General features: G+C 54.2%; 4 protein-coding genes and 2 non-coding genes across 22 annotated transcripts in view; 2 read left to right on the top strand and 4 right to left on the bottom strand.

The window, feature by feature from the left end:
- The window catches only part of FAM171A2 (family with sequence similarity 171 member A2), a 10797-nt gene extending 7477 nt beyond the window's left edge, over positions 1 to 3320 (top strand). The window contains exons 4-8 of the mRNA XM_054459034.2: positions 1 to 105; positions 183 to 362; positions 461 to 577; positions 694 to 820; positions 1344 to 3320. The exon at positions 1 to 105 is cut by the window's left edge and continues 54 nt beyond it. Of these exons, the coding sequence (XP_054315009.2) occupies positions 1 to 105; positions 183 to 362; positions 461 to 577; positions 694 to 820; positions 1344 to 2802 (1988 nt within the window). The 3' untranslated portion in view covers positions 2803 to 3320. The remainder of the gene's footprint in view (positions 106 to 182; positions 363 to 460; positions 578 to 693; positions 821 to 1343) is intronic.
- Positions 3321 to 3432: 112 nt separating this feature from the next.
- Positions 3433 to 11419, bottom strand: GRN (granulin precursor). Of its 2 annotated transcripts, none has more exons than XM_054457491.2 (13): positions 11193 to 11419; positions 7232 to 7376; positions 6983 to 7108; positions 6783 to 6867; positions 6195 to 6307; positions 5958 to 6093; positions 5735 to 5844; positions 5372 to 5498; positions 5076 to 5173; positions 4741 to 4986; positions 4287 to 4520; positions 3964 to 4194; positions 3433 to 3874 (listed from the first exon to the last, which is right to left on the bottom strand). In XM_054457491.2, the coding sequence occupies exons 2-13, from the start codon at positions 7367 to 7369 to the stop codon at positions 3737 to 3739; spliced, it is 1782 nt and encodes a 593-aa protein (XP_054313466.2). In that variant the 5' UTR covers positions 7370 to 7376; positions 11193 to 11419; the 3' UTR covers positions 3433 to 3736. The 2 variants fall into 2 exon arrangements, with proteins under 2 accessions (XP_054313466.2, XP_054313465.2); XM_054457490.2 differs by having other exon boundaries at positions 10922 to 11257.
- Positions 11420 to 33874: 22455 nt separating this feature from the next.
- Positions 33875 to 39226, top strand: SLC25A39 (solute carrier family 25 member 39). 10 transcript variants are annotated; one of them, XM_054456276.2, is made up of 13 exons: positions 34002 to 34152; positions 34565 to 34695; positions 35287 to 35386; positions 35520 to 35579; positions 36011 to 36055; positions 36334 to 36443; positions 37091 to 37158; positions 37300 to 37424; positions 37627 to 37800; positions 38127 to 38236; positions 38421 to 38502; positions 38579 to 38659; positions 38739 to 39226. In XM_054456276.2, exons 3-13 carry the CDS (start codon positions 35302 to 35304, stop codon positions 38852 to 38854), a joined length of 1056 nt encoding a protein of 351 aa, XP_054312251.1. In that variant the 5' UTR covers positions 34002 to 34152; positions 34565 to 34695; positions 35287 to 35301; the 3' UTR covers positions 38855 to 39226. The 10 variants fall into 10 exon arrangements, with proteins under 10 accessions (XP_054312249.1, XP_054312247.1, XP_063511996.1 ...); XM_054456273.2 differs by having other exon boundaries at positions 36310 to 36443; XM_054456274.2 differs by lacking the exon at positions 34565 to 34695 and having other exon boundaries at positions 33875 to 34152.
- A 951-nt stretch (positions 39227 to 40177) lies between these two features.
- RUNDC3A (RUN domain containing 3A) lies at positions 40178 to 50268 on the bottom strand. 7 transcript variants are annotated; one of them, XM_054458590.2, is made up of 12 exons: positions 49892 to 50268; positions 46140 to 46255; positions 45641 to 45789; positions 45390 to 45475; positions 44073 to 44162; positions 43888 to 43968; positions 43567 to 43732; positions 43277 to 43434; positions 42361 to 42498; positions 42158 to 42264; positions 40670 to 40767; positions 40178 to 40540 (listed from the first exon to the last, which is right to left on the bottom strand). In XM_054458590.2, exons 1-12 carry the CDS (start codon positions 49996 to 49998, stop codon positions 40361 to 40363), a joined length of 1476 nt encoding a protein of 491 aa, XP_054314565.1. In that variant the 5' UTR covers positions 49999 to 50268; the 3' UTR covers positions 40178 to 40360. The 7 variants fall into 7 exon arrangements, with proteins under 7 accessions (XP_054314565.1, XP_054314567.1, XP_054314566.1 ...); XM_054458592.2 differs by having other exon boundaries at positions 45641 to 45777; XM_054458591.2 differs by having other exon boundaries at positions 45641 to 45774; positions 49892 to 50267.
- A 1366-nt stretch (positions 50269 to 51634) lies between these two features.
- LOC129018458 (U6 spliceosomal RNA) lies at positions 51635 to 51736 on the bottom strand. Its single transcript, XR_008495286.1, has one exon. It is a non-coding gene; the product is annotated as a U6 spliceosomal RNA (small nuclear RNA).
- Positions 51737 to 54604: 2868 nt separating this feature from the next.
- LOC129018583 (small nucleolar RNA U3) lies at positions 54605 to 54810 on the bottom strand. Its single transcript, XR_008495389.1, has one exon. It is a non-coding gene; the product is annotated as a small nucleolar RNA U3 (small nucleolar RNA).
- Positions 54811 to 62212: the final 7402 nt, after the last annotated feature.

Here is a 62212-nt window from a genome sequence, read left to right as displayed (position 1 = left end):
TCAGCTCCACCTACAGCCAGCTCTGGGCGTCACTCACGCCTGCCAGCACCCAGCAGGAAATGCGGGCTTTCCCTGCCTTCCTGGGCACTGAGGCCTCCAGCTCAGGTAGGCTGGGTGCCCAGCACGGATGGGGTCTCCCCAGGCTCAGGATTAGCCCTCAGCCCTGTACCCTCTTCCCTCAGGCAATGGCTCCTGGCTGGAGCTGATGCCCCTGACTGCTGTGAGCGTGCACCTGCTGACAGGTAATGGGACAGAGGTGCCGCTCTCAGGCCCCATTCACCTGTCCCTGCCCGTGCCCTCCGAGACTCGTGCCCTCACCGTAGGCACCAGCATTCCAGCCTGGAGATTTGACCCCAAGAGTGGTAAGTGCCTCAAGGGGCTGCAGGTGCTTGAGTTCAGGGAGGAAAGTGGGACTTGAGTGGGAGCGACTCAAGTGTGACAAAAACCCTGCCTCTCCCAGGGCTGTGGGTGCGCAATGGCACTGGTGTAATCCGGAAGGAAGGCCGGCAGCTCTACTGGACCTTCGTCTCCCCCCAGCTGGGGTACTGGGTGGCCGCCATGGCCTCCCCCACGGCTGGTAAGAGTAGTGGGGCAGTGGGCGTAGAGGCCGTGGAGGAGGGGACCTGGGAGAGCAGACTTCTGAAAGGCAGGAAGGGTGTCTACACCTGAACGCTAAGCCCTCGCCTGGCACAGGGCTGGTCACCATCACGTCGGGCATCCAGGATATCGGCACCTACCACACCATCTTCTTGCTCACCATCCTGGCAGCCCTGGCCCTGCTGGTGCTCATCCTGCTGTGTCTGCTCATCTACTACTGTCGGTGAGCACCGGGCTTCCCTCACCCTCCCCTGCACTTGTACCGGGCCCTGGGGCCCCAAAGATGCGTAAGATCCACTTCTGGTCCTCAAGGGGCAGACAGGAAAAGACTTCCTGTAAACGTGCTAACACCTGAAGGGCTGGTGCTGGTGGCTGAAGACAGCGGCGAGGTGGGAGGGGAGGCAGGGCTTAAGGACTTGCAGCCCGGCCCCTCCAGAGAGATCTGCCACCGCCCCTACCAGCCCAGCTCTCTCTCCCAGAGGACTCCAGGCCGGACACACCCATAGACAGCTTGGATGCTCATTCCTGGTTCTCGCAGCACATCCTACACGCAGAGGAGTGCAGAGTTTACCCTGAGGGGACCGCCAAACGGACACGGCGGCTCCCCGCCATCTCTCCTGAGCGCCCCAGGCATTCTCCCCACCTCTTCCACTATATTCGCCTCTTGTCTTGCATCTAAGGGGGTTCGGGGCCTACTCTGGCCCTCACCCTTTCCTGAGAGGCCCCTTCTGCTCCCTCCCTTCCAGGAGGCGCTGCCTGAAGCCGAGGCAACAGCACCGCAAGCTGCAGCTCTCGGGGCCCTCTGACGGTAACAAACGAGACCAGGCCACCTCGATGTCCCAGCTCCACCTCATCTGTGCGGGACCCCTGGAACCCGCCCCGTCGGGGGACCCCGAGGCTCCGCCTCCAGGCCCCCTCCACTCGGCCTTCTCCAGCTCCCGGGACTTGGCCTCCTCCCGGGATGACTTCTTCCGCACCAAGCCGCGCTCTGCCAGCCGCCCGGCCGCCGAGCCTTCGGGTGCCCGCGGGGGCGAGAGCGCCGGGCTCAAGGGCGCTCGCTCGGCCGAGGGCCCCGGCGGGCTGGAGCCCGGCTTGGAGGAGTACCGGCGCGGGCCCTCGGGGGCTGCGGCCTTCCTGCACGAGCCGCCCTCGCCGCCGCCGCCCTTCGACCACTACCTGGGCCACAAGGGGGCGGCCGAGAGCAAGACCCCCGACTTCCTGCTGTCGCAGTCTGTGGACCAGCTGGCGCGGCCGCCGTCGCTGGGCCAGGCGGGGCAGCTCATCTTCTGCGGCTCCATCGACCACCTCAAGGACAACGTCTACCGCAATGTCATGCCCACCCTGGTGATCCCCGCGCACTACGTGCGCCTCGGCGGCGAGGCGAGCGCCGCCGGCGTGGGCGACGAGCCGGCCCCGCCGGAGGGCACGGCGCCCGGCCCGGCGCGCGCTTTTCCCCAGCCCGACGCCCAGCGCCCGCAGATGCAGGGCCACTCGGGCCCGGGGGGCGAGGGCGGCGGGGGCGGCGGCGAGGGCTGGGGGGCCGGGCGCGCGGCGCCCGTCAGTGGCTCAGTCACCATCCCTGTGCTGTTCAACGAGTCCACCATGGCGCAGCTCAACGGGGAGCTGCAGGCCCTGACCGAGAAAAAGCTGCTGGAACTGGGCGTGAAGCCGCACCCGCGCGCCTGGTTCGTGTCCCTCGACGGGCGCTCCAACTCGCAAGTGCGCCACTCTTACATCGACCTGCAGGCGGGCGGCGGGGCACGCAGCACCGACGCCAGCCTGGACTCGGGCGTAGATGTGCACGAGGCGCGGCCCGCGCGCCGCCGGCCCGCGAGGGAGGAGCGGGAGCGCGCCCCGCCTGCCGCGCCGCCGCCGCCGCCCGCGCCCCCGCGCCTGGCGCTCAGCGAGGACACGGAGCCCAGCAGCAGCGAGAGTCGCACGGGCCTCTGCTCTCCGGAGGACAACTCGCTGACGCCGCTGCTGGACGAGGTGGCGGCGCCGGAGGGCCGGGCGGCCACGGTACCCCGGGGGCGGGGCCGCAGCCGCGGGGACAGCTCCCGCAGCAGCGCCAGCGAGCTGCGGCGCGATTCGCTCACCAGCCCGGAGGACGAGCTGGGGGCGGAGGTGGGCGACGAGGCGGGAGACAAGAAGAGCCCGTGGCAGCGGCGGGAGGAGCGGCCGCTGATGGTGTTCAACGTCAAGTAGCGCCCGCGCAGGGCCTGGCACCGCCCCTCCCGCGCGGGCCCGCACCCAGGGTGCGCGCCCCGGGGGCCTGCGGGGGCCCTCGCACGTAGCCCCCAGCCCCGGGCCGGAGAGGGGCCCAGGGGCCTTGGAGCTGTTCCGTGGTAGGTGCTGGGTCGTGTCTTGCAAGGGACCCTGTGTCTGCCTCCAAGCCGGGGAGGAGGGGGGGTCCAGACCCCCATGGGGAGGTGCCGGGGAGGAGGGCTGGGGGGAAGCAGTGCCTGTGTAGACGTGGCTGTACATAGAAAGCTCTATTGTGGGAAAGCAGGAGGGGTGACCCAGCCTCAGCTGCTAGTGTGAGGGCTGGGAAGGGAGGGGGCGTTCTCTGTGGACCCCTGGGAGGGGAGGGGGTGCTGCTTGCTGACTAGCCCGTCTCTGGGCTACGATGTCACAGGGCTGGTGGCTGGGACAGCTCTGGGGACTAGGGGGTAATGTGATACAGCCGATGTGGGCAGCAGCAAATATAAAACTGGTGAGGTTAAGGCTGTGTATGTCTTTCTGTGGGGTAGGGGAGGGCAGTGTTGGCAGTGGACGTGAACCCTTGTTCTGGGGCCCTGGGGAGGGCAGGCAGGGCGGCAAATCAGACACTGTTAAGAAAGTGTACAAACTTTATTGAAACGCACACGCGCACACACACAAACACCCCTGTGGATAGGGAAAAGCACCTGGCCACAGGGTCCACAGAAACGGGGAGGGGATGGCAGCTTGTAATGTGGCTTTTGCCACAACCCCCTTCTGACAGGGAAGGCCTTAGATTGAGGCCCCACCTCCCATGGTGATGGGGAGCTCAGAATCGGGGCCAGGGAGAATTTGGTTGGGGAGAGGTGCTAGGGAGGCCTGAGCAGAGGGCACCCTCCGAGTGGGGTCCCGAGGGCTGCAGAGTCTTCAATACTGTCCCTCACAGCAGCTGTCTCAAGGCTGGGTCCCTCAAAGGGGCGTCCCAGCGCGGGGCCTCCCTGTGCAAACACTTGGTACCTCTGGCTGCGCAGCGCAAGCCAGCAGGACAGCAGTGGCGCCGATCAGCACAACAGATGCCCTGGATGGTCAGAGGGGGGCGAGAGGGTTGGACGAGGTGGGACCTGGTCCCTGGCCATACCCAGCCCCAGGATGGGGGTTGGCACTGACCTGGCGGTAGGGACAGCAGGCCCAGCCCCCTCGGTTGTCTCGGCAGCAGGTCTGGTTATCATGGCAGAAGTGTCCTTCCCCACACTCCACGTCCTTCACACCCACGTGAGGGCTACGGGCCAGGAAGGTGGCAGGCTGGGCAGAGACCACTTCCTTCTCGCAGGATCGGGCCTTCACGTTGCAGGTGTAGCCAGCCGGGCAGCAGTGCTGGCGATCCTCGCAGCACACAGCCTGGCGAGGAAGGGAGCACAGAATGGCATTATGTTCCTGTTCCCTCACCGGGCTTAGCTCCCCTATCCAGGGGCAGGCAGGGAGGCACTCACATGGGGCAACTGGCAGCAGGCCCAGCCCCCACCCAGGCTCGGGCAGCAAGTCTGCCCCACTGGGCAGCTGGTGTGCTGGTCACAGCCGATGTCTCCGGGGTGGGATAAGGAAGCCCGGTGGGCAGGCATCTTCTCCCGTCCAGCCACAATCTCGCTTCCCCGCTGACACTGCCCCTCGGCTACACAAGTGTAGCCCTGGGGGCAGCAGTGCTGGTGGTCCGAGCAGCAGACAGCCTGCGGGGGTGGGCAGGAAAGGGCGTTCTAGGTAGCCACTATGTGGGGCGCAGTGCCGAGCCCCTACCTACTCCAGCCCACCTCTCCTGCTTACAGCACCTCCAGCTGGTGACGAATCTGACAGAGCTGGGTATCACCTATGGGCTATGCGGAGGGCAGAAAGCAATAGGAGCTTGGCCGCCCACCTGCCCAGGCCAAGATGCTGTCCCCTCCCATGTACCTCTGAGACTGGACAGCAGCCCCACTCCCCAGACATGAGTTGGCAGCAGGTATTGGAGGGGGGACAGCTGCTGACATTATCACAGGGGACATCTCTCTTCAAGGCTTGTGGGTCTGGCAGGCTGAGGTGAGCTGGGGCCTTCTCCATCCAGGGCACCTGGTGGGTCCCCTGTTCACAGGTACCCTTTTGCGTGTCACACGTAAACCCCGCGGGACAGCAGTGTATGTGGTCCTCACAGCACACAGCCTAGGGCGGATGGAGAAGGGCCGGTGGGCACTGGGGCCCAGCTGGCTGCCACACTGTGCTCAGCCCACCCACCTGCCACCCCTGGGTACCTGGGTAAAAGGGCAGCAGCCCCAGGCCCCCGACTGTAGACGGCAGCAGGTATAGCCATCTGGGCAGCTCACCTCCATGTCACATTTCACATCCCCCACTGTGAGGGAGGCAGAGAGGACAGGTCAGAAGTGGCACTGGGACCCTCAGGGGTATCCACCCTTTGCCAGCTCCACAGCTGCAACCAGGTGTTGAAGATGGAGGGTACCGCTTACGCCACCTTGCAGTGATCCTAAGGCCAGGCCTAAAAGGGAGGAAAGGGGGCCCTACCCCTGTATCTGCGCCCTGCCTCTGGTACCTGTGTGCGCAGGCAGCTTAGTGAGGAGGTCCGTGGTAGCATTCTCCTTGGAGAGGCACTTACTCTGGATCAGGTCACACACAGTGTCTTGGGGGCAGCAGTGCAGGTGATCGGAGCAGCAGGTGGCCTGAGTGGGGACAGGGGTGGGTCTTTGTCACTTCCAGGCTCAGTAGCACACAGGGAGCAGCCAGGCTGATGGTTGGCACTGCCCCAATCCCCCACTAGGGGGTGGCATGAACCCTGCATCAGCCAGGCTCCCAGCAAGCAGCCAGCCAGCCCCATGCCCCAGAGCCCCTGTAAGGTGCGTGTCAGGGCCAGGTGGCTGGGGGCACACAGCCAAGCTGGCTCCAGCCCCTCACTCACATTGGGCATTGGGCAGCAGCCATACTTCCCACTGGGCAGCTCACAGCAGGTAGAACCATCAGGGCACTGGGACCGTGCATCCGGACACATGACTGAGCTGGACAAGGCCACTGGAAGAGGAGCAAGCATGAGGGACAGCCAGGGTGAAGGGAACTTTTTCCTACACTTGGAGCCAATGAGGCCCCGCCCCAGCCCCCGGCCTGATGCTCTCCCACCTCCTCACCTGCCCTGTTAGTCCTCTGGGCAGGGAGCTTCTTTGCCAGGGGGTGGGTGCCCGTGGGTGTGATGCAGCGGGTGTGAACTAGGTCGCAGAAGGCACCATGTGGACAGCAGTGCACCCTGTCTTCACAGCAGGAAGCCTGAGAAAAAATGGTCCTGACTCCATCTTCACCCCCTGCCTCTGGCCCCCACACTCTGCCCCCACTTCCCTCCACATACCCCCATCTCCCCAGATTTGTACCTGGGGCATGGGGCAGCACCCCCAGGAGCCATCGACCATAACACAGCACGTGGAGAAGTCCGGGCATTCGAACTGACTATCAGGGCACTGGACAGCACCCACGGAGTTGTTACCTGTGGACAAGATGACCCAGGATTCTACCAGCCCACTCAGAGAAGGTGACTCCCCCATCATGCAAGGAGCTGGTGGCACCATGGCCTGCAAGCCCAGCTGCTGGGGTTTGAGGGTGACACTAAGGCTCAGTGATCTCCTAGGCAGGCCTAACTCACCCTCCTCACAATCCAGTCCGTCCCTCAGCAAGATGGCCTGGGGAAGGGGCACCCACTGACCATGGGTTGGCATTAGACAGGCCCAGCTCGACCTCTCCCCACCCCCACAATGCCTGGACCTGGAGTCTTGCACTTTCTCCTGCACCCTCCTATCCCCAGTGCTGCCCCTCTGTCCACACCAGGGCTGTTGCTTAGTACAGATGCCACATGAATGAGGGCACAAGGGCAGGAATCGGGGCTGCCCTGCCAGCTGGGCTCCTGGGTTCCAGGCTCTACATGCTGCCCGTCTGCCTGCCCTGCACCCACACCCCCGCTGCACCTGATCTTTGGAAGCAGGATCGCCCGTCTGCACTGCAGTGGAAGCCCCGTGGGCAGCAGTGATGGCCATCCCCGCATGCCACGGCCTGTGGAACACAGAGAAACCTGCATTGGCAGGGCTCTTTTATCTGCAGGTGGGAGAGTGCAGGAAAAGCATAAATGCAGACCTAAGCCCCTCCATTGGGCTTATGGCACGCTCACCTCTGGGAAGGGGCAGCAACTGGAAGTCCCTGAGACAGTAAAGATGCAGGAGTGGCCGGCAGAGCAGTGGGCATCAACCTGGCAGGGGCCACCCAGATGCCTGCTCAGTGTTGTGGGCCATTTGTCCTGGAAAGACAGGGGAAATGATAAACCACAGACTTGTGCCTGGCGTCCTTCTCTGGCCAATCCAAGATGACCGTTTGGGAAAACCCAGGCTGCCAGCTCTTGCCTAGGCTGAGGGGCACTCACCAGAAGGGGACTGCAGCAGCTGTAGCTGGCTCCTCCGGGGTCCAGGCAGCAGGCCACAGGGCAGAACTGACCATCTGGGCACCACGTTCCAGCCACCAGCCCTGCTGTTAAGGCCACCCAGCTCACCAGGGTCCACATGGTCTGCCTGCAAAGTACCAAGGAACGTCTGGCAACTGCTTAAGCCCACGCCACCCTTGATTCTAGGGCCACTCAGTCCCCTAGCCCCAGGCCAAGGTCCTGGCCCAGGACTGCCTGAGCCTTTTCAACACCTTCCTGTCCAGGCAGGCGGAAATCTGCAGGGGCTGAGAGTCAGCTTCCTACAGCGCCCTGTGTGTGACACATGCCCCAGCACGTGCAGACCTGTAAGCATGAATGCTGACATGCATATATGTGTGGGTCTTGAGTCCCTAGCACATGGCCTAACGCCTGGGCCTCACTGGGCAGGCTTATGAGAGTCAGGAAGACGTGATTTTTGTGGGTCTGATCTGTGCAGATGTGGGCCACCTCTGGGGTGAGGGGAAGGCATCAGTAGCCATGGGAGAGGACAGGGCTAGGGTGCAGGGAGGGAGTCCCCCCAGGAAAAGCCAGGGTTCCTCTCCAGATGCCTCCTTGCCTGACACTATGTTCATACCTGCACCCCGTTAAGGCCTTGCGGGAAGCGGCCACATGATGACATGGGAAACCACAGGGGTGAGAAAGTTGTGAAAAAGGAAATATGGTGGCCAGTGGAGTCTGGGCCGCTTTCCCCAGAGGTCACCATCTGCCCATGAATGTCCCCTCCTCACCCAGGGAAGGGGACACAGAAGCTGGGTCAGCCTTTGAGACACCTGTGCTCTGAGGGTCCCCCACACCACCAGCGCCCTCTGAGATTCCCCAAGCATGCTAACCCCCGCCCCTGCCTCTCCATCTATTCTGGAAGTGAAACTCAGCCACATGTGGAGAGAGACCACGTGTGCCCACTGGGCTGCCCATCTGAGTCACCAGGAGGAACTGAGCCTTGAGTCTCTGTGGGGAGCAGCCTCTCACTTCCTAAACAACTCTTCTCCCAGGCTCAGCTAGCCCAGCTAGTTCAGTGGGGTGGCCAGAGAGGTAACTCATCCTGAAGAAGCAAAAACAGTAATGTCTGTTGAGCCTCTTGGGAGCTAGTTACAAGACTCTCCATTATTTTATTTCTTTACAACAACCATCCAAAGTAGTAATTAATACCTTTATTTTATTTTTAGAGATGAGGTATTGCTATGTTGCCCAGGATGGACTCAGACTCCTGGGATCAAGCAATCCTCCAACCTTGGCCTCCTAAGTAGCTGGGACTTTGGGAGCGTGCCACCACGTCTGCTCACCATTTTTTTTGTTTGTTTGTTTGAGACGGAGTCTTGCTCTGTTGCCCATGCTAGAGTTCAGTGGCATGATCTCGGCTCACTGCAACCTCTGCCTCCCAAGTTCAAGCAAGTAGCTGGGACTACAGTCACTCACCACCACGCCTGGCTAATTTTTGTATTTTTAGTAGAGAGGGGGTTTCACCATATTGGTCAGGCTGGTCTTGAACTCCTAACCTCAGCTGATCCACCCGCCTCAGCCTCCCTAAGTGCTGGGATTACAGGCTTGAACCACCACACCCGGCCACACCTTTACTTTTAAAGGAGGAAACTGAAGCTCAGAGATGTTAAATACAGTCAGCCCTCCATATCCAACCAGGGATCAAAATATACTGGGCGCGGTGGCTAACACCTGTAATCCCAGCACTTTGGGAGGCCCAGGTAGGCGGATCCCAAGGTCAGGAGTTCGAGACCAGCCTGACCAACGTGGTGAAACCCCATCTCTATTAAAAATACAAAAATTAGCCATGCGTGGTAGCGCACACCTGTAATCCCAGCTACTCAAGAGGCTGAGGCAGGAGAATCGCTTGAGCCTGGGTGGTGGAGGTTGCAGTGAGCAGAGATCGCGCCACCATACTCCAGCCTGGGTGACAGAGCGAGACTGAGATTCTGTCTCAAAAAACAAAACAAAACAAAACCCAGAAAATGTTACATTGTTGCTGAGGTATACAATGTAGTTAGGTTTAGGATGGGTGCATCTATACTGAACATGTACAGATTGTTCTTTCTTATTATTCCCTAAACAATTCAGGATCACAACTATTTACATGGCATTTCTTTTTCTTTTTTTTTTTTTTTTTTTTGAGATGGAGTCTTGCTCTGTCACCCAGGCGGTAGTACAGTGGCGCGATCTCAGCTTACTGCAAACTCCGCCTCCCGGGTTCAAGCAATTCTCCTGCCTCAGCCTCCGGAGTAGGTGGGATTACAGGTGTGCGCTACCACACCTGGCTAATTTTTGTATTTTTAGTAGAGATGGGGGTTTCACCATGTTGGTCAGGCTGGTCTCAAACTCCTGACCTCAGGTGATCCACCTGCCACGGCCTCCCAAAGTGCTGGGATTACAGGCATTAGCCACCGCGCCCAGCCGACATGTCATTTCCATTGTATTAGGTATAAGTAATCTAGAAATGATTTAAAGTATGTATAGGTTATATGCAAATATTATACCATTTTATATCAGGCACTTGAGCACCCACAGATTTTGGGGTCCTGGAACCAGTTCCGTGAAGATACCAAGGGACACCTATAACATGTCACACATCAGGTCATGGTGACGACAGGCTTTGATGGCCCCAGAGCGTATTGGACCTGGGTTCATATCACTAGTGGCACCATGGGCAGTGCCTGGGAATGGTGCAACAGGTACAACAGAAACAGGTACAGGGACTGCCTCGAAATCGCACTTGGGTCCTAATCCTAGAATTGCCAACTGTGAGGGCCTGAGAAGTTGCTCCCTGTCTGTGCCTCAGTTACCCCACGAGTCTATGTGTGGATACCACTGCGGGGGGAGGGGCAGGAAATCTCACCCACCCAGTCACTCACATCCTCTCTGCTCCACCTGGCTTTCCTCAAGTGCCCCTCCCCTAACTCAGCATCCCCAAGTGGCCACCTCCTGGACAGATAAGGATGAAGTTGACTGGTCCTGGACAGTGGACCCTCTACTCAGCCCCACAGCTCCCAGGCAAAGCGCCTGCAGAGCTGGCACCGCCTGCTTCCTGGATGTTCTCAGCAGGCTGTCCGCTGCCATGGCTTGCTGGGAAGGGAAGTCTGTCTGCACAGGAGTGTTCGGCTCCCTGGTGAGTTACCGGTGCATGTGGTCCCTCCTATTTACCCTAAGTTGAGGGAGTATAGTGTATGCTTCTACTGAATACACGCACACGCATACAGAAACAGGGATGAGGAGGCGAGTCGCAGTCTCTCATGCCACCCTACACCGCCAAAACAGCCAGAGGGGACAGCAGCCTCTTCAAGACCCTAGCTCCGTTATCTTCCACTAGGTGGCACCCCCAACTCCGAGTGCCAAGGGGAGAGGAAATTCCCAAAAGGGGAGCCAACCTAGCTGCAAATGAGCAGGAAAAAGTGGCTGGGAGAGGCGGAAGTTAGCTCGTCCCACCCCCAACAAGAGGAAGTAAGGAGGAGCCAGACCAGGTTCAGTCACCACTCCCAAGTCCCTACTACCTTCGAGAAGCCAAGGTCTCAGGTCCCGTTCCCAGGCCCTCGGAGCTCCCAGCCCAGGGTCGCGCGCCCCTCCGGCTCCAGGCCGCCGCGGGAACCACCCACCACCACCAGGAGAGGGGAAGAAGCCGGCACCTACCGACAGGGGTGGAGCTGGGTCAAGAATGGTGTGGTCCCTGCTTTGGGGGAATGCTGGGGAGGTAGAAAGCCCCTTCTAACGGGGGTCACTGCAATTACTGCTTCCTCTTTCCCATAAAACTCCCCCTAGTGTATCAGAACCCCCAAGGAGTTTCAATAAGCGGTTCTTCTGTTGTCTCCGGCTGAGACTCCAGGGGAACCTCAAGCTCACATGGCCCTGGCCGAGCCCCTGGGCAGGAGCAGGCGAGAGGTCTGCGCGGCCGCCCTCCTACCTGCGTCCGGGTCCGCGGTCCCTGGGCAGCAGCAACCGGGCAGCGCTCAGACTACAGACCCCAGCGCGATGACCCGCCTACCTCAGTTTCCATTGGCCAGGGATCAGGGTTGCCCGCTCCCATTGGCTACTTATCAATGTAGAGGTGGGGCCAGCCTGGAATGCTGTGTTTCTTTTCTACTCAAATCACTCTCCTCCCCGCTTCCTCTCGCCCCACACCCCATTTCTAGGGATCATGTGATTGGAGAATCATGTGACGTTGGGCTAGCCTCAGCAGGGCAGCTGGTGCTCGTCGCCTTCCTTCACCCATTCTGCAGGCTCCTGGGGGAGTTTGCTAGAGCTGATAGCGCGTGTCTGGGGCATTGACGGTGCGAGGGACTGTTATGAATTGGGAATATTTGTGCTCCCCTTTCTGTCCTTTTGTTTGTTTTGAGACGGAGTCTTACTCTGTCGCCAGGCTGGAGTGCAGTGGCACGATCTCGGCTCACTGCAACCTCTGCCTCCCGGGTTCAAGCGATTCTCCTGCCTCAGCCTCCCGAGTAGCTAGGACTACAGGCGCGCACCACCACGCCCAGCTAATTTTTGTATTTTTAGTAGAGACGGGGTTTCACCATGTTGGCCAGGATGGTCTCGATTTCTTGACCTCGTGATCCGCCCGCCTCGGCCTCCCAAAGTGCTGGGATTACAGGCATGAGCCACCGCGCCCGGACTTGTGTGTTTGTTTTAGAGACAGGGTCTGGCTCAGTCGCCCAAGCTGATCATAGCTCACTGCGCCCTGCAACTCCTGCTCCCAAAGCGATTCTCCTACCGCAGACCCCCAAGGCGCTGGGATGACAGGTGTGAGCTACCGGGCTGGCTCGCTCCTATCCTATCCTGCCCTGTCTTGTCCTGTCCTGTCCTGCCCTATTCTGCAAACTCGGGTGACATGCTAGGCAGGCCCCAGAGTGAGCTGAAGGATGGTTTCCAGGACAAAGATAAACAGCCCCAAAGCCCTTTCCTCAAGGTGCTCAGCAGGACAGGGAGCAGGGATTGGTGGGAGACAGTCTCAGGCTGAATCTAATTTAAGATACAAGGTTGTGCGCCAGTTGCCAGGTGTAGAGAGAGGAAGTAGATTGTCTCCAGGTGGGAAAGAAGAGATTTCATTCCACCTTAGGAGCATCTCCTTGAGCTGAGTCTGGGAAGATTTTAACTGGCAGGTGGAGGAAGAGGTGTTGGGAAGAGCCCTGGGAAACCAGATGGGAAGGGCAGGCTTGGCAGGGATTGAATGCCATGTTCAATGCCAGTGGGCTTCAGGAGCTGCTGGGTGCCTGGCACGGGCTGGGCTGTGGTGGGAGCTGTCGAAAGGGAAGTGGCTTCCTAGTTTCCAGATCGGCCGTGACTTCGAGGAATTGATATGGGAGGGTGAGGAGAGAAAATGTACCACAGAACAGATAAGCCAGTGACAAGAGTCAGCCTGCTTGGTGCCAAAGGGCCTGGGCCAGGCAGAGATGGTGATGGGAGATGGGCCAGGAGAGAGGAAAGGCCCAGGGAAAGCCTGATACTGGGCCGTGGAGGAAGGGCAGTGTCTGCACAGGGGATGGAGACTGCTGCAGCCTGAGCAAGGAACTGGAGCTGAGGATGAGGCAGGGGCAGGGGGATAGCTAGCCAAGCTCGAGGCAGCAGAAGTCGGAGCAGGGAAAGGGTGCCAACCGAGCTGTGGAGTCATGTGGCAGGGGTTCTAAGCCTGGAGTTAGAGCGGACCCAGACAGCGGATAAGACACCTGGCCTGCTGAGGACCTAGGACTAGTCTGTGCCCTGGTGACACATTTGTGCTTATTTTCCTTCCTGTGTATCTTGAGACTAGGGAGTATAGTTTATGCTTCTATTGAAACACACACACACATGAAACTTTCATGAAATGTTAGGTGAACCAATCAATAACCTACTAATTACAACCACCCAGAACCAGAAAAAAATACAGGTAGAAAAAAAAAAAACCTAAACAGACTGAAACAAATATCACAAAGTCTAATCGTCAAAGCCGTGATTCTTGAGCAGCGGCAATTTGCCGGCCAGGGACATTTAGGAGTGTCTGAAGACAATCTGGGTTGTCACAACTCAGGGTGGAGGGACACTGGCATCTGGTAGGTAAGGGCCAGCAATCTCACTAAACATCACACGACACATAGAACAATCCCCCACAACAAAGAAGTATCCTGCCCAAAAGGTCAATAGTGCTGAGACTCAACAACCTACTTCACAAATATTTCTCTCTCTCTCTTGCTCTCTTTTTTTTTAACATCAGAATGGTAAGGTGCCATGATAACGAGGTCTGTAATTCCCTACTCGGGAGGCCGAGGCAGGAGAATCGCTTGAACCCGGGATGTGGAGGTTGCAGTAAGCCGAGATCGTGCCACTGCATTCCAGCCTGGGCAACAGAGCGAGACTCCATCCCCCGCCCCCCAAAAAATTAAAGTGTACAACTCAATGGTTTTTAGTGTCTTAAGAGAGTTATGCAGCATCACTACAATCAGTTTAAGACCATTTTTATCACCACAGAAGGCAGCCTTGTGTCCTTTAGCAGTCACCCTCCCTAACCCTAGGCAACCACTGATCTACTTTCTACCTCTATAGATTTGAAATTTTGTAATATGTGATCTGCAACTGGCTTCTTTCACTTAGCATAATGTTTTCAAAGCTTATCACATAGCATGTATTGGTATCTCATTTCTTTTTTGTTTGTTTCTTTTCATTTGTTTGAGACAGAGTCTCACTCCAACACTCAAGCTAGAGTGCAATGGCATGATCTTGGCTCACTGCAACCTCTGCCTCCTGGGTTCAAGCAATTCTCCTGTCTCAGCCTCCTGGATAGCTGGGATTACAGGAATGTGCCATGATGCCCAGCTAATTTTTGTATTTTAGTAGAGACAGGGTTCTGCCATGTTGACCAGGCTGGTCTCGAACTCCTGACCTCAAGTGATCCACCCACCTCAATCTCCCAGACTGCTGGGATTACAGGCGTAAGCCACCGTGCCTGGCCCATTTTTGTTTGTTTCTTTGTTTTTGAGACAGAGCCTTCCTCTGCCGCCCAAGCTGGATTACAGTGGTGCCACCTTGTACTGCAGCCTCAGACCCTCCCACCTCAGCCTCCTGAGTAGGTGGGACTACAGACACATGCCACCACTCCCAGCTATATTTTGTATTTTTTGGTCTTAATATGTTGCCTAGTCTGGTCTCAAGCTCTTGGCCTCAAGTGATCCTGCTGCCTCAGCCTCCCAAAATGCTGAGATTACGGATTACAGGCTTGAGCCACTGTACCTATCTTCATCATCCCCCCCGCTTTTTTTTTTTTTTTTTTTGAGACAGGGTGTTGCTCTGTTACCCAGGTTGGAGTGCAGTGGTGTCATCTCTGCTCACTGCAACCTCTGCCTCCTGGGCTCAAGCAATCCTCCCACCTCCACCTCCCAAGTAGCTGGGACTACAGGTGCTTATCACCATGTCCAGCTAATTTTTGTATGGTTTTTGTAGAGACAGGATCTTGCCATGTTGGTCAGCTAGTCTCAAACTCCTGAACTCAAGGGATCCTCCCACCTCAGCCTCCTAAAGAGCTGGGATTACAGGAGTGAGCCACCACGCCCGGCCTATACAAGTTTTTGTGTGGACATGTTTTCATTTCTCTTGGGTATATACCTAGGAGTGGAATTAGTGGATTATATAATAATTCTGTTTAGGCTTTTGTGTAACTACCAGCCTGTTTTCCAAAGCAGCTGCACTATTTTACATTCCCACCAGCGATATATGAGGGTTTCAATTTCTCTTTAGCCTCATCCATGGTTAACTTCTGTTATCATCTATCTTTCTTATCATAACCATCCTAAGCCTTTGGTGTGAGCTGGTGGGCTGGCGACCCAGGAGAGCTGATGGTTAAGTCTGAGGGTAGCCTTCTGGAGAATTCCCTCTAGTTTGGGGAGGCCGTCTTTCTGTTTTATTCAGGTCCATCCACATTATGGAGTATTGCGGGATCTGGCCAGCAGCCCACAAGGCAATGGGGCTCTCTCTTAGTTCCCAGGCAGATCGGCAGGTCGAGAAATAATAGACACACACAAGATAGTGAAAGCTGGGTCCAGGGGGGTCACTGCCTTCTGGTCCTGCAATGCCGCCAATGCACTGGATATACCAGCATTTATTATTAAGTTGAGTGAGGGCGGGGGTAGGTTAGTGAGGGATTTAGGGTCGTTTGATTATGAGGTGAGATGGTCACATGGGGATGAAGTAATTCTTTAACATAACATCTGTATGCAGAAGTACAGTATACAGAGATAAGAATTTATAATATAGTGTGTGCATCAGTAATTTCTAACAGAGCCTTAAAACAGAAACACAGTCTTTCCATAACCTATGATTAGCAAGATATTAATCAGCAGTAACAGTTGCAGCAAAAGCTGGTTACAAACAATCCATAGAAACAGGACGTGAAGCTAGACAACCAGTTAGACCAGAAATTATCAGAAGGGAGTATGCCTCAACGTTAAAGAGGCCTAGAAGAGCCATGGCAAGATGAGGGCGTTTATAGCCCTGTCTTATCCATATGAACAGGTGCCCCTCATGCATCCGTTTATAGGCCCTCCACAAGGGTCACATTCCATTCCCAGAGCTATGAACATCTGCTTTTCTGGGATAGGAATCTTGGTAATGTGAAACCTCCCTGACTGCACGTCCATTCATAGGCTCTCTGCAGGGGGAAGCACATCACGAGCTGTTGGCTCATACTGGCAGTCCAACCTGGCATTGTCTTTACACAATCCTGCATGCAATTTCGTATTTACAATAATCAGGAGCATTTCATCTTTTATTCCGTAGCAATAGTTTCAGGGGGTCTCCCTACAATGGAGAGCAATTTGCTTTAACGAAAGTTCACTGATTTAAATGTTAATCTAATCCAGGAGCACCATCCAAGTAGATACATTGTTCTACCATCACAGTATTATTTGCTGATTGTTTTTGCAGTATTTTCTTTCTTGTTGAACTGTAGGAGCTGTTTATATATTCTGGGTATTGTGTATGTTTCAGATGCTTCATCCCAATCTGTCATTTGTCTTTTGTGTTGTTGTTATGTCATCCAAAATATATTGGTCAATCTTTTCTTTTGTGGCTTCTGCTTTTTTTTTTCTTTTCCTTTGCTTAAGAAGTTACAGGGGCCGGGCGTGGTGGCTCACGCCTGTAATCCCAGCGCTTTGGGAGGCTGAGGCGAGCAGATCACGAGGTCAGGAAATGGAGACCATCTTGGCTAACATGGTGAAACTCCATCTCTACTAAAAATCCAAAAAATTAGCCAGGCGTGGTGGCGGGTGCCTGTAGTCCCAGCTACTCGGGAGGCCGAGGCAGGAGAATGGCATGAACCTGGGAGGCGGAGCTTGCAGTGAGCCGAGATGGCACCACTGCACTCCAGCCTGGGCGACAGAGCAAGACTCCATCTCAAAAATTATTAAAAAAAAAAAAAAAAAAAAAAGAAGTTACAGGGGGCCAGGCCTACTGGCCTGTAATCCAGCACTTTGGGAGGCAGAGGTGGGTAGATCACTCAAGGTTAGGAGTTCAAGAACAGCCTGGCCAGCATGGTGAAACCCTGTCTCTACTAAAAATACAAAAATTTGCTGGGCATGGTGGCGCATGCCTGTAATCCCAGCTACTCAGGAGGCTGAGGGAGGAGAATCACTTGAATCTGGGAGGTGGAGACTGCAGTGAGCCAAGATGGCATCACTGCACTCGAACCAGGGCAAGTGAGACTTTGTCTAAAAAAAAAAAAAAAAGTTACATAGCAGCAGGCAGGCACAGTGGCTCACGCCTGTGATCCCAGCACTTTAGGAGGCCAAGGCCAAGGTGAAAGGATCACTTGAGCCTAAGAGTTTGAGACCAGCCCAGGCAGCATATGGAGACCCCATCACTTAAAAAAAAAAAAAAAAAAAAAAAATTAAAAAATTTACAGGCTGCCAGTCACGGTGGCTTACGCCTATAATCCCAGCACTTTGGGAGGCTGAGGTGGGTGGATCACCTGAGGTTGGGAGTTCGAAACCAGGCTGGCCAACATGGTGAAACCCCATCTCTACTAAAAATACAAAAATTAGCCAGGGGTGGTGGTGCACTTCTGTAATCCCAGCTACTTGGGAGGCTGAGGCACGAGAATTGCTTGAACCTGGGAGGCGGAGGTTGCAGTGAGCCAAGATTGCGCCACTGCACTCCAGCCTGGGAGACAGAGTGAGACTCTCAAAAATAAAAATAAAAATAAATCTGGCAACCCTGAAGGCTGAGGCTCAAGTGAGGGCACAGAAACAGCCACCTCCCCACCCCCACCTCTTTTTCCCCCTGCTGCCTGAGTCACCTCCGTGTGAGCGATTGTTGACCCAGTTCCAGGCGCCTGCCCTAATCATCAGGCACCTGACTAGTGTGCCTGCTGGGCTCCGCCTGGGCTGTCTGCCCCAAGAGGCCCCAAGGAAGTGTGAGGGATAGGCTAAGCCATACCCTGAAGCCCTAGCCTGTCACAGGAGACCACCCCACTGTATGAGCCCAGAGACAGTCACTTGGTCACCTGTCCCTTCTGGGCTTTGAAAGGGTGGGAGAGGGGAGAGGGATGGGGACCAGGGAGCCAGGCTGGGAGCAGAGACTTGGTAAGAGGATTCTCGGACAGATCTTGGGATGGGAGCTTTAAGCTGTTGCAGAAAGCTAGCCCAGAAGGGAGATTAGTGCTCAGTACTTTCACAGATTACAGGAGAGGAAACTGAGGCTCAGAGAGGCTCAGGCTGAGGCCTCCTGACTGGAGGGCTTATAAGCTATAAAGTGCCCACACCAGGGTTCTGGGTCCAGGCAGGCCTGGCTTCATAGCCATGTGACGAGGGCTCTGTGCTCAGAAGCAGCCTGTGCTTTGTTTAAAGCTCTACAGGCCGGGTGCAGTGGCTCATGCCTGTAATCCGAGGACTTTGGGAGACCAAGGCAGGATGACCACTTGAGCCCAGGAGCTCAAGGCTGCAGTGATCTATGATTGCAACAGTGCACTCCAGCCTGGGCAAGAGAGCAAGACTCTGCCTCTAGGAAACAAAAAAATTTAAAGCTCTGCTGTCACTGTCTTGAAATTCTTTATTTTTTTTTTGAGACAGAGTTTTGCTCTTGTCACTGTGGGAGGAGGATTACCCAGGTGCCAAGGCAAGAGGTTGAAGGCACAGACTGTTTCAGTATAATAAAGAAAATAGTTAGAATAAGAATAGTTATAATACAAATTAGATAGAGAGATGATCATGGGCATTATCAATCATTAGTATAGACATTATTAATCATTAGCTTTTAATATTACTCTTTGTTGTATTACTAATATAACCAAGGAATAACCAGAGGGTATAGGGTCAGGTGCTGAAGGGACATTGTGAGAAGTGAGCAAGAAGGCAAGAGGTGAGCCCTCTGTCACGCCCACATAAGGGCCACTTGAGGGCTCCTTGGTCAAGCGGTAACGCCAGTGCCTGGGAAGGCACCCGTTACTTAGCAGACCGTGAAAGGGAGTCTCCCTTTCCTTCAAGGGGTCAGGAAACACTCTGCTCCACCAGCTTCTTGTGGGAGGCTGGATATTATCCAGGCCTGCCCGCAGTCATCCGGAGGCCTAAACCCCTCCCTGTGGTGCTGTGCTTCAGGGTGCTGTGCTTCAGTGGTCACGCTCCTTGTCTTTCATGTTCCTCCCGTACTCCTGGATTCCCCTTTGAAGTTCGTAGTAGATAGTGGTAGAAGAAATAGTGAAAGTCTTAAAGTCTTTGATCTTTTTGATAAATGCATAGAAGAAAACACTGACATATGCTGCCTTCCCTCTCTGCTTTGGCTACCTAAAAGGGAAGGGCCCCCTGTCCCATGATCACGTGACTTGCTTGACCTTATCAATCACTTGGACGACTCACCCTCCTTACCCTGCCCCCCTTGTCTTGTATGCAATAAATATCAGCTCCCCCAGCCATTCGGGGCCACTACCGGTCTCCGCGTCTTGGTGGTAGTGGTCCCCAGGGTCCAGCTGTTTTCTCTTTATCTCTTTGTCTTGTGTCTTTATTTCTTATGATCTCTCGTCTCTGCACACGGGGAGAACACCCGCTAAGCCCCGTAGGGCTGGACCTTATATGTCACCCAGGCTGGAGTGCAATGGCGTGATCTCAGTTCACTGCAAACTCCGCCTCCTGGGTTCAAGTGCTTCTCCTGCCTCAGCCTCCTGAGTAGCTGGGATTACAGGCGCCTGCCACCATGCCCAGTTAATTTTTGTATTTTTAGTAGAGACGGGGTTTCACCACATTGGCCAGGCTGGTCTCAAACTCCTGACCTCAGGTGATCCATCCGCCTCAGCCTCCCAAAGTGCTGGGATTACAGGCGTGAGCCATCGCACCTGGCCAGAGTCTTAATACTTTTGAACAAGGAGCCCCACATTTTCATTTGCACTGGACCTCCAAACTGTGTAGCCTGTCCTGGTGCTAGACACAGGCCACTCTCAGCCTCTGTCTCTCAGATTTAAAATGCAATGCAGGGAGGCTGAGGCAGCCAGATCACTTGAGGTCAGGAGTTCAATAGCAGCCTGGCCAACATGGTGAAACCTCATCTCTACTGAAAATACAAAAATTAGTCCCTCTCCCTCTCCCTCTCCCTCTCCCTTCTTCATGGTGAAACCTCATCTCTACTAAAAACACAAAAATTAGATCCTCTCCCTCTCCCTCTCCCCTCTCCCCTCTCCCCTCTCCCCTTTCCCCTCTCCCCTCTCTGGTCTCCCTCTCCCTTCTTTTTTCGGTCTCCCTCTGTTGCCGAAGCTGGACTGTACTGCGGTGATCTCGGCTCGCTGCAACCTCCCTGCCTCGGGCTCCTGTGATTCTCCTGCCTCGGCCTGCCCAGTGCCTGGGATTGCAGGCGCGCCCCGCCACGCCTGACTGGTTTTTGTGTTTTTGGTGGAGACGGGGTTTCGCCCTGTTAACCCGGCTGGTCTCCAGCTCCTAGCCTCGAGTGATCTGCCCGCCTCGGCCTCCCGAGGTGCTGGGATTGCAGACGGAGCCTCGCTCACTCGGTGCTCAATGTTGCTCAGGCTGGAGTGCAGTGGCGTGATCTCGGCTCGCTACAACCTCCACCTCCCAACCGCCTGCCTTGGCCTCCTAAAGTGCTAAGATTACAGCCTCTGCCCCGCCGCCACCCCGTATAGGAAGTGAGGAGCGCCTCTGCCTGGCCGCCCATCGTCTGGGAGGTGAGGAGCGCCTCTGCCCGGCCACCCCGTCTGGGAGGTGAGGAGGACCTCTGCCCGGCCGCCCCGTCTGGGAAGTGAGGAGCGCCTCTGCCCGGCCGCCCCGTCTGGGAGGCGAGGAGCGCCTCTGCCCGGCCGCCCTGTCTGAGAGGTGAGGAGCGCCTCTGCCCGGCCGCCACCCCGTCTGGGAGGAAATGAGGAGCACTTCTGCCTGGCCACCCCGTCTGGGAGGTGAGGAGCGCCTCTACCCGGCCGCCCATCGTCTAGGAGGTGAGGAGCGCCTCTGCCCGGCCGCCCCGTCTGGGAAGTGAGGAGCGCCTCTGCCTGGCCGCCACCCCGTCTGGGAGGTGAGGAGCGGCTCTGCTCGGCTGCCACCCCGTCTGGGAGGAAGTGAGGAGCGCCTCTGCCCAGCCGCCCCGTCTGGGAGGTGAGGAGCGCCTCTGCCCGGCCGCCCCGTCTGGGAAGTGAGGAGCGCCTCTGCCCGGCCGCCCCGTCTGGGAAGTGAGGAGCGCCTCTGCCTGGCCGCCCCGTCTGGGAGGTGAGGAGCGCCTCTACCTGGCCGCCCATCGTCTGGGATGTGAGGAGCGCCTCTGCCCGGCCGCCCCATCTGGGAAGTGAGGAGCGCCTCTGCCTGGCCGCCCTGTCTGGGAGGTGTACCCAACAGCTCCAAAGAGACAGCGACCATCAGGAGTGGGCCATGAGGACCATGGCGGTTTTGTTGAAAAGAAGGGGGGGAAGTATGGGGAAAGGAAGGAGAGATCAGATTGTTGCTGTGTCTGTGTAGCAAGAGGTGGGCATAGGAGACTCCATTTTGTTCTGACTAGGAGAAATTCTTCTGCCTTGGGATGCTGTTGATCTATGGCCTTTCCCCCAACTCCATGCTCTCTGAAATATGTGCTGTGTCAACTCAGGGTTAAATGGATTAAGGGCGGTGCAAGATGTGCTTTGTTAAACAGATGCTTGAAGGCAGCATGCTCTTTAAGAGTCATCACCACGCCCTAATCTCAAGTACCCAGGGACACAAACACTGCAGAAGGCCGCAGGGACCTCTGCCTAGGAAAACCAGAGACCTTTGTTCATGTGTTTATCTCCTGACCTTCTCTCCACTATCATCCTATGACCCTGCCATATCCCCCTCTCCGAGAAACACCCAAGAATGATCAATACTTAATTAAAAAAAAAAAAATTAGCCGGGCATGGTGGCGGGCGCCTGTAATCCCAGCTACTCGGGAGGCTGAGGTGAGAGAATCAGTTGAATCCAGGAGACGGAGGTTACAGTGAGCTAAGATCACGCCACTGCACTCTAGTCTGGGCGACAGAGCAAGATTCCATCTCAAAATAAATAAGTAAATTTTTTTTTAAAATTAGCCAGGTGTGATGGCACACCCCTATAATCCCAGCTACTTGAGAGGCTGAGGCACGAGAATTGCTTGAACCAGGAGGTGGAGGTTGCAGTGAGGCGAGATCATGCCACTGCACTCCAGCCTGGGCAACAGAGCGAGACTCTGTCTCAAAACAAATAAATAAATTAATTAAATAAAATACAACGCAGATTGACAGGGAATTCCTTCTTCATTATAAAGATCCAATGGGATTAGAGATAAGAAAATGCTTTGTCAACTGAGAATGCACTAAAAACGGCAGGCATTTTTCTAGTTCAAGAAGGATCTGGGACTCGGGCCAGGTCTCCAGAAGCCCTCCCAAGCCAGACACGACCCCTTGCTCCCCAGGGGCTCCATCATTCTGGACCAGCTCTCCACACGGCAGGCAGAGATAGCAGGAGCAGACAGGCTATGTCCTTTCTGAACTATTCCAACTCATGGGTGGTAGGGCTGGGGGTCCTGGGGGGAATGCTCCATATCAGGACAGAGCGTCTCCCTTTAGGTAGAAAGGGAAATCAGAGCTAGGGGTGGGAGGTTGCTGGGCTGTGGGTGGATAATGAGGGAGGAGAAGCAGGAACAGGCCAGTGCCCAGGCTAGAGGCTGCGGCAGGGTATTTGGGAACAGAAGTACTGACCACAGTCAGGAGACCCATGTTCCTGTCCCAGCATAAGCCATGAACTTACCCAGTGACGGTGGATAAGCCACTTCCCTGTTTTGTTTTTCACTCAATAACTGTTTATTTTTTGTTTGTTTGCTTTTTAGAGACAGGGTCTTACTCTGTCACCTAAGCTGGAGTACAGTGGTATGATCATGGCTCACTGCAGCCTTGAACTCCTGAGCTCAATTGATCCTGCCACTTAAGTCCCTGGAGTAGCTGGGACTACAGGTGCACATCACCATGTCCGACTAATTTTATTTTATTTTTTGGTAGAGACGGGGTCTGGCTGTATTGCCCAAGCTGGTCTCGAACTCCTGGGCTCAAGTGATCCTCCTAAAATGCTGGGATTACAAGCATGAGCCATAGCACTGTTTTAACAAAGTGTCATATGGAAATATTTTTTTTTTTGAGACACGGTCTCACTCACCCAGGCTGGAGTGCAGTGGTGTGATCTCAGCTCACTGCAACCTCCACCTTCCAGGTTCAAGCGATCCCCCTACCTCAGCTTCCTGAGTAGCTGGGACCACAGGTGCACACCACCACGCCTGGCTAATTTTTTGTATTTTTGGTAGAGACAGGGTTTCACTGTGTTGCCCAGGCAGGTCTCAAACTCTTGAGCTCAAGCGATCCGCCTACCTCAGCCTCCCAAAGTGCTGGGATCACAGGCATGAGCTACTGCGCCCGGCCACAAATGCATTTTAATCAAATTATAACAAAAAGCAGCACCCTTGTCCTCTCGCCTTTCCCACCCCAGACAGGCAGGTGGCAGGTGCCAGAGGACAAGAGTCAGTGCTTTTCTGAAAGCCTAGCAGACAGGCTGGGAGCAGAGCAGACAGGCCTCTTCACTGCCCGCTGAGCTTGGATTCCAGCGTGGCCTCCTGCCAGCTGGGTGACTTTGGCTTGTTGTTTTGACCCTAAATGCCTTCATCTGTGAAATGGGCTCACTGGAATGCCTATCTCCTAGGGTGCTCAGGAGGCCTGAATGAGCAAAACATCTTGTGGAGTGCCTGGCACATCACAGTTCCTCAATAAACAGTCATTTCCTCCTCTCTCGCTCCTATGTTTGAATGAATTTTGACCAGCAAATTGCACTTATTCAACACAAAGAAATTCATTTTCCAATTAAACTTTACAAAATCAATGATATAAAATTTGATCTTACTAGGTGGAAAGAAAAAAAAAAAACCAACCAAACCAAAGACAGAAACCCAGGTCCTCTAAACCCTTCCCAGCTCCTCCATGACACAGCCCCTGGGCCCACATCTGAGGACACTGTGTCCTTCCCCTGGGATGGGTGGCTACCAGGTCAGGAAGGCCCACGGGGGGCCAGGCCCCACTTGGTGGTCTGGCCAGTGTCCTGTGTCCCTATGGGTGTGGGGAGTACCCTTCACCACCCTGTTCCTTTTGTTGAGGTTGAGGATGGTTGGGGTTGTTTCACCTCTGAGTGGTCCCTGAATTGCTTGGGGACTCTAGGAGTTGGATCTCAGCTGTTGTCAAGGGCAGCAGGTAGACAGTTTGGGTGGTGGCAGTGGAAGGACAGGCGGGCACTGTTGACTCTGGCTGTGAGAGCTGGGAGCAGGAGTAGAGATGGCAAGAATCAGGCCTGTGTTTCAAATGCAGAGTTCCTGTAACACTCCAGAGAATGATCTCCATTCACAGGCATATGAGATGCTAAAGTCTTATCCAGTCATTAGCTAGGATGCAGTGGTGTTGGTGTCTGAGTGCAAATCAATCAGAGCCCAGAGTTTTGCCCACCTCACCAGCTCCACTGGATGCCGATGCCAGCTCAGCTCGAGGCCCTGATCCTCCCTCCCAGCCCTCCCAGCCCATCTGAGTGCCCCTGGCCTTTCTCCAGGTGAGCCCCCGGTGAGTCAGGAGATATCTGCTCCAACTGACTTGAATGGATTACTCAACTCCTCCAAGACTCGGTCTCCTCATCTGTGAAATGTGTACACAATAACCCCCGCTCGCCCTGCACACAGTCATGTGAGGTTCAAACGGGATGATGGATGTGAAGAGATCTTGTAAACTGGCACATGAAAAACAGGAGGAATTCTTTTTAGGACATCAAAGGGGTTCCTCTTGTTAACCCGGTGGGGACCTGTCTCTGAAGCAATAGGCCAGGGCCTGGGTGAGGAAGCTGCCCCACCCAGAGAACTCAGAGAGGTTGGGTCAGAGTCATGTCCAGAACCCAGAGAAGGGCAGAGAGAAGTCAGCTGCACGGAGGACAGGAAGGGGGAAGGAGCGGCCCGCTCCAGGCCCACTTTCCCGGTCATGCACTGTTGCCACACCCCTCATCTCTCAGCTTAAACCTCAGCAGCCCAAGGAAGGAAGTGGGGCCAGGAGTACTATCCTTTTAATTTAATTTAATTTTTTATTTTTATTTGGTTATTTATTTATTTCTGAGACAGAGTCTCACTCTGTCACCCAGGTTGGAGTGCAGTGGTGTGATCTCAGCTCACTGCAACCTCTGCCTCTCAGGTTCAAGTGATTCTTGTGCCTCAGCCTCCCAACAGCTGGGATTACAGGTGTGCGCCACCATGCCCAGCCAATTTTTGCATTTTTAGTAGAGATGGGGTTTCACCATGTTGATCCGGCTTGTCTCGAACTCCTGGCCTCGGGTGATCTGCCCACGTTGGGCTCCCAAAGTGCTGGGATTATAGGCATGAGCCACCACACCCAGTTTTCCATTTTAAAGATGAAGAAACTGAGACCCAGGATGGAGACAAGTTCCCCTAATTCTCTGAATTAGCAGAGAAACCTGTATTCAAATACATATAAGGGGACTTTAATTCAATCTCTTCTGCTAGGATGATAGCTGGAATACTTGCTTTCAGTGTTTTTAAAAGGTAGGTCCTGTTACTGTTTATTGAGATTTATATTGTTCCAGGTTCTGTGTTATGCTCTTTAATCTTTAACACAGTCCTTTGAGGTAGTACAATTATTATTCACATCTTACAGTGAAATAACTAAGGCTGGGCACTGTGGTGTAATCCTGGCACTTTGGGAGGTGGATGCAGGAGGATCACATGAGCCCAGGAGTTTGAGACCAGCGTGGGCAACATACTGACACCCCTTCTCTATAAAAAATAAACAAAATTAGCTGGGGGTGGTGGTGCGTGACTGTGGTCCCAGCTACTGGTGGGGGGAGCAGGGGAGGGAGCTGAGGTGGGAGGATCGCTTTAGTCCAGCACATCAAGGCTGCAGTGAGCTGTGATTGTGCCACGGCACTCCAGCCTGGGCAAGAGAGAGACCCTGACTCAAAAAAAAAAAAAAAAAAAAAAAAAAAAAAAATATATATATATATATATATATATATATATATATATATATATATATATATATATATAAGCCAGGTGAGGTGGCACAGTCCTGTAGTCCCAGCTACTTGAGAAGGTGAAGCACTAGGATCACTTGAGCTCAGGGATTCAATGCGGCAGTGAGCTATGATCACACCACTGCACTTCAGCCTGAGCAACAGTGAAGCCCCGTTTAAAAAAAAAAAAAAAAAGAGGCCAGGCGCTGTGGCTCACGCCTGTAATCCCAGCACTTTGGGAGGCCGAGGCAGGCAGATCACCTGAGGTCGGGAGTTCGAGACCAGCCTGACCAACATGAAGAAACCCTATCTCTACTAAAAATACAAAATTAGCTGGGCGTGTACTCGGGAGGCTGAGGCAGGAGAATTGCTTAAACCTGGGAGGCGGAGGTTGTGGTGAGCCGAGATTGTGCCACTGCACTTCAGCCTGGCACCAAAAAAAAAAAAAAAAGCCCCTAAGGGAAATTAGGCAACCTATGTGACCTGAGGTCACACAGCTGAAATGAATCCAGGTCTGGCCCTGATCCTGTATTTGTAATCACCACATACCACATACCACAATACTTTGCCTTTTATTTTATTTCCTTCATTCTCTCTTGCTTCCATTTTTTCTTTCCATCTCTTTTATTTCTTTTATTTTCTTTCTCTTTCTTTCTTTCTTTTTTCTCTTTCTTTCTTTCTTCTTTCTCCTTCCTTCCTTTTTTCTTTTCTCTTCTTTTCTTTCTTCTTCTTCTTTTTTTTTTTTGAGACAGAGTCTTGCTCTGTTGCCTGCCCAGGCTGGAATGCAGTGGTGCGATCTCTGCTCACTACAAGCTCCGCCTCCCGGGTTCACGCCAATCTGCTTCAGCCTCCTGAGTAGCTGGGACTACAGGCGCTTGCCACCAGGCCCGGCTAATTTTTTGTATTTTTAGTAGAGACGGGGTTTCACCGTGTTAGCCAGGATGGTCTCGATCTCCTGACCTCGTGATCCACCCACCTCGGCCTCCCACAGTGCTGAGATTACAGGCGTGAGCCACCGTGCTGGGCCCTCTTTTCCTAACCGCTAGACAACCAACCAGGGACAGGACCTGATATTTTGAAATGGTGAATGAGGCTGGGCACGGTGGCTCATGCCTGTAATCCCAGCACTTTGGGAGGCCCAGGTGGGCGGATCACCTGAGGTTGGGAGTTTGAGACCAGCCTGGCCAACATGGCGAAACCCTGTCTCTACTAAAAATACAAAAATTAGACAGGCGTGGTGGCGGATGCCTGTAATCCCAGCTACTCTGGAGGCTGAGGCAGGAGAATTGCTTGAACCCAGGAGGCAGAGGTTACAGTGAGCCAAGATTGTACCACTGCACTCCAGCCTGGGCGACAAGAGCAAAACTCCATCTCAAAAAAACAAAACAAAACAAACAAAAAATGAAATGGCAAATGACCTTTGGTAAAGTTCTTGAAGACAAAACCCAATTTTCCCTACAATTGCAGAATGGTTTTATTCCTGGAAAACTTAATGCATAGCAGAATATAAGTATTCAAAAGAAGTATGGTTACAACCTGGGCAGCATAGCGAAACCCTGTCTCTACAACAAATACAAACCAATTAGTCAGGCAGGGGAGTGTGCTACTTGGGAGGCTGAGGTGGGAGGATCGCTTGAGCCAGGCAGCTTGAGGTTGTAGTGAGCCGTGATCGTGCTACTGCACTCCAACCAGCGACAGAGTGAGAGACCCTGTCTAAAAAAAAAAAAAAAAGGTGTGGGCATATAGGTAAAACAGAACCATCTTCCAGGTCTGAGAATTGCAAACATTTCCTCATGTATGTAATTGTCCAGAAAGACAGAAGGAAATTGAGAGATGTGTTCTTGTTGTTGGAAATTCCCTATTGTGTCAGACTGTCCTACACCTTAAAGGGCATGTAGCTTCCCTGACCTGCCATCTATCAAATGCCAGAAGCCCCAGTCTTGTGACAACCAGAAATGACAGTGGCTGTATAAATTTCAAAAAATGTCCTCTAGGGGGCAGTGACGCTGCTGTTTGGAACGACTGTCCAGCACGCTCTCAGCACCTGCTGTTTAATTTAACACTGTCTTTGAGATTGTTTTACATAATGATATAGAGATCTGCAGCCCTCACCCCCCACCCCACCTGGATAGGTCAGGGAATGCCGCCCTTTCAAGGCTGTGTGGATTTGTCACATGGAGATAGGGTCACGTACTTAACAGTTCCCTTTCACGGGATGTTCTGCTGTTACAAAGAAGGCTGCAATGAAGAAGGCCAAGCTGGTACCATCATTTCGCACTTGTATGAGCAGATGACTAGAGAAACGCTTAGAAGTGGCCTGGCTGGATCAAGGGTTTGGCGTTTAGAATTTTTGTAGCTATGGCTACAACTACCTTCCATATTAATCCACGCTCTCCCAGCAGAGCTCTGGGACCCAGGCTGGGGGACATTCTGGGAAGTCTTAGCCAGGACCCTCTCCCTCTAGAGGCCCACCTCCTCAGACCACACCCAGGGCCCCCCAGTAAAGCCTTGGGTGTCCAGACACTTCCAGCCCACAGAGGCAGGGGGAAACAGGGAGGACTTCCCCAAATTGGGCTGATCCCAGCTGTTTTATATATGTATATATATATATATATATATATATATACACACACACACACAAATATACATATATATACACTCACACACATACACACATGTACGCATATATATATATATATATATATATATATCTTCTTTTTTTTTCTTTCTTTGAGACGGAGTCTCGCTCTGTCACCCAGGCTGGAGTGCAGTGGTGTGATCTCAGCTCACTGTGACCTCCACCTCCTGGGTTCAAGCGATTCTCCTGCCTCAGCCTCCTGAGTAGCTGGGATTATAGGCATCCGCAACCACGCCTAGCTAATTTTTGTATTTTTAGTAGAGACAGGGCTAACATTTTTGCTACACTGGCTTTTTTTTTTTTTTTTTTTTGAGGTAAGATCTTGCTCGGTCACCCAGGCTGGAGTGCAGTGGCACGATCACTGCTCACTGTAGCCTCCACCTCATGGGCTCAAGCAATCCTCCCACCTCAGCCTCCCAAGTAGCTGAGACTACAGGTGCACAACACCACACCCAGCTAATTTTTTATTATTTTTTATAAGAGACAGGGTCTCCCTATGTTGCCCAGGCTGGTGTCAAACTCCTGGGCTCAAGCGATCCTCCTGCCTTAGCCTCCCTTACAGGCGTGAGCTACCATGCCTGGCTTCTTTTTTTGCTGAGCCATTAAAGACTAAGTTACAGACATCATAACACTTCATTCATTCCTAAACACTACAGTATGTGTTTCCTAAGAACAGGGCATTCTCCTACAAAATCACAGTATTGTTATCACTCCAGACATTTTAACACTGATGAAGTAATATTGGCCAGGTGCTGTGGCTCACGCCTATAATTCCATCACTTTGGGAGGCCGAGGTAGGTGGATCACCTGAAGTCAGTAGTTCGAGACTAGCCCGGCCTACATTGCAAAACCCTGTCTCTACTGAAAATACAAAAATTAGCCGTGCATGGTGGTTCATATCTGTAATCCCAGCTACTCGGGAGGCTGAGACAGGAGAATTGCTTGAACCTGGGAGGCCAGGCATGCTGGCTCATGCCTGAAATCCCAGCACTTTGGGAGGCCAAGGTGGGTGGATCACCTGAGGTCAGGAGTTTGAGACCAGCCTGGCCAACATGGAAAACCCGGTCTCTACTAAAAAAAAAAAAAAAAAAAAAAAAAAAAAAAAAATTAGCTGGGCATGGTGGTGCAGAGCAAAACTTCGTCTCAAAAAAAAAGTAATTAGCATACAGACCTTATTCCCTTTTCTCCATTTGTTCCAATAAAGTCCTCCATCACTCCCCTACTACTTTCCACCCTCAGAATCCATTAAAGATCAGACTACATTTGCTACGGGCCTGGGATTTGGACTTTTCCTCTGGGCAGTAGGGAGCAGGGGCCTCAGTGGTTCTGCAGCCCTGGGCCCTGCTTTGGGAGGCTACTCTAGATGCAGACAGTGCTGGCCCTGGACTCAGAGGTGCTGGTGGGGTCCCATCCATGGGTGAAGCCCTTGAGTCCCCCATCAGCCCCAGAGATGTCTTCCTAGGCCCTGGGGGTGCAAGCTGGAGGAGACACTGCCCCTGTCCCAGGGCTTGCCTTGGACAAATTCAGCCTTGTAATAAACTGGCCCCTTGGGTATCAGGTGAGAACTGGTCCTTCAGTCTCCACAACCACCCCTGCAGCTGGTACTTTCTTCTCCCCTTTTACAGTTAAAAAGGGAGAGTTTCTGCTTTTCCATCTATGCGAGGAAGCTGCAGATGGCCACATGGGGCCACATGTTGCCTCTGGAAGGACCACTGGGTGCATAACCAATGTAAACCTTGCCTGAGTCAGCCAGGCCAGTGGCCACCTCTGCAGCCTTCCAGGCTTGCTCCTCGAGGGTGGGCGTGTTGAGTCAGGGCTCCATAGCTTCTGGAGCATGTCAAGGCTCCTCCTCCACCCTGACCTGCCACGGTCATTCTTGGGAGAGATTTCACGAGGTCCCGAGGTGCCCCATCACCCACGGATAACCTCTCCAGCGGCCACTGCTTTGGTCGCACCCATGAGGCCTCATGGTTCTCTAAGCTTCAAAGCAATTTACATTCTGGAGAAGGCAAGGACTGTGATCCACGCGGCTCTGGGCCTCTGGCAGGTCTCACAGAACTGTTTATTGACTCTTCATGTAGCTTTCAGAGACATGATATTAAGAATCTGTATGTCAGGCAGGGCAGGTGATATCGTCCTTATTTTCAGATGAGGAAACAGGTGTATCGACAAATCTCTAAGGATCCTATTTAAGAGCATCACGAAAAGAAAACCGGAAATGGAGTGCAAGGCCCTCAATGTACTGTTGGGAAAACAGGCTCAGAGGTCCCCAGGTTTGATTCCTGGCTGTGCTACTTTGCGCTGGTCACCTTCGTTCTGGGTATAAGGAGTTATTATTATCCATGACTGAATACTGGAGGCAGAGGTGGGGCCAGAATCTGGGGAACTTTCCGTGCCACAGGTTCTAGAGAGCAATTAATAACAATACAGTAACAGCAACAGTAGTAGTTGTCATAGAATGCTTGCCACGTGCCAGGGTTCTAAGCACGTCACAGCCATTAATGCATTAAATTCTTACATAATCCCTAGAGGAAGGTGCGTTATCATCACCATCAGCCCATTTTGTAAATGGGGAAACTAAGGCTTAGAGGCCTTAAGACACTTGCTTGTAAGAGGCAGGTGAGATGGAAAGCCAGGTCAGGGTGCTGCTGGAACACAGCATCTGGGTTGAGAACTGGACAGGGTGGGAGCCCATCTGGCTCAGGCACGTTTGGGGGCTCTAATGCTGACTCTTTCATTTGAGTGACCTTGGGGCGATTTGACTTTTGGGGCCTCCCTTTTCTCATCCGTAAAACGGGAGAGTGTGTGCAGGGACAGTCTGGGTTCTCCTCCACACGAGTAAAGTCACTACACACAAGAGCCCTCAGTTTCCTCCCCTGTTCCGTAAACCAAAACATCGAAGTTGTAAAGAACCTTGGTGGAAAGTAGGCTCTCACCTTGACCGATAGTTTATTTATTTATTTATTTATTTATTTATTATTTTTTGAGACAGAGTCTCCCTCTGTCATCCAGGTTGGAGTGCAATGGTGTGATCTCGGCTCACTGCAGCCTCGACCTCGCGGGCTCAAGCGATTCTCTGGCCTCAGCCTCCCAAGTAGCTGAGACTACAGGTGCGCACCACTACCGCCGGCTAATTTTTGTATTTTTAGTAGAGACGGGGTTTCGTCATGTTGGTCAGGCTGGTCTCGAACTCCTGTCCTCAGGTGATCCGCCCACCTCGGCCTCCCAAAGTGCTGGGATTACAGGCGTGAGCCTGACCTTGACTGATAGTTGATAAAATTATTTCGTGTCATTTCTGAACTCAGCTTGAGGTGGGAAGGGAATGGAAAGGACGCCTTCTCTCGGGCCCTTTTGCCCAGCGCCCCTTTACAGGTCACAGATAGCACTCTCCCTGCTCCCAAGCTGGAGTTTCGGAGCTGTGGGGGAGTTCAAAGGCATTTTCTCAGGGAAAGCTGATAGTTGGCCCCTCGGAGTCCACGTGCTAACCCGGCATGCGCCGGCTGACTGGGCTGCTCCAGCGCCGGACGCGACCAGTGGGGGCCTGAAGGGCGGGGAAGACAGAGACGTCAAAATCGAGGCCTACCCTTCTTAAAGGCGCGGCTAGGCCACCCCCCCCGCCCCCCCGCCCCCCTCCGCCCCCGCCCCCGCCCCCGCCCCCGCCCCCGCGAGCTGGTTTCTCTGTTAGGACAAATAAGCAAGATGGCACAGAAGTTCTAAACGCGAGGTGGGTGGTGGGGCCTGGGGTACGGGCCTGCCCTGGGAAATAAAGTGTCTCCCTGACAAGCGGGATCGGAGAGGGCAGCGCTGGACTTAAGCCCTCCTGTCTCCCGGGGAGGCAGTGTGGGGCCCTGGGAAAAGCACCCGGCCGGTTCGAATCTCCGGCTCTTCACGTCGAGCCTCAGTTTCACTTTCTGTAAAACAGGGTAATCTATTTCTTTTTCTTTTTGAGACGGAGTTTCGCTCTTGTTGTCCAGGCTGGAGTGCAATGGCGCAGTCTCCGCTCACCGCAACCTCCGCCTTCCGGGTTTAAGCGATTCTCCTGCCTCAGCCTCTGGAGTGGCTGGGATTACTGGCATGCGCCACCACGCCCGGCTAATTTTTTGTATTTTTAGTAGAGACGAGGTTTCACCATGTTGGTCATGGCTGCTCTCGAACTCCTGACCTCGTGATCCGCCCGCCTCGGCCTCCCAAAAGGCTGGGATTACAGGCGTGAGCCACTGCGCCCGGCCTTTTTTTTCTGAGACGGAGTCTCACTCTGTTGCCCAGGCTGGAATGCAGTGGTGCGATCTCGGCTCACTGCAACCTCCGCCGGCCGGGTTCAAGCGATTCTCTGCCTCAGCCTCCTGAGTAGCTGGGATTACAGGCGCCCGCCATCATGCCCGGCTAATTTTGTATTTTTAGTAGAGACGGGGTTTTACCATGTTGGCCAGGCTGGTCTCGAACAACTGACTTCAAGTGATCCGCCCGCCTTGGCCTCCTAAAGTGCTGGATTACAGGCGTGAGCCACCGCGCCCGGCCTGTGGTAATCTATTTCAACAATAACCTACTGCAAAATGTTTTGAGACTCAGAAGAAATCACGATACGAGAGCAACCAACACCAAAACGTTGGTGCCCTCCTGCACTCAGTGCTCTCCCTCTCCGCGCAGAGTCATTCCGGGCCTTAGGCGAGGTTGTGATTAGCCCAAGGTCATGCGAAGGTGGGATCTGGCTCCCCATGGCTCTCCCGGCTCCCCGGGCTTGCTCACGTCCCAGCCCGGTCGGCCCGAGCTACAGCTCAGCTAACCCAGTGGCGCACACCCGCGCGGGGCCCTGTGGTATACAAAGCGTTTTGCAGTTGCAGGCCTGTTCCGTAACCTGAAAAACGGGGGCGATGCTAAGGCCGGCGAGAAGTCGCCGCGAAGTTTTCAAGTCTCGGCGGGGAGCCCGGCAAGTAACTTTGTCGTTATTGTGTGTTCTCCCGGCGATCTCCAAGAACTCATTCTCACTGCCGCCGCCACGCACCTGAGGACACCGAGGAAGGGGGCCAGTGCGTCACCCTCGCCGTCCGGAAGGCGCTGGGACTTCCAGTGCCACGCGCGGCCGGGGCGGGGCTGGTGAAAATGTGCTGTTAAGGCCGGCGCGGCGGCTCACGCCTGGAGTCCCAGCACTTTCGAAGACCGAGGTGGGCGGATCGCTTGAGCCCAGGAGTTCCAGACTAGCCTGGGCAACATAGGGAGACAAAAATAAAAGTAACAAACTAGCCGGGCGTGGCGGCGCGCGCCTGTGGTCCCAGCTACTCCGGAGGCTTAGGCAGGAGGATCGCTTGAGCCCGGGAGGTCAAGGCTGCAGTGAGCCTAGATCGCGCCACTGCCCTCCAGCCTGGGCGACAGAGCGAGGCTGAAAAAGATGCTGTCTAAAAAAAGATGCTGGAAGTGCCTGATGCTGCCAGGTTAAGCGCGACGTGGAGACCGCGAAGTTGGCCCGCAGGCATGGAACCCGTCCGCGCGGCCCCGGCAAGGAGGCGGGACCGCCGCAGGTTCCGGCGGAGACGCGAGTGGGCGGAGCCGGGGACACTCCGGGCTTGCAGCTGGTCGGCCCACGGCGGGCGGGGCCTCGCGGCGCGGTGTGGGGGCGGGGCCTCCTTGGCTGCTTTCGGCGTCGGCCTAGGTGCGCGGCGAGCGCGCGCGGACTGCGCACAGGCGGCGGAGCCGGTATGGGCCCGCCTGGCCTTGGGCGCCCCGCCGCACAAGCACCAACCTAGAGCCAGGTAGGCGGCGCTGGGCCGGGGCTGGGGGTGGAGACGGAAGCGGGGGTCTCCGGGCGGCCGTGCGAGCCAGGGCAGGTGCTGGGGCCGTCGGGCTGGCATGGTCCTCCTCACCTGGCGGCTCTGCGCGGTTCGGGGCCGGGAGTGTCGCCGAGGGTCGGGTAGACATCCTGGCCCTACGTCCCTACTTCCCGCTCTCCCGGCTGCGCCCGGGGCCTGCATTTTGGGGCGGGAGGACAGAGACTGCTCTTTCTCTCCGAGCCCCGGGTCTGGCCCGTCCGGCCGAGCGGGGAGGGCCGGGCATCCCAGCCCGCAGTCCCGAGGAGGCGACGGGCCCTTCGTGGTCACCAGATCTGTTTACACGTCACCCTCGGTGCCCGGCCGTCCCTCCACGCCCGGTAACTTGGGCTCGCAGGTGCCCGCCCGGGACCTTGATGCTGGATTGGGGGCTGCGGGAGCAGCACAGGTACTGATTTTGCGGCCACAAGGGCCAAATCCGCGCCTGCACGTAGGAGGTGCGCAGTGGACACGTGCGAGGTGGACGAGGTAACGGCCCTGGCTCCTATTGCAATCGAGCGATAGGTCTGGCACCCCAGCTTCCTTCCTTCGGAACCACTCCTGAGTGACCTTGGGCAGGCTACCTCGTCTCCCCGAGCCTTAGTTTTCCCCGGCGGAGAGGGGCGGACAGTCCCTGGTTTAGAGGTCATTGCCAGGGTTGTTGAGGCAACAGATGTTTGGAGGGCGGTGGGTGAGGGTCGGGTTAAAGTCTCACAGTGGGCCGGGTGCGGTGGCTCACGCCTGTAATCCCAGCGCTTTGGGAGGCTGAGGCGGGCGGATCACGAGGTCAGGAGATCGAGACCATCCTGGCCAACATGGTGAAACCCCGTCTCTACTAAAAATACAAAAATTAGTTAGGCGTGGTGGTGCGCGCCTGTAGTCCCAGCTACTTGGGAGGCTGAAACAAGAGAATCGCTTGAACGGGGGTGGATGTTGCAGTGAGCCAAGATGGTGCCACTGCACTCCAGCCTGGCAACAGTGCGCAGAGCCAACGCCGTCTCAAAACAAAAGTCTCACAGTGGCCCAGCCTCTTTTCCTGCCATCCCTGGAGTTGTGGTCTGTTTGAGGTTTGATTTTCAGGACTGAAGCTTCAAGATGGCTGACCAGGACCCTGCGGGCATCAGCCCTCTCCAGCAAATGGTAGCCTCAGGCGCCGGGGCTGTGGTCACCTCCCTCTTCAGTAAGACCTGGGGAGGTGGGGTGGGGGCAGGTGGGGATGGGGCAGACCAGAGATTGGAGGCTGTGTGGTCCTGGGGGAGGAGTCCTAGGGGTGGGGTCCTGAAACGAGCCTTCAGACCTGCTTCCTCCCCCAGTGACACCCCTGGACGTGGTGAAGGTTCGCTTGCAGTCTCAGCGGCCCTCCATGGCCAGCGGTGAGTACCTGACCTGGAGCTAGTGAGGGGTGGTGCCTGGGCAAAAGAAAGATCTCCCAGAGGCTGGCCGTGGTTTCTCATACCTGTAATCCCAGCGCTTTGGGAGGCTGAGGCGGGCGGATCACCTGAGATCAGGAGTTCAAGGCCAGCCTAGCCAACATGGTGAAACCCCCTCACTACTAAAACTACAAAAATTAACCGGGCTTGGTGGCATGCGCCTGTAGTCCCAGCTACTGGGGAGGCTGAGGCGGGAGAATCGCTTGAACCGGGAAGGTGGAGGTTGCAGTGAGCTGAGATTGTGCCACCATGCTCCAGGGTGGGCGACAGAGCAAGACTCCATCTCAAAAAATAAAATAAAAAGATCTCCCAGAGATGGGGTACCTAGGGCGGGTGGGGGCTCTCCTGACTTGAGGGCCTGCCTTGTATTTTAGAGCTAATGCCTTCCTCCAGACTGTGGAGCCTCTCCTATACCAAATGTGAGTGCCCCAAGCCACAGGGAGCATGGGAGGGTGCAAGGGGGAGAGAGTCCTTGTCCCTGTCCCCAGGGCACCAGTGGGCTCCACAGCCATGGACTAGCATATACTCCCAGGTCCCGCCAGCCAGTCCTGTGACCTGCACCAGAACATCCACACAGGGACCTGGCCTTTACTGGCCTTCCAGGGATGGGGCCCACTGCCTCCCTGCAAGGTTCTAGGGTCCTGTCATTATAATGCCTCTTGCCTTTCCCCAGTGCCCTCCTCTCTCCAATCCACAGGGAAGTGCCTCCTGTACTGCAATGGTGTCCTGGAGCCTCTGTACCTGTGCCCAAATGGTGCCCGCTGTGCCACCTGGTTTCAAGACCCTACCCGCTTCACTGGCACCATGGTGAGGAGCAGCTGGGTCCATAGGGATTCGTCGGTGTCCATGAGGAGTTCGGTCTGGTTGGGCAGCAGACCCAGGAAAAAAGGGGTTGGGCAAGGCACGCAGAGGTAGCCGGTTCAGTCAGGAAGCACTTCCGGAGAAGGCAGTACCTCCATGGGGTGTTTGTTTTCTTTTAGACAGAGTCTCGCTCTGTCACCCAGGCTGGAGTGCAGTGGCGTGATCTCAGCTCACTGCAACCTCTGTCTCCTGGGTTCAAGTGATTCTCCTGCCTCAGCCTCCCAAGTAGCTGGGATTACAAGCGTGCACCACCACCTGCCGCTAATTTTGTATTTTTAGTAGAGACGGGGTTTTGCCATGTTGGCCAGGCTGGTCTCGAACTCCTGCCTCAAGTGATTTATCCGCCTTGGCCTTCCAAAGTGCTGGCTGGGATTACATATGTGCGCCACCGTGCCTGGCCTCCATGAGGTTTTTGAAGGGTGACCAGGTATCTGCCTGGACCCAGCTGGGGTACTGCATGTGTAGAGGCAGCGAGGCCTGAGGGCTGTGGGCAGAGGCTGAGGGCGTCCGGCAAAGGCCTAGCCTGGGCCAGCCTTATCACAGACATCACTTGTGTCCCTCCTCTTCCCCTGGGCTGGTGCCTGCTTGGCCAGGATGCCTTCGTGAAGATCGTGAGGCACGAGGGCACCAGGACCCTCTGGAGCGGCCTTCCCGCCACCCTGTGAGTAGCCGGGTCCTGCACCACTCTCCTCTGGTACCTCCTGACCCCTTGCTCCCTGTTGAATGACTAGGTGGAGCAGGTGATGCTTTAAAAGTCTGGGTCCTTTTGGGAGTCCCAGCTAACCTCTCTCCGTATCCCCAGAGTGATGACTGTGCCAGCTACCGCCATCTACTTCACTGCCTACGACCAACTGAAGGCCTTCCTGTGTGGTCGAGCCCTGACCTCTGACCTCTACGCACCCATGGTGGCTGGCGCGCTGGCCCGCCGTGAGCATAATCTTGGGCCTTTGACCTCCCTCTGTCCCCACCTCTGCCCAAGCCCAGTCAGTCCCAGCTCCCAGCCCCAACCTCTGCCAGCCTGGGGGTGGGGGGGTGTTCTAGGTCCCCAGACCTGGGGCAGCAGGTAGGTGATGCCATGTAAGACCTGTGACCTCACTTCTCCCCATTGTCACCCCCAATCCCCGCACAGTGGGCACCGTGACTGTGATTAGCCCCCTGGAGCTTATGCGGACAAAGCTGCAGGCTCAGCATGTATCATACCGGGAGCTGGGTGCCTGTGTTCGAACTGCGGTGGCTCAGGGTGGCTGGCGCTCACTGTGGCTGGGCTGGGGCCCCACTGCCCTTCGAGATGTGCCCTTCTCAGGTAGGCACCCAGGCTGCAGGGGGTGGGTGAGGGAACCCTGGGGTGATGCACAAAGGGTCTACGGCCAAGTCCCAGCTTTGTGACTAGTGACCATGAAGTTACTTAGCTTTTCTGAGCCGTGGGTTTCTCATTTGTGAAGTGGGCGTAGCAGGTAGAGTACTTGCCTAGGTGGTCAGGAGATTCATTCCTACAGAGTGCCTGCTTCCGAGCCTGCACGTAGCAGACAAGACTCACAGCTGGGAGGGAGTGGTGGCAGTGAAAGATGGAAGATCTGGGGCCACTTCCTTGCCATTCCCATCTCTAATCAGTGCATCCCCCACCCCAAGCCCTGTACTGGTTCAACTATGAGCTGGTGAAGAGCTGGCTCAGTGGGCTCAGGCCGAAGGACCAGACTTCTGTGGGCATGAGCTTTGTGGCTGGTGGCATCTCAGGGACGGTGAGTGGACTGGGCTGGAGGTGAGGCCAGCGGAGGTCTCCCTGCGGGGGGCCTGAGGGTTTTTGGAGATGCCCAGAAGCAGACCCGTGAGGCCTTTGTCCCTCCCAGCCACGAGACCCACCTGGGAGGTAGGGCTGGGGGTCCAGGAAGTGGAGCTGAGCCCTCTCCCCGCCCACCCCACCAGGTGGCTGCAGTGCTGACTCTACCCTTTGACGTGGTAAAGACCCAACGCCAGATCGCTCTGGGAGCGATGGAGGCTGTGAGAGGTAAGGGCCCAGACTGCCGTGGCAGGGGACAGGTGGGGTCCTGAATGGGGTCTCTGAGCCGGCCTCACGTTTGCAGTGAACCCCCTGCATGTGGACTCCACCTGGCTGCTGCTGCGGAGGATCCAGGCCGAGTCAGGCACTAAGGGACTCTTTGCAGGTCAGTGTGTGGGTGTTGGGGGTGGGGGCGGGGCTGACCTGCGACCTGACCTCTGACCCGGGCCTCCTTTCCACTGCAGGCTTCCTTCCTCGGATCATCAAGGCTGCCCCCTCCTGTGCCATCATGATCAGCACCTATGAGTTCGGCAAAAGCTTCTTCCAGAGGCTGAACCAGGACCGGCTTCTGGGCGGCTGAAAGGGGCAAGGAGGCAAGGACCCCGTCTCTCCCACGGATGGGGAGAGGGCAGGAGGAGACCCAGCCAAGTGCCTTTTCCTCAGCACTGAGGGAGGGGCTTGTTTCCCTTCCCTCCCGTTGACAAGCTCCAGGGCAGGGCTGTCCCTCTGGGCGGCCCAGCCGTTCCTCAGACACAACTTCTTCATGCTGCTCCAGTCGTGGGGATCATCACTTACCCACCCCCCAAGTTCAAGACCAAATCTTCCAGCTGCCCCCTTTGTGTTTCCCTGTGTTTGCTGTAGCTGGGCCTGTCTCCAGGAACCCAGAGGCCCTCAGTCTGGCGTAGTCTCCCTGACCCTTGTTAATTCGTTAAGTCTAAAGATGATGAACTTCTGCCTGGTGCCTGTCCCTCTGGGGCCTGGGGTGGCTGGGAGGGAGGCTTGGGAAGGACCCTAGTGCTGGTTTGGCTGCCCAGGGTGGCACCTATGAAGAGGACCTCTCCAGTTTGGCGAGAGTCGGGGGGAGGACCTAGAGTGTGAGGGACCACAAGCAGATATCCTGGTGGTGAGGTCCCTTTGGGGACTCCCCGTGTTAGGGTTAGAATGGGGGGTGGTAGGGGCTGGGCGCGGTGGCTCACGCCTGTAATCCCAGCACTTTGGGAGGCCGAGGCAGACGGATCACAAGGGCAAGAGATCAAGACCATCCTGGCCAACATGGTGAAACCTCGTCTCTACTAAAAATACAAAAATTAGCTGGGCATGGTGGTGGGCGCCTGTAGTCCCAGCTACTTGGGAGGCTGAGGCAGGAGAATCCCTTGAACCCGGGAAGCAGAGTTTGCAGTGAGCTGAAATAGTGCCACTGCACTCCAGCCTGGCAACAGAGCGAGACTCCATCTCAAAAAAAAGAATGGGGGTTGGTAACACCTCTCCTTAAGGGCATACTTAAGCGACCGCGGAGGAGTGAGTGTTGCTTAACTGCCAGGCTCTAGCCTAACAGAGGGGTCTGCAACTTTCGGCCAAAGCACCATTGCTGAGGCCAGCACAGGGCACTGGCCCTACAGGGTGTGCCTCCATCCTGCCCCTGGCTTGCTCGGCCGCCTCAGCCTGGTTTTGAGCAAGTTCTTGAAGGCTGTTGGGTTGGGGGGCAGTTCATGTCTTGGGCCTGCCCTAGGCAGACCTAATATTTTAGACACAGAAGCTACCCACTCCCTGAGTGCTGGCCTGCCTGTCCGTACACGGCACACGCTAGTGCTGCCTGACCTTGGTCTCGGGCCAGGTACTGACTCCACTTCCTTCAGGCCTCAGGACGGGGCCCTTCCCCAGCCCCCCACATACAAGGCTGCCCTCAGTCCTCTGGTTTTTATTTGCTGGATCCCCCACAGAGCTCTCTTGCCCTGGGGGCTGAGGAAGGAGGGATTCCAGGGCATACATGGACAGATGGAGAGGCTAGAGACTGGGAGATGGGGGTGTGGAAGCTGGGCTACCAGCTCCTGAGGGGGCAGGGGAGATGAGTGAAGGAGCGCCAAGGTCACCAGAAGAATGGAGCAGGCTTCCCCAGGGGCTCCCTGTGGCTTGGGCACCCTTGCCTCCTGGCCCAGCCTGCTTTCCTCCACATCCCATGTTGCCAAGGCAGAAAGCTAAGGTGAGCAGAGGAGATCTTCCCCGAGAGAACCCTGGCTCGATGGGTGGCGTTCTCTGGAAGGGTAGCCTGGATTGGGGGACTCTTGTTGAAGAAAGGTGGCAGGTGTCCATGGCCCCTGGCAGGTGGGGCTGGCACTGCCTATGCTGTTCCTCAGCTGGGGCTCAGTGCTGGGCTGCCCTCGGGACTGTCGCTCACCAGGCACTCGTTGGATTTGAAGCTCGCCAGGGACTTGCAGCTGGGAATGGAGGCCAGGGAGCCGCAGAGGCCCAGCATGGAGGGCGTGGGGTCCTTCCCTGGGGAGAGAGGGTGGGTGAGGCCGGGCGACCAGTCTACATGTGTGGGAGTTGGTAGAGGGGTGGGCGGTGAAGGGGCAGCCCTCAAGTCACCCCCCAGGAGACCTTGATACATTCCACAGCATTTGCCATTTTCAGTTAAACTTTGGTTAAGCACCTGCCTGTGCCAGGCACGGTGCTGGGGACACTGTATTGTAATCGTCAGTTGATGTCTCTGTCTCCCCCTGAGGGTCATCCTCTCTCTTTGTCCATTTATTAAATACACAGTGAGCACTCGCTCTGTTCCAAGCACTGGGGATACAGAGAACGGACAAGACACGGTCCCTGCCCTCATGGAGCTCACAGTCTGGTGGGGGAGACAGACACACAGACAATCACAAACAGTGTGATGGGGCTACATGGCCACAGCCTGCCTTGTCTCAAAGAAGATCTAGGGTCATCCAATACAGTGTGGTTGCTTATAAAAAAGAAAAGATGGGATATCCAGGCATAGGGAGAACTAGGATGGGAAAAACCAAGGTGAAGCCAGGGATGAGGTCAACACAAAGTGCATGCGTTGAAGTCCTGGGCATTCGCTCGAAGGGAGCCACTAATTTGGCTCTGAGCTTCCTGGCAGCCAAAGAGAAGGGGGAAACAATGGTCAGGCAAGTAGTTCACAGTGTGCATGAGATAAGAGCAAATTAGTATGAGGAGTTCCCCGAGAGTTTGTGAGCCCCCTGAGGATGTCATGACACTAAAAAGCCACTGAGCCCTCAACATATGACAACACTGATGATTATCAACACCCCCATTTTACAAAGAATGGACTCATGGAGGTAAAGTGATTGACCAAGCTCACATGGTCAGAGGAGGCACAGCCAAATTTATGCTGGGTTCTGCATATGCTGGGTTCTGACACCTCAAAGTAAGCTCTCAATTGCTGTGCTAAACCCTCAAGAAAGGCTGAGAGAGGCCAGGCGCAGTGGCTCACGCCTGTAATCCCAGCACTTTGGGAGGCTGAGGCGGGTGAATCACTTGAGGTCAGGAGTTCGAGACCAGCCTGGCGAAACTCCATCTCTACTAAAAATACACAAATTAGCTGCGCGTCTCTACTAAAAATACACAAATTAGCCACACATGGTAGTGGGCACTTTTAATCCCAGCTACTCGGGAGGCTGAGGCAAAGGAATCCCTTGAACGCGGGAGGCGGAGGTTGCAACGAGCTGAGATTGCGTCACTGCACTCCAGCCTGGATGACAGAGTGAGACTCTGTCTCAAAAAAAAAAAAGAAAAGAAAAGAAAAAGACTGAGAGAATGAATGAGGGAATGGGCTAGGACCTGCCTTGAGGCCTCAGGGCCTTGCCTCAGCCCTTCGAGGAGGGGTATTGGGTGTTGGGTTGGGGGAGCTCACCGATGGGACCCCAGGGCTCCTCGTCCCGCGTGCCCTCTCCCAGGCGCTGGGAGTCCGAGCTCAGACTGGCTTCAGCTGACAGCGGCTCCGTGCTCATGAAGCTGTGTCTGCGGCAGAGTGAGAGCTGGTGCGCCGGTAGAGGAAGCCCTTCTTCCCCAGGACGACCCGCTCTCAGGCCCAAGCCGCACCTGGCTGGGGCTTACCTCCGGTAGAGCTTGGAGTTGCTGGCGCCCTCGGCCCCATTAAGCGTTCCCAGTGAGGGCCATTGGTTGACCAGCGGTGTAGTGAGCTCCTTGGAACCCTGGGCCAGAGGGGCGTGGTCACTGGGGATCAGACCTGTCCTGGGAGGGGGAGGAGGAGTCAGGCCTGGCTGGAAGTAGGAGAAGTGAGGAAGGCAGATTCAGCAAGGGGATGAGGGAGGGGTCAGAAATGAAATCTGAGCGGCAAAAATGGGGATACGGTGTTGGGGTCAGTGGGCCAGATCCCAGGAGGAAGTGGAGGTGGTACTGGGGTGGAGGGGTGACAGGGATTCGTGCACAAATATTGGGAGTTGGAGGGAATGGTGCAGTGTTGTAGGGGTCAGCTGGGGTGATGGGGGCGTCAGTGGAGAATAGTGTGGGAATCCCTGAAGGGTAAGATCGTCTTGGGGATCCTGCCGCAAGATCAGGGTGATGCAAAGGCTTAGAGAAGAAGTGTTACAGGGATCGGCAGGGGTGAGGTCGGGGGTCACGGCGGGTGATGACGGTCAGTGAGCCTGTGGTGCAGGTGAGTGAGGCGATGAATGCAATCGTGTTGAAGGTTGTAGAGCAACACCGCAGGTCCTTGTGAGTGACGTGGGGTCCCTGCAGTAAGGTTGGATGGCCACTCTAGCTGAAGGGTAACTGAGGGTGAAGGGGGGGCTCTGGCTGTTGGAGGTCACTGGATCTTATGCCGGGGGCAATGTTAGATAACATCATTGTGGGCATCTCGGGGTGGGGCTGGCTGGATCAGAGGGTTGATGCTGGAGAGGTGGGTGCTCGTGTCGGGTGATGTTAGAGTCGGTGGAAGTGAACATGGGGTTCACCCGGTGATGTGGTCGGGGCGGCCGGGGTCAGGGGTTAGGGCAGGCCGTGCGCTCACAGCTGCTCCTGCAGCTCCAGGATCACGCCTTCCAGCTCCCGTTTCTCGCGCTGGTTCTGCGCCGCCGCCTCCTCCAGCTGCAGCTGCAGCCGCCGGTTCTCCGCCTCCAGGTCCTTCAGCTGCGACTCGCGCAGACGCACCAGCTCCTCCAGGTAGCCCTGCGGGGCTCCCGCTCAGCCCGGGCGGCTGGGAGGACGTCCCGGCCGCGGCCCCCGTCCTCGCCCCGCCCCGGGATGCCCGGATCCCCCGCCCCGGCCCTCCCGCTCCCCAGGCCCGCCGGCGTCGCGCACCTTCTGCGCGTAGACGATGCGGAACTTCTGCTCCATCTTGTGCCACTTGCTATACCAGCTGTCCTCGTCGGTGACGAGCGGCAGGTACGGGTGCTCGGGCGAGTTGTCCTCGCTCGTGCTGCTCTCGGCGCTGTGCCGCTCCTCCTCGTCCGTCAGGTAGTCGTAGCTTGGGAGAGGGAGCAGTGGGCACGGCCGGTCCCGCCCCCCCCCCCCCCCCCCCCAGCGCGTCTGCCCTGGCCGCCGAGGGCGGTGGGACCAGGATATCCCCAGGATGTCCCGAGGCCCCGTCCCCCACCCCGCCGCAGTCATGGAGCCGCTCACCTCTGCGTGAACTTTAGGTAGGGCGTGTAATCGATGACCACGGGGGTCTTCCCATCCAGGACTTCCCCCTTTAGACAGAAGCTGAGGCAGAGGAGCCACAGGGTTGGAGGTGGGTGTGAGGGGTTGGGGTAGGACATTTACGGGGGAAACAGCCCCCTCCACCACTGCCGTCAGGCAGACCCCACCTGAAGTCGATGGCGCTCAGTCCGATCAGCATTCCCGTGAGGATGGTGGCTTCGTCCCGCAGCATGATGGCTCCAGAGTCATAGAACCGTCTGTGGGGAGGCAGAGGGCCTGACGGTGCAGCAGGCCCCTGGAGCCCCCCCAAGAGCTGCTATTGTTGGCTTACTGCCACCCCATCCTGAAGGAAGGCCAATTCTCCTTCCTGATCTGCACGCAGGCCTGGAGCCTCTCTCCCCCTTCAGCCTGGGGCTCGCACCTGTGGCCCCATCGTCTAGAATGGGTGTTCCCTGAGCCGACTCCTCCCTCTGAGCTACCCCTTCCTCATCAAGTACTGGGTTACCCAGATCCTTCATATCAGGAAGCAAGTCTTAATCATTAGTGCTTGGTATACAGTAGGAGCGCAAAAAACGTGTTGACTTGAACCTTGAAATGTGTAGACTGAGGAATCGAATTCAGTAAAAACATCAGGCTGGGTGTGGCCAATTGGGATGGGGAGGTATATGCCCCCCACCACACCCAGACAGCTTCAGATGCACCTGCCCACACAGGCACACTCCTCCTTGTAACCCCTTGCCCCAGGCACCCAACCTCCCTGTGAACCCACAGTGCAGGGGTTGAACTCCCCACATAAGGACTCTGTGTTGGTGAATAGCAAGTACAGAACTGCTTTCATTGTTTGGAGAGCCAGAAGGGCTGTGTTGTAGATCATGGAGCAAGCCAACACATGAGATGGTGTGTGGCTGAGGCTCATCTAGAGCTGTGCAAGGGTGGAGTGTGCTGGACGTTGATGGCGAATAATGGGCATTAGATGTGACTTGCAAGTGGTGGTGGTGGTGGTGGTCAAAGTTTGTCCTGGGGCCAGGAGCTGTGTGGCTCATGCCTGTAATCTCAGCACTTTGGGAGGCTGAGGCAGGAGGATCACCTGAGGTTGGGAGTTCGAGACCAGCCTGAACAACATGGAGAAACTAAAAATACAAAATTAGCCGGGCATGGTGGCATATGCCTGTAATCCCAGCTACTCAGGAGGCTGAGGCAGGAGAATCGCTTGAACCCGGGAGGCGGAGGTTGCAGTGAGCCAAGATCGCGCCACTGCACTCCAGCCTGGGCAACAAGAGCGAAACTCCTTCTCAAAAAAAAAAAAAAAGAGTTCGTCCTGGGACTGCAGGCCAGACTGGAAAAAGGAAATCAGCCATGCATGCTGGTGCTGGGACTTGTAGTCCAGGAACTGAAGGATGCTGCAGGAACTTAAGGATCAGCTGTGTTTGGGCAATGCAGGTGCACACTGAGACCTGTGGTCTGAGTTGCCTGGGAAGTCTGACCTGGTAGTCCGGGTGTCACGCAGAGCCGTGGTGATGTATTCTGACATGCGCTTCTCCATCAGTGCCACCCGGATCCATGCCCGGCCCTGGAAATCACGTTCACCTTTACTTGCTGCCCCAGAGGGACTCATGTGTCCAGCATCAGGTGTGGGCCCTTCTCCCCTGGGCTGTGGACAGGGGGCGAAAACCAAGAAACAGGCAGGCCCCCTGTGTCCAGAGCAGAGAACAGTTGCTTGCTTCAGGCCCCTCACCTTGGCCCGGGCTGTGCTGATGTTCTCCATGTTCTCGATGCTGCTCACACAGTTGTTGGGCACTTTGCTGCAGGCCAGCCGGATATAGTCCCAGAAGCCCCGCTGCCCATCTGAGCTGAACCAGCTCACTGGACCTGCTGGGGCACAGGCTGAGCCAGGGCAGGGAGGGGGCTCAGCAAGACCAGGGAGTTTGGAGAGGGTCCATGTAGTGAGGCACTCACATGCATAAGTATAAGCAGCCTCCTCCCACAAAGATCTGTGCACACACATGCACGTATGCAGCAGGCACCCCAGCATATCGCTTGCCCATGATGGGGATTGTAGACCAAAGACCTCTCCCTCTTCCCAGATCTGTACACAAGCTTCTGTGCATGGCCCAGAATGGGGGCCAGGGTCAATGAGGGGGTTCAGAGTCCATGGAGTATATCAGAAAGAGGTGGCTGGGAGCTAAAGGCTGGGAGTTGGGGAGGGACCACTGGGGGAGGGACGCTGGGCCCACCTTTGAAGCGGTGGCTGAGGATCTGCTCTAAAATGGCTGCAAAATTGACAAACTCCTCTGATGAGTCATCGATGGGCTCCGCTGTGTACTTCTCCAGCAGCGTTTTCACAGAGAACCTGGGTGGCGAGGTGGGGAGATGGGGCAGTGGGGTGTCAGGTGAGGAAACAGGTGATGGAGGGAGAGACAGGGAGCAACCAGCAGAGAAGAGGTCAGGAAGGGCGTAGATGTGGTGGGGGGCAGAGGGAGTGGGGAGACAGGCAAGACTACAGTGACCATAGAGGTACCGTGTCATGTGGAGTGAGAGGGTGGCAGATGGGGAGGAAGGGTGACAGGTGGGAGACTGATTGACAAAGTGGGTGACAGGAGAGGTGACAGCCAGAGAAAGGAAGCTTCGGGAGCAAGGGGTGAGAGGGACTGAAAAAACAGGAAGATGAGGCACAAGCCAGGGGCAGTCCCGGAGCCCCTTCCCCCTAGACCACCCTTCAGGGTCTGTGTGTGCGAGGCCTGGGTCAACTAGGTGTTAGAAGCCAGTGTGTGCCCCACCCTGAGCTGTCTTCTGTGATTGCTGGAACAACCTTCAGCCCCTTTTGGGGATGGGGTCACCTGTACCAGGGCATGTGAGTTGGCACTGTGCACATGGAGTGTGGGCATGCGCAGGTGGCCAGGTGGGCTCCCAGCATACAGATACCCCCTTCCCCCCTTTCCTTCCCGGCTTGGCCTCCCACACACCAGCTGCCCAGAATCAGGCAGTGCAGAGCTGGGCGGGGGTGGGGTGGGGAGGTGTGGGGTATGGGCCTGACACAGACACTGGGCAGGAGGGGGCATTGGCAGCAGATCCCTGGAAGGGGCTTGGGGGCCTCGCTTCTTTGGGAGGAAGGGACCAAGGGAAGCCTGTGGGGCTGAGGGACTGAAGCCATGCAGTGCCTCCTCTCCAATCCTGTCTAAGCCTCAGGCTCCCTCTGCAGTCACTACCCCTGCAATCTCCCCCTGCCATCCCTGCAGTGGAGTGGGGCAGGGATGAGGACACAGTTCCTAACATCCCATGATTTCCCTGCTGTGGGTGGCAGAGCAGGGGCGGGGTGTCCAGGGAAATGGGAGCTGCTTGGAAATGTCCTTTTCTTCTTATATTTATCAAGCCCTATAATGTGGCAAGCACAGTACTTTGCATGCATTCCCTTACCCATGCTCAGCCCTGAAAGGTAGGTCCTCTTATTATCACTCTCATCCCCATTTTACAGATAAAGAAATTGACGGTCCCAGAGGTTGACTGATCTGTTCAGAGTCACATGGCTTATGAGTAGTCAAGCAGGTATGTCTGATTCTGATTCTGAAGCTTCTGCTCTTTCTGCTACATCTGTGGCCTCCTGGCAGCTGTTGTGATGACCAAGGCCTGGAGCAGCCCCTGCTCTACCGCCCTTTGTCCTCTACTCTGCAAGTCTCCAGCCTTGGAGCACTGACCTCTGCGGCTCTCAGGCCAATTGCACAGCTGAGCCCTCGTCCCCCTTCCTTTTGAACTTGGAGCTGATCTGGCCTGAGATCAGAGCCAGGTCAGTCTTGGGGTTGCACTAGAGGGAGGCAGCCTGCTGGATTCAAATCCTGTTTCCCTGTGACACTCATGTGGCCTTGGGCCCCTCTGTGAGTCCCCTCTTGTCAAATGCAAATGGGAACAATGGTACCTGCCTCATTACATTTTGGTTGAGAGCCCAGGCAGGGTTGGGAGAAGGTAGATGCCTAGGGCTGCCGGGGGAGGGATGGTCAGGAGCAGGGTCGTGGCTGGGAAGACTGGCCCTGCTGAGAGCCAGCCTGTGTTTGGGGCGTTATTCCAGCTTCACTATGTGCACCCTCCTGCCAGCTTGATTTCTACTGGTCATCTGGGTCAGACCATGATGGAGCCTGGACTGGGTTCAGCGTGGCAGCCATATGGTATCTGTCCTCAGGGGTGCCGCAGAGGTGGTCATTGCCCCCAGGAGCCCTGTGGTGTGCTCCCTGATAGGAGATGCAGTGGCTGCTGCAGGTTACCATGGAGACAGGGAGGCCAGGGCCCAGGGGAGCCCACGGCCTGCTAAAGGGAGCTGTTCTGGGAGCTGGAGGCAAACCATGTGACAGTGATGAGGCAGCAGGGGCCTGGGGATTACTGAGCATTTGTCACATCCCTGACCCCCCAAAACTCTATCCTTCCCTCCCAGCTCTAAGCCACCTTCAGCCCTTCAATTTCTCATTCTCTGGCCTATGTCAAGGGGAGTTCCCTCATTCCCCCCATGTACTCAAGAGGCTCAGTTACCTTGGCAGGCAAGAGAAAAAAGAGGAACCTAGCAGGTAGAGAGCAGAGAGGGACAGGAAGAGCGTCATTAGGACAGGGCTCTTTCTGTGTGCCAGACACTGAGCTAGGCTCCTACATGGATGGTGCCATTTTCATTCTCTGGTGTGGCTGTGACATCTAAAATGGGGATGATGGGGCACCCAAGGCCCAGAGTGGTTAAGAGATCTCCCCAAGGTTGCGCAGCTAAAGCTGATGGAGTAAGAGCTTGAACCTAGGACCCTCTGGCCCCAAGGACAGAAATCTTTGTTTTACAACACACTGGCAGGGGTTGGGGGAAATGAGGGTAAAGGCAGTGCGCTGCACTGTGGACTGGGCCATTGCTACACTCTCTCCTTCCTTAACATTCCAGGCATTTCTGCAGAGGTCTGATGTGCACAGCACTGTGCTGGGCACTAGTGCTGGGAGACAGATGCAGTGTGGTTGAGTGTGTGCCCAGGAACCTGGAAGGAGCTATGGGAGCCAGGAGCCAGGGCATCAGGTGGGCACTAGTGGGCCTCAGGGCATGAGGTGGGCTTCAGCAGAGCTGAGGCCTATGTGGCAGGCAGGTGGGGCTGGTGAGGGAAGAGTGAGCCCTGCCCCCAGGAGCACCCTGCTCTGGCATGATAGGCATGGGGGCCAGGGCAGGTTGCAGCTGACAGGGGATCCCAGCACCAGAGGAGAGTGCAGGTGTGGGCTGCAGCGGGAGTGGCTGAGCAGCTGGCCATGCCCTGGTTTTGGGACAGGGCAGGGCAGGGAGGGTGAGTCACTGCAGGTTGAAGTGGACAGGATCACTTCCTGGGCCGTGCAATCACGGAGAATCTTCCCAACCATGCAACCGTTCCACCCTCAGAGACCAGTGGCCCTGCCCTCGTGATCTTCTCCCCTTGAACCTGGAACCCAGGCTCTTGGTCCTTCCCACTTCTTGGGTGGTGCCCCTCACCCTTCCCTGGAGGGATTCATGGGCTCTGCCTCCATGCCCAATTGACCCTGCCTATCCCTGCTCCAGAATCTGAGCATTGGAGAACCCCACCCCAGAGAGGTCAGTTTGACATGGGTGCCAATGAGGGTATGCTTGGAGGGCATTCATCCCCCCACGGGGTCCCCTCTGTCCATCCCGCCCCATTCCCAGCAAGGGAGCCAGCCATCCCCACCCTCTTCCCCCTCACACAATGTCACTTCCTGGTTCTCACAGGAAGCTACAGTACCAATTAAACACCCCTCACCCCCCAGGCCCAGGCCCAGGCCCGGGCATAGGCTTGGCTTGGCCTAGAAGGGTAGGGACCAGACTGCAGGCTCCCTCTGGGTTCTGGGCCTGGGAGGGACAGTGGACGCATTATTCTCGACCCTTTGCTCCCCTCCCTTTTCTCCGCGGCAGCGCTCAGTCCGGGTTTCCGCAGTCCACCCCAACCCCTCTCCCTGACCACCCCAGACCCCGCCCGCTAGCGGTGCCCACCTGCACACGGTGATCAGGTTCTTACGCTCCACAGCCACATTGCGAGAGGACGCTTTCTTGGAGGACAGCCCCAGAGCCATGGTGGTCTGGACAAAGCTCGTTTCCATCCAGATGTGCGGCCACTGCTGCCGCCGCCCGCTGCCCCCCACCCCTCCCGGAGCCCCAAACCCGTCGCTGAATCACGGCTGGGCCCTCTGTCCGCCAGGGCCCCTCAACCCTTTCATGGCCATCCCCCTGCCTTTGCGCCCGGTGCCCGGCCCCCTCGCTCCCTCCCCCGGCGGCGGCGATGCCAGAGCAAAACAAGGCCGGGGAGGGAGCTCTCCGAGGTGCTGAGCCGGGGCCCCGTCACCCCCTCCTCCAGCCGCCCGCCCCCCTCGGCCAGTGACGTCAGGGCCCTCGGGCCCCGCCCCCCAGCAGGCCGAGGACCAATCCGCAGAGGGTGCAGGGTCTAGGGGGAGGGGCAGAGCCCGGGCCCCACGGAGGGCGGAGGGGGTCCCCGGGAGAAGCAGAGATTGGAAGGAGGAGCAGGGGGCCTGCCCTCCACCCCTACACTCTGGGCCCTAGACTCCTCGCTCCTCCTCGCCTCGCCTCGAGTCTCTGGCTTCGACCTCTCTACTCCCTTGTTTCTGACCTGTGCTCCGTGGTGTCTCTGATCTCCCCCTGCCGCCGGGGGAAAGGAGGTCTTCACCTCCGGGTCCCCGTCCCCTCCCCGCCCCCTACCCGTTCAGCCTCGGCTTTCTCGGCGAGGCAGGGGCTGCCTGCGGGGAGCGCAGGTGGCTCCCGGCTGCTAACCCAGGAGGCCAAGGAGCAGCCCTAGAGACTGTGCATCTGCGTGTCTGTGCCTGGGCTGCACCCGCCTGCACCAGCCGGGCCGAGCCAACCTCTCCTGGGGTGGAGGATGGGAATCCAGACGAAGCCTAAGGGCCCAGCGCCTGGAACCACTTAGGACAGAGAGTGGGGAGCAGACTGGCAACGAAGGGCCCTGGGCTCTGCGGAGGTTCCCAGCAGCAGAGCAGGCGCCTACAGTGGTGCCAAGGCAACCGGAGGGGGTGGCGGCCCACCCCCTCGCACCACCCCAGAGCCAGCTGGCCTAAGGTTAACCCCTTGGCTGCCGGCATTGCCGCGTCGTGCCATCAACCCTCTCTGAATGGGGTCATTGATCTCGGGCAAGGCCAGGAGTGTCCTGTAAAACTGGTTGCAGCTTCTCCCCGGGGGTGGGGGGAAATGTAGGCATAGTCTGGTTTCCCACCGCCCTTGGCCTTTTATTCCTCTCTCACGTCCCTGCTCCCACCTGCTCCGTTCCTCTATTCAACCTGTTCCAGGATTTTCGGGGCGGGGTGGGGGGAGGGTTCCCCTTCACCTGCTGGCATCCGCAACTCCCACATAAAGCCTTTCTGTGTTTATTAAAGGGCCTCTACCCAATTTCTCCATCTGCCCTTAGGAACATCCCTCCCAGGACTCACACCTATTCTCTAACTCTGCCTACCTGCTCAATTCACCTGATACTCTGCCAGTGGATTGCTGATGTTTCTACATTGATTCAGATTTGCACTCACATCTGAAAATAATCAGCAGGCAGGGACCCTCTGTCACCACAAGTGGAGGAGGAGGAGATGAAAGAGCCTTGTCTGACACCCTGGAGACTGGTGAGAGATCCTGACTCCTAGCATGGGATCTCACGTTTACACAGCCTCAGCCTCAATTCTCGGCTTCTGGGACCTCAACGTTGGTCTTTTTATTTTTTACTTTTTTTTTCAATTATTTTTTGTGTGTCATCCTTGCACAGTGGCCGTGCTAATCTTCTCTGTATCTTTCCAATTTTTTAGCATATTAACACATTCCAATTGTAGTATAACCTTGGTCTTTTCAGTCCCTCCTCCATCATCTTGCTCTTGCCTCATGTATAGAAGTCCCTCTTACCATTCTCCTGCCTCCAGATTGCCAGGGGCAGTCATGATGGGTTTTGTTTGCTCTTTCTCCAAATAAGGGCACATGATGTTCTTTTGGAGTTTATTTTGTTGTTGTTGTTGTTGTTGTTGTTGTTGAGACAGAGTCTCGCTCTGTCGTCCAGGCCAGAGTGCAGTGGCACGATCTTGGATCACTACAACCTCTGCCTCTCGGGTTCAAGTGATTCTCCTGCCTCAGCCTCCCAAGTAGCTGGGATTACAGGCATGCACCACCACGCCCGGTTAATTTTTGTATTTTTAGTAAAGACAGGGTTTCACAGGTGATCCACCTACCTTGGCCTCCCAAAGTGCTGGGATTACAGGCGTGAGCCACCACGCCCGGACTATCTTAACCATTCTTAAGTGTACAATGGAGTAGTACTAAGTACATTCATAGTTTTGTGCAGTCATCACCACCATCCAACTTCTTAACTCTTCATCTTGAAAAACTGAAATTATCCATTAAACAATAATTCCCCATTCCCCACTCCCCTCACCGCTGGCAACTACTATTCTACTTTCTGGTTCTATGATTTTGACTACTCTAAGTACTTCATATAAGTGGAATCATATAGTGCTTATTTTTTATGTGACTGGCTTATTTCGCTTAGCATAAAGTCCTTAAAGTTCATCTATGTTGCCAGCCGCAGTGGCTCACGCCTGTAATCCCAGCACTTTGGGAGGCTGAGGTGAACGGATCACCTGAGGTCAGGAGTTCAAGACCAGCCTGGCCAAAGTGGTGAAACCCCGTCTCTACTAACAATACAAAAATTCGCCAGGCATGGTGGCACACGCTTGTAATCCCAGCTACTCGGGAGGCTGAGGCGGGAGAATCGCTTGAACCCAGAAGGCGGAGGTTGCCGTGAGTTGAGATTGGGCCATTGCACTGAAGCGTGGGCAAGAGTGAAACTCTGTCTCAAAAAAAAAAAAAAAAGAAAGAAAGAAAGAAAAGAAAAAAGCTCATCCGTATTGTAATACATTGCAGAATTTCTCTCCTTTTAAAGGCAGACTAATATTCTTTTGTAGGAATATGCAACATTTTGCTTATTGCTATGGCTTGAATGTGTCCCCCAAAGTTCATGTGTTGGAAACTTTTTTTTTCTTTTCTTTTTTTTGGGACAAAGTCTTGCTCTGTTGCCCAGGCTGGAGTGCAGTGGCATGATCTCGGCTCACTGCAGCCTCTGCCTCCCAGGTTGAAGTGATTCTTGTGCCTCAGCATCACGAGTAGCTGGGATTAGAGGCGCACACCACCATGCATGGCTAGATTTTGTATTTTTAGTAGAGATGGAGTTTTGCTATGTTGGCCAGGCTGGTCTTGAACTCCTGGCCTCAAGCAGTCCACCTGCCTTGGCCTCCCAAAATGCTGTGATTACAGGCATAAGTCTTCATGCCCAGCCTTCTTTCTTAGTTTTTGAGACAAGATCTCACTCTGTTGCCCAGGCTAGAGAGCAGTGGCGCAATCATAGCTCGCTGCAGCTTCAACCTCCTAGGCTCAAGTGATCCTCCCACCTCAGCCTCCTAAGCAGCTGGAACTACAGGCACTTGCTACCATGTCTGGCTAATTTTTATTTTTATTAGTTTATTATTTATTAATTTATTTTGTAGAGATGAAGTCTCACTGTGTTGCCCAGGCTGGCCTTGAACCCCTGGGCACAAGCAATCCTTCCTCCTCAGCCTCCCAAAGTGTTGGGATTACAGATATGAGCTACCACACGTGGCCATGTATAAGAAACTTAGTCCCCAGTTCACTGGTGTTGAAAGGTGGGAAACTTCAAGAAATGATTAGATCACAAGACCTCTGCCCTCATGAATGGGTTAATGCTGTTGTTTTGATAGTGGGTTCCTGGTAAGAGGATGAGGATCAGGCCCCTTTCTCTCTCCCTCATGCTCTCTTGCCCTTCTGCCTACCACCATCAGATGATGCAGGAAGATGGCCCTTGCCAGATGTGGGCCCCTCCATCTTGGACTTCCCAGCTAGCCTCCAGAACTGTAAGAGACAAATCTCTGTTCTTTATAAATTACCCAGTCTCACATATTCTGTTAGAGCAGCACAAAGCAACTAAGACACTTATCCATTCATCCATCCATGGACACTTGTATTGTTTACACATGTTACCAATTGTGAGTAATGCTGCTATGCACATGGGTATACAAATATCTCTTTGAGACCTTGTTTTTAATTCTTTGGGGTATATACCCAGAAGTGGAATTGCTGGATTACATGGCAATTCTGTTTTTAATTTTTTGAGAAGCTGCCATCCTGTTTTCCATATGGCTCCACCCTTTTACATTCCTGCCAACAGTGCACAAGGGTCCAATTTCTCCTTTTTTTTTTTTTTTTTTTGAGACGGAGTCTTGCTGTCTCCCAGGCTGGAGTGCAGTGGCGCGATCTCGGCTCACTGCAAGCTCAGCCTCCCGGGTTCACACCGTTCTCCTGCCTCAGCCTCCTGAGTAGCTGGGACTAGAGGCACCCGCCACCACGCCTGGCTATTTTCTTTTATTTTTAGTAGAGACAGGGTTTCACTGTGTTAGCCAGGACGGTCTCGATCTCCTGACCTCGTGATCTGCCTGGTTCAGCCTCCCAAAGTGCTGGGATTACAGGCGTGAGCCACCGCACCCGGCCACAAGGGTCCAGTTTCTCTACATCCTTGCCAACATTTGTTATTTCCTGTTTGCTTGTTTGATGGTAACCATCCCAACAAGTGTGAACAAGTGTGAGGTGGTATCTCGTTGTAGTTTTTTTTTTCTTTTTTTTTTTTTCAGGGAAACTACCCAGACTGTGTCCTCTCCCTCTTACTCTCCTAAAGGAAGACAAGGAAGACAATGACAAATGGCGTTTGCAGCAAAGCAACACCAACAGCCAACTTGATGCTCAAGGGAGAACGCTGTGCCTCTTCCTCATGGTTTCCAGTGCTCTACACATTCAGAGAAACTTTTCTGGTAATAAACTATAGAAACAATGAGACTGTGCCCATGGGCGAGACCCCATCTCTACAAAAAATACAAAAATTAGCCAGGTGTAGTGGTGTGCACCTGGATTCCCCAGCTACTTGGAAGGCTGAGATGGGAAGATCACTTGAGCCCCGGAGGTTGAGACTGCAGTGCGCCATGATCACGCCACTGTACTTCAGCCTCAGTGACAAAGCAAAAGCCTGTTTCAAAAAAAAAAAAAAAGACAGAGAGAAATTAGCTGGGGATGGTGGTTCACACCTGTAATCCCCGCACTTTGGAAGGCCGAGGCAGGTGGATCCCTTGAGATCAGGAGTTTGAGACCAGCCTGGCCAAAATGGTGAAACCCCGTCTCTACTAAAAATACAAAAATGAGCAAGGCATGGTGGTGGATGCCTATAATCCCAGCTACTCAGAAGGCTGAGATGGGAGAATCACTTGAATCCCAGGAGACAGAGGTTGCAGTGAGCCGAGATCGCGCCACTGCACTCCAGTTTGGGCAACAGAATGAGGCTCCATCTCAAGAAACAGAAAAAGGGAAATGATCCCTGAAAGTATACTCTTTCGTTGTAGTTTTTCTTTGCATTTTGCTAATGATTAGTGATGTTGAGCACCTTTTCATGTGCTTATTGGCTGTTTGTTTTTTGTTTGTTTGTTTGTTTTTTGTTTTTTGGAGCAATACCTATTCAAGTCCTTTGTTCATTTTTGGGTTGCTTGGTTTTTGTTGTTGGTGTTGAGTTTTAGGAGCTGCCTCTATATCCTGGATATCAATTCCTTATCAGATATATAACTTGCAAATATTTTCTCCCATTCTGCCAATTACCTTTTGAATTTGTTGATATTGTTTTTTTGATGAACAAACTTCTTAAGTTTTCATCAAGGCTAATTTGTCTATTTTGTTGTTATTGTTGCCCCCGTCTTTGGTGTCAGATCCAAAAAAATTTTTGCCAAATCCAATGTTGGGAAGCATTTGCCATATGTTTTCTTCTAAGAGTTTTAAAAGTTTAGGTCTTACATTTAGGTCTTTGATCCATTTTGAGTTAATTTTTGTATATAGTGTTAGGTAAGCGTCCAACTTTATTCTCTTACATGTGGATATCCGGTTTTCCCAGCACTATTTGTTTAAAAAACAAAAATCAAACAAACAAAAACCTGTCCTTTCCCCATTAAATAGTCTTGGCATTCTCGTCAAAAATCAGGCTGGAGTGCAGTGGCATGATCTTGGCTCACTGCAACCTCCACCTTCCAGATTCAAGCGATTCTCCTGCCTCAGCCTCCCAAGTAGCTGAGATTCAGGTGTGCACCACCACACCCAGCTAACTTTTTTATTTTTAATAGAGATGGGGTTTCACCATGTTGGCCAGGCTGGTCTCGAACTCCTGACCTCAGGTGATCCACCTGCCTCAGCCTCCCAATGTGCTGGGATTACAGGCGTGAGCCACCGCACCTGGCCTGATCAAGTTTAAGACTACATTGCACCACAGCACTGCCGCGTAGACAACAGAGCAAGACCCTATGTCAAAAAAAAAAAAATCATTTGATCATAGGCCAGGTGTGATGGTACGTACTTGTAATCCCAGCTACTCAGGAGGGTGAGGTGGGAAGATCACTTGAGCCCAGGAATTCGAGTCCATCCTGGGTAACATAGCAAGACTGTATCTCTAAAAAAAATGATAAATAAAAAATATAAGAAATCACTTGCAGACCAGGCCCAGTGGTTCACACCTGTAATCCAGCACTTTGAGAGGCCTAAGGGGGCGGATTGCTTGAACTCAGGAGTTCGAGACCAGCCTGGGCAACGTGGTGAAACCCCATCTGTACCCAAAATACAAAAAATTAGGCAGGCGTGGTGGCTTACACCTGTGGTCCCAGCTACTTAGGAGGCTGAGGTGGGAGGATTGCTTGAGTCCAGGAGGCAGAGATTGCAGTGAGCTGAAATTGTATCACTTCACTCCAGCCTGGGTGACAGAGTGAGACTCCGTCTCAAAAAGAAAGAAATCACTTGCTCATGTGTGTAAGAGTTTACATCAGGGCCGCTGTTCTATTTCATTGGTCTATATGTCTGTCTCTGTGCCAATACCACTCTATTTTGATGAATGTAGCTTTGCAGTGAGTTTTAAAAGTATAAGTCCTCCAGCTTTGTTCCTTGTTCATATTTCAACTTTTGTGATAATCATTTCCTTCTTTTTCTTTATATTTTTATCACCCATGTGTGCACTGCCTATGAGCAGAACCTAACAGGACAGTAATGGAGGCTAGGGAACTGGTTTGCAGAGTCCCACCCCACTTCCAACATCAGAGAACAGAGAAAACAAGAATGAATTTGAAGCTGAAAGTCAATAAGTAAATAACCGGCATTATCTACCCCTTTTTGCTACACAGCAGTTACACATCTGTCCATCATATTTGAATAATAACAGCTTCATCCCTTTGCCTAATAGATGCAACTGTCCTTTGCTCAAATGAAGGTGCTCTGGGGCCCTCCCCCAAAAGCAGAGATGCAAACTCTCTACAGCAATGGGATCCCTCTCCGTGTGATGTGAATTCTCCTAGTTCAGCCACATGTCCTCTAGAGTATTCTGCAACCTAAATTGTGAAGGTCATCGCCAACAACAATCCTCATAAAAACTAATAAGAGAAAAGAAGGAGAGGAAAGTTAACCAATATTTAGAGAGTATGTATAACAAAACAAGCAAAAGAAAACATACCCATGGCTTCTACAATCCTTGCTTCTATATCTGGTCAGAAGCTGATATTTATAACTTTCCTCTTCCATTTCTTGTTCCATTTTTGCTTTGCTGTGAGCCAGTCCCTCTATTCATTGGTTTGTTTGTTTTTGACCAGGTCAAGTGACCAAACCTTTATTCTTATTTATTTATTTATTTATTTATTTATTTATTTATTTATACCAAAAGAGTATCAATTTCTCAACAAACATTTATTTATTTATTTATTTTGGCGACAGAGTCTCCCTTTGTTGCTCAGGCTGGAGTACAGTTGTACAATCACAGCTCACTGCAGTTTCAACTTCCCAAGCTCAAGCAATCCTTCCCACTTCAGCCTCCCAAGTAGCTGGGACTACAGGCATCCACCACTATGCCTGGCTAATTTATTTTTATTTTTGTAGAAATGGGGGTCTCTCTATGTTGCCCAGGCTGGTCTTGAACTCTTAGACTCAAGCCATTTGCCCATCTTAGCCTCCCAAAGTGCTGGGATTACAGACGTGAGCCACCACACCCCGACCCAAACCTTCATTCTTTTTTTTTTTTTTTTTAGACTGAGTCTTGCTCTGTTGCCCAGGCTGGAGTGCAGTGGCATCATCTCGGCTCACTGCAACCTGCACCTTCTACAATCCTTGCTTCTATATCTGGTCAGAAGCTGATATTATAACTTTCCTCTTCCATTACCTTTGAAGGGTTCAAGGGATTCTCGTGCCTCAGCCTCCGGAGTAGCTGGGAATACAGCTGCCCACCAACCACCATACCTGGCTAATTTTTGTATTTTTTTTAGTAGAGACAGGGTTTCACCATTTTGGCCAGACTGGTCTTGAACTCCTGACCTCAAGTGATCCACCCACCTTGCCTCCCAAAGTGCTGGGATTACAGGCATGAGCCACCATGCCTGGCCCCAAATCTGTATTCTTTATTGTTATTATTGTTATTATTATTATTATTATTTTATTTTTTTGAGACGGAGTCTCACTCTGTCACCCAGGCTGGAGTGCAGTGGCGCAGTCTCGGCTCAATGCAACCTCCGCCTCCCGGGTTCAAGCAATTCTCCTGCCTCATCCTCCCGAGTAGCTGGGATTACAGGCACCCACCACCACGCCCAGCTAATTTTTGTATTTTTAGTAGAGAGAAGGTTGCACCATATTGGCCAGGCTGGTCTCTTGGCCAGGCTGGTCTCTTGGCCAGGCTGGTCTCAAACCCCCGACCTCGTGATCCGCCCATCTTGGCTTCCCAAAGTGCTGGGATTACAGGCATGAGCCACCATGCCCAGCCCCCAAACCTTTATTCTTAAAATAAAGGTTTCAAGAATAAACCTTTATTCTTGAAATTAGCATTCTACAAACTGGAATCCTCAGAACTGTATTGCTCTTTTTTTTTAACTTTTACTATTAGACACGGAAGTAGGACATGGCACACCAAGGAGTCCCCTGGGTTCCAGACATAGTCCTCCCTGCCTTTCTTTTGGAGTTAGAACCCAGATTACCCTTGGCATTTGGGATCAGTCATCCCAGAAAGTAACCCCTTTTTTGCCCTGAGCTCAGGTGACAGCCTTAACTTCCAGGTAGTGGAAACATTGCGGTATCTCCTCGTGAAAGGATTCCTCCCTTAGTGTGGCAGATGCTGTCATTGCCCTCCCATGTTCCTGAAGCTCTTGGGTTCACTGGATGAACTTCCAGCTGCCAGAACCTGCAGCTCTTTACCTAAGGACTCTCTCTGGCCATTGGAGCCTGCTGAGCAGGCTGAAAGTTCTGGGTAATTATACTCCCAGCCACAGCAACCTTCAACCAATCACTGATGGGAATCGGTGCGTAAATAGCCAGCTTCCTCATCCCTCAGGTCCTGCAGCTCACATTATGACTGGCTCCCTGAATTCCCTCTTAGGATTAACCTCCGGTTGTCCAGGTGTTTTGTTTGTTTGTTTGTTTGTTTTGTTGTTGTTGTTCTTGTTGTGTTTGTTTTTGAGACAGAGTCTCGCTCTTGTTGCCCAGGCTGGAGTGCAATGGTGCAATCTTGGCTCACTGCAACCTCCGCCTCCTGGGTTCAAGCAATTCCCCTGCCTCAGCCTCCCAAGTAGCTGGGATTATAGCCATGTGCCACCACGCCTGGCTAATTTTGTATTTTTAGTAGAAACGGGGTTTCTCCATGTTGGTTAGGCTGGTCTCGAACTCCCGACCTCAGGTGATCCACCCGCCTTGGCCTCCCAAAGTGCTAGGATTACAGGTGTGAGCCACCGCGCCCGGCCGGTTGTCCACGTTTTTAACTTGCTTGATAACACACCCTTTATGAGCCTCCTTTCTTTCCAATGTCAGTCTCCCACTGGCTTGCTCGGTATTCCTAGCATCGCTTTTCAAATAAATACTTGTGTTTCTCAAATAAACACTTTCCTTTGAATCCTTGACTCAGGTTCTACTTCTGGAGGGAACACAAACCAACACATTTGATATCCAAAGTTGTCCTAGGAAGTAGACCCCCAGGATAAGATTCTGGTTTTGGATCACTCATCATCCAGATGGCCCAAAGATTCCATTGCTGAGGTAAGTGGGGTGCTAATACCCACTGGAGAACTGGACTGATTGTCAGACTGTCACCCTGGTGAAATGGGATGCAGACAGGGATGCACTGCCTATGCAATAGCTCTAGTATTTGAGGTGTAAGAGGAAAATGGTAATTATAAGGACTGTGGAGACTGGGCTCAGTGGTTCATGCCTGTAATCCCAGCGCTTTGGGAGGCCAAGGCAGGTGGATGACTTGAGGTCAGGTGTTCGTGACCAGCCTGGCCAACATGGCAAACCACTAAAAATACAAAAATTAGCTGGGTGTGGTGGCAGGCACCTGTAATCTCAGCTACTAGGGAAGCTGAGGCACGAGAATCGCTTGAAGCCACAAGGCAGAGGCTGCAGTGAGCTGAGATCGCGCCACTGCACTCCTGCCTGGATGACAGAGTCTCACTCTGTCATCAAAAAAGAAAAAAAAAGGAGTTGTTTGGTTGCTGTTAATGCCATCAAAGGGTTAAAAGAATAAAAGACAGACTCACATCAGCCAGCTATCAATTTATGATACAGTTAAAAGCTAGAAGAAGCCGGGCTCACACCTGTAATCCCAGCACTTTGGGAGGATCACTTGAGCCCAGGAGTTCGAGACAAGCCCCGGCAACATAGGAATACCCTGTCTCCACAAAAAATAAATTAGCCGGGTATGGTGGTGAGCACCTGTGTTCCCAGCTATTCAGAAGGCTGAGGTGGGAGGATCACTTGAGCCCAGGAGGTTGAGGCTGCAGTGAGCCATGATTGTGCCATTGCATTCCAGCCTGGGCGACAGAGTAAGACACTATCTTAAAACAAAACAAAACAAAAACCAGAAGACCTCTACGGCAGCATGTAAGGAAACCCTCACCTCCTGTGCAGGGCATACTGTGATGAAAATCAGTCCTGTAATCTGATTGCAAGAGTAGCAGGGTTTTATATTTAAAGCCCCAGCAGGTCAGGGCCGTGGGAGGGAAGGAGTGGGATCCTGAGGCCTGGTATGGGAACATCTGTTCTAAAACCCCCTTATTATGCTGAGTTATTTGGGCTGGCAGAATTGGCCTCTCCCCCTGGGTGGAAGAGCGCAGCCTCCCCTTGCCTAGATAACATGCAGATTCCTCACCTGAGGCAGATGCCTCACAAGACGATATTTGCCCTCTTCAAGGCCTGATGTTGACTCCCCTCCATGACTCTAGACCAATAACAATGGTCAAGTCTCATCAGGGACCAAGTGGGGAAGTACTGTCCCATCTATGGAAAGAAAAGGATGAATCACCAAAAGACCTGCAGGAGCTGGTGAACATTTACCAGCAGAATTTGGCAGAACATGTTTGGGAACATATCTTGAGGTTGTTAGACTGGGGTCAGGGGGTCTGAGTTAGGCCAGGTCAGGTGGCTGAGTAAGGCTGGGTCGGGTGGCTCATGCCTGTAATCCCAGCACTTTGGGAGACCGAGGCGGGCAGATCACCTGAGGTCAGGAATTCGAGAACAGCATGGCCAACATGGTGAAACCCCATCTCTACTAAAAATACAAAAAAATTAGCCAGGCCTGGTGGTGTGTGCCTGTACTCCCAGCTACTCAGGAGGCTGAGGCACAAAAGCCCCTTGAACCCGGGCAGTGGAGGTTGGCAGTGAGTCTAGATCGCACCACTGCACTCCAGCCTGGGTGACAGAGTAAGACTCTGTCTCAGAAAAAAAAAAAAAAATGCTGAATAAGGGTAAGTTTATTGATATGGGATGCCCTACCTGGTAAGGATTTAACATTTTATTTTATTTTATTTCATTTATTTATTTATTTATTTATTTATTTTGAGACAGAGTCTTGCTCTGTAACCCAGGCTGGAGTGCAATGGTGTGATCTAGACTCACTGCAACCTCTGCCTCCTGAGTTCAAGCAATTCTCCTGCCTCAGCCTCCCAAGTAGCTGGGATTACAGGCGCACACCACCATGCCGGGCTAATTTTTGTATTTTTAGTAAAGATGGGTTTTCACCATGTTGACCAGTCCGGTCTCAAACTCATGACCTCAAGTGATCCATCTGCCTTGGCCTCCCAAAGTGCTGAGATTACAGGAGTGAGCCATCATGCCTGGCCTGGGATTTAATATTTTAAAGCTTGTCAAGGACACCAGAAGCCTGTTGCAATATGCCCCCGGGATAGATCTTCAAAGTGTGGA

Source organism: Pongo pygmaeus, chromosome 19 (assembly GCF_028885625.2).
Source record: "Pongo pygmaeus isolate AG05252 chromosome 19, NHGRI_mPonPyg2-v2.0_pri, whole genome shotgun sequence".
NCBI lineage: Eukaryota > Metazoa > Chordata > Mammalia > Primates > Hominidae > Pongo > Pongo pygmaeus.
Note: the sequence above shows the minus strand (reverse complement) of the source record. Positions and strands in the feature narration are given on the sequence as shown.

Coding starts and splice junctions, on each gene's coding strand:
- GRN (XM_054457491.2), bottom strand. CDS start 7,369: ATGTGGACCCTGGTGAGCTGGGTGGCCTTAACAGCAGGGCTGGTGGCT. Junction 6,868..6,982: donor GTTGCTGCCCCTTCCCAGAG/GTGAGCGTGCCA, acceptor TGTGTTCCACAG/GCCGTGGCATGCGGGGATGG. Junction 4,521..4,740: donor GCTGCTGTCCAGTCTCAGAG/GTACATGGGAGG, acceptor CCACCCCCGCAG/GCTGTCTGCTGCTCGGACCA.
- RUNDC3A (XM_054458590.2), bottom strand. CDS start 49,998: ATGGAAACGAGCTTTGTCCAGACCACCATGGCTCTGGGGCTGTCCTCC. Junction 43,969..44,072: donor CTGAGCGCCATCGACTTCAG/GTGGGGTCTGCC, acceptor CCTCTGCCTCAG/CTTCTGTCTAAAGGGGGAAG. Junction 43,733..43,887: donor TACCTAAAGTTCACGCAGAG/GTGAGCGGCTCC, acceptor CCCTCTCCCAAG/CTACGACTACCTGACGGACG.
- SLC25A39 (XM_054456272.2), top strand. CDS start 35,302: ATGGCTGACCAGGACCCTGCGGGCATCAGCCCTCTCCAGCAAATGGTA. Junction 35,387..35,519: donor TGTGGTCACCTCCCTCTTCA/GTAAGACCTGGG, acceptor TTCCTCCCCCAG/TGACACCCCTGGACGTGGTG. Junction 37,159..37,299: donor AGCGGCCTTCCCGCCACCCT/GTGAGTAGCCGG, acceptor CCGTATCCCCAG/AGTGATGACTGTGCCAGCTA.